Source organism: Gracilinanus agilis, chromosome 3 (assembly GCF_016433145.1).
Source record: "Gracilinanus agilis isolate LMUSP501 chromosome 3, AgileGrace, whole genome shotgun sequence".
In the NCBI taxonomy this organism is placed as follows: Eukaryota; Metazoa; Chordata; class Mammalia; order Didelphimorphia; family Didelphidae; genus Gracilinanus; species Gracilinanus agilis.
The window spans coordinates 487,416,297-487,488,385 of record NC_058132.1 but is presented as its reverse complement, the minus strand read 5'-3'; the positions used below and the strand labels follow the sequence as shown (position 1 = coordinate 487,488,385).

The window sequence follows — 72,089 nt, the reverse complement described above, 5'->3', positions numbered from 1 at the left end:
TTATACTTTGAAGAAAAAGGGTATAAAATATTAGTATTCATTTGGGGGGAAATCAAATGAAAAGAGAAAAGCACCACTAACAGACTAATATTTCCTTTCTAACATCCATAGGTTTGGAGACACATCTTTGCAAGAAATTATAAATGTGGAGAGTTTGGTGAGATTAAATTCTTACTTTGAGCAATTCAAGGAAGTTTTACCTGATGATTGTGAGTATTTCTTTTTATTATAGATATTAACTGGCACCTCCCATACACATTAAATGTATTAAGTTTTTGTTTGGAATTATAGCAAAATGGAAAAATACTCTGATATAAATACTCTCAATGTCAACTAAATTCTTTTGTGAAGCAATTGGGTGATTTTTGTTCATCTCACTCAAGAAAGCAAAAATTGTTTATCCAGGGGAGTCATGACCCAGTTTAATTCAAAATAATAAATGTCTGTTATCATTTAGGTGTATCCTTTTTTCCTTATTCTTACAACTTAGACCACTACCAGCTATATTTTTCTAAAATGCCTTTTTCATATTGCTACTCCCCAGTTTAGTAAACTAAAATAGCTTCTTATTCCCTGCCCTAAAACATTCTAGCTTACAAGACCTTTCATAATCTGGACCTACCCTACTTATCTATTCTTATTTCCCACTACTAAAATGTTTGCTTCCTTTTATTCCTTCTATTGAAATACTACCCAGCTCAAGCATTAATATTACTCTCAGGGATTTAAAACTTTTGGTACACAGGTATTCTACATGGTAAGTGGAAATATCCTTGCTCTTGCATAAAATTCCAGGTATTTAGTAAATGTTAAGCAAATAAGGAATGCCATGCTATTATTTTACAGTTCCCACTGTTTTCAAGCAAGAGGGTTAAGTAGCAATATTTGGCTCCGTCTTTTGAATTCTTTTTCTCATCCAAAGCTTTGGCAAGAAGGCTGGAGAGTGGCTCAAGAAGTTTAATGGAAGCTCGAAGAGTAGCCAATAAACAGAGTTTGTATTCCTCTTGGATTTAATGGTTCTCTAAGGTCTTACTAATCAGGGAAAATACTCAGCGTAAGTTAATAATCTGTAAGACTCAAAAGGTTAGGACTATTGGACTTAATTATTTATTAGCCTAATCACTTTATTGCCTTTTGAGCATCTCTTATATGCCAAAACTCTTAAGGGTTATGGGGAATACTATAGAAGAAATAAGACATAGACTTTGGCTTAATTGAGCTCAGTCTTTTTGAAACAATTAGAGAAGGTCAAAAGATGGTGTAATAATGTATATAAATGCATTTAGGATTTCAGAGAAGGAATAGGAAGTCTATTTCTTCCAGATCTTTCATTGGCCTGTGTTTATTCTTGCTTGACTGTTAGAGGAGAAAATTAGTCATTAAAACATTCTCTAATACAGGTCCAAACAGCCTTTCCTTGAAGGTTTTCCCAATCTCCTAGGATGGAATGATCTGACTAATATATGAAACCTCGGTAATAAAAGGAGGAATGAGATCTTCGAAATGCAAGAGCACAGAAAGATTGTAGGCTAATGGTGGAAATAGACGAGATCAATCAGAATTAATAGGAAATAGAGATTTTTCATTCTATACTTAAATCATCCAGAAAATCTAAATTGATTCCTTTAAGTATACTGCTAGCTACAGGAAAATTATGTGACTGGCTGATGGACATGAAAATTGAAATAAAAATAGAAAAAACTAGAAGACCACATAGCAACCCTGAGTTCATTCCTGGTTCGCAACTGCAACCTCCATCCTTAAGATTTTCTTCACCACCCCCTGACCCTTTCTGATTAAAATTTTTGTTTCCAACAGTCAAAAATACAACTTCCTCTCATCTCTTTCTGAGTATTATTACTATATTGTTCTTTATAGGCCACCCCTGAAACCACATCCCTAAAATGAAATCTCTTCAAAATGAAAACAATGTAACTACAGTCTTAAAAGAAATTTACTGTGAGAAGTTTTATTTTTACATATTTTTCAATTAAATAAAGATATTTTGTTGTTTTATCCTCATTGCATTCTTTACCTTCATCTTTTTTTCCTTTCTCAAAAAGCATCATTATACTGGATTCTCAGTCTTTTTTTAGGCCTGATCTTTGATATGAGAGACAGAGAGACAGAGAGACAGAGACAGAGAGAGACAGAGAGAAAGAATATGAGAGAATGAGTGGAAATAGCCCTTAACTGTGCAGGGTTTGTTCTTTTTCAGGTCTACCTCGATCTCGTAGTCAAACGTGCCTGCCTGAGCTGTTGCGGTTCCTGGGACAGAATGTACATGCCAGGAAGAATAAGAATGTGGATATTCTCTGGCAAGCTGCTGAGGTATTGATTAGTTGGACTAGAAGTGCCATTGCTTTATCCATCTGCCTCTTTAAGGCAGAATGCCCAATGGTGTCTCCCAAAGTGCTAGGAAAGTATTCTGAATTATTCCCTCATCTAATGAAATCAAGACTGTCAGAGGCCTGCCAAGTTTGTACCTTAAAGAGCTAAAAACAGAGCTAATGATGGAAACAGAATCTATAACGAACTGCAAAGGGTTGAAAAAATGGGCCAAATTTAATGAGATATAATTTAATAAGAGGAAATGCAAAATCTAATCTTACACTTAAAAATCACAAGGGGCAGGTAAGTGGCTCAGCAGCTAGATGGCTCGGTGGATAAAATGCTAGTCCTTGAGATGAGAGCTACTGGGTTCAAATCTGGTCTTAGACACTTCCTAGCTGTGCAACCCTGGCCAAGTCACTTAACCTTGATTGCCTAGCCCTTGTTGCTCTTCTGTCTTAGAATTAATACTAAGATGGTAAAGGTTAAAAAAATTCAACAGGATGAGTGGCTGTGAGACAAACAAAAGTTAAGTGTGGAAAAGGGGGAAAAAAAGAGATTTGGTTCAGTTTAAGAGCTTATGGTCTTAAGTCCCAACTTTAAGTCATAGCAGTAGGAAAAGTTAATGCTGTATTAAATTTGTTAGTCTAGAAGAAAGGAGATAATAATCTTGCTGTTGTAATAATTAAAATGGATTTGAGAAATATAAGAATTTTAAAAATTGTGGTTGCCATTTATAATCTAATTAAATATTAAGTCATAAGACTGTTAGTAGCTTTAATAGGTTTATTACTACAAAATAGTGATAGTCAGAGAGGGAAATGTAGGAAGGAGGTAGAAAATATTGCCTAGCTAAAAAGACCCTAAGTCTGGGTCCAAGTACCTCAAGACTGCAAATGTGAATCCCAACAGCCCACAACAGTTTCTTCAGCCAGGTATTTCAATCACAAAAGACTGACACCGAAGAGACTGAACCGCAAAGGGCAGTCTCTCACGTCAGGGAGGCAAGAGTTTCACCCAAGTAAGTTTCCCTCTTCAGCCCGAGTCTCCAATGCAGAAAGCTGAAACTTCACCATAATTTAAAGTCTAAATCAGGAAGCCGAAATCCTAAGCCACAAAAGAACCTCACCAGAGCTCATGCCCATGAGGCAAAAGACTGCAAAAGAGGCCCAGGTCCCAGAGGCTCCCACTTATATGCAGTTTTCTTCATCCATCAGCTCTCCTGTCACATCTCAGGAATCAATCATAGTCTCCCAATTTGCCTAGCACTGCCCGGTGGTGGTGGTGGTGGTGGTGCAATGCCTGTGGTTTTTTAGGGTATGAACTTCCTATTCTAGTAAAAGGTTCTTACTAACTGTTAATGACTAAGTGTGAAAGGTAGGGGACTCCAAGTTCTTGATTAACTTAAAATAGACAAAAAGAGGTTAAATTCTCTTTCACACTGTCGTTTGCCTGCTTAGACTACAACTGAAGAATGATCTGTTCTGAACACAACATTTTATATTAGACTCTGAGAACTTGACCAGAGTGAGCAGGAAAGTAAGGGGATTAGAAACTGTCATGCACAAACTGATATATGGAATCTAGGATATTTATTCTGGAAAAGAGAAGACCAGGATGGGGAGGAGGAAAGGCGGAATCTAGATTAGCATGTTGGAAAGCTTTGATAGAAATCCTTTATAGAAAAGGGAATAGACTTGTTTTTAGAGAGTGAGCTATAGTGAAAAGAGCTTGACTTGGAAGTCAGAAGGCCTAGTTTAAGGTTCTGGCTCCAATAAAATTGTTATATGCTCATAAAACAAGTCATTTTGACCTTCTGAACTTCAGTTTCCTCCTTTCTAACATGAGGATAACAATATTTCCATAACCTATCTCTCAGGCCTGGGGTGAAGAAAACTTACATGAAACATTAAAAAAGACCATGCAAATGTAAGTTGCTATTATTGTTTGGAGGCAGTTAGTGAATAGAGCTGAATTAGATTCAGGAAGACTTGAATTTGAATTCTGCCAGATACTATGTGTCCACTGGCAAGTCAATTATTCTCTCTCTACCTCAATTGCCTCATCTGTAGGATGGGATTAATAACACCTACTTCACCAAGTTGTTGTCCAGATAACTTGTGTTGCTAGCTATCATTGTTACTAGGGTAGCTAGGTGGCACAGTGGATAGAGCACTGGACCTGAAGTTAAAAAGATTCATTTTTCCATTTTTGGCCTCAGACACTTACTAGCTTGTGCAACCCTGGGCAAGTCACTTTACCTTATTTGCCTCGGTTTCCTCGTCTGCAAAATGAACAAGAGAAGGAAGTGGCAAACCACTCTAGTACCTTTGCCAAGAAGAAAACCCCAAATGGTGTCATGAATTGTTGAGCATGACTGAACACCAATACAATGGGCATTATTATTGTTCCCAAAGGGTAGATCTATAGGTAGAAGGTCCAGAGGAGCAGATTTAGTCTTGACATAAAGGAAAAACTTCCCCATAGTCAAACTATCCAGATTTGCTGTGGGTTGCATTGGGAAGGAGTTGCTCTGCCATCATTGTAAGTCTTGAGGTAGAGACTGAGAGTCTTTTGTTTAAGGAAGTTATAGTGGAATCTTCAAGACTAGATGACTTTTGAGGTCCCTTCCAGTTTTGAGATTCTGTGAAAAGGAATATAACATAAAAAGTGACAGTTGTCACCTTCAGCAGATATTGCTCTACGTATCTATGGAAACTAATTGCCCAAGTGAGATTTTTAACAGGTTCAATGAGAAATCTTTCCGGTCCTCATAAACAGTCACCTGAAATAGCCTCATTACATACTTCAATTCTGATTAACATTTAAAATTGCCTTCATTCCTGTATATGATTTTTCAATTAGTTATTTTTCAATTTGGATTCATATTGAGGGGTTTTGGTTTTATAAGATTACTCACAGAAATGAACAATATGGAGATATGTTTTGCATGATAATACATGTGTAATCCAGATCAAATCACCTGCCAGCACCAGGAGGGGGAAAGGAAGGCAGGGAGGGAGCTAAATTCGATCATATAATTTGTGTGGGAATTTGTTATAACCTATAATTGGTTAAAAAAAAAAACTAAACAAATTGGCTTACATTCCACGTATTTTCTTTTCCCCCATATTATGGGGAATCATCCCATTCCTTAGAGGTAGGGAGCCGCCCTCTTGAATAGTCTTTCATAGTTAGACTTACCAAGAGAAGAGCAACACGGTGTCTTGGAACTTGGCCTTCCTGGGGAAGAGGAAACTGATGATAGAGAGGATTCATTACTATCTCCTCATTGTAAACAAAGCCAACACCAGCAGAGGGCAGCAGATGTCCTGCCTGGATTCCAAATGGTCATCACTGAGAAGTGGAGATTAGATGGGTGTGACTAGGGGAAAGTGACCTAAAGAAAGCTGCTTTGTCACTGCTCTTAGATGTCAGTCTCATTTTCTGAGGAAGAAACTGATCCCTTGGAGAGGTTAAGTCCCGGGTTTTTTACTGGCATTCTTTGACTCCAAATCTGACTGTTTTTGCCTTGGCACCATACTGCTCCTTAGTTAATTATTAACTTAGACTAAGGATGGAGGTGTATTTCTGAGGGAAGGGGCCAGAAAGGGAAGGAGAGAGGAAAAGCCAAGGCATTGGATTCAAGGAGGAGAGACAAGAAAATAGGTCCTAGGGGGCAGTTGAGACTATAGAAGTATCAGGGCTAAGTGCAGAAAAAAGTGAAAGCGAAATCCCCCCCCAAAAAAACAACAAAAAACAAACAAAAAAAAAAAACCATAAAGCCTGTGCCCAAAACTCAATGAAATTAAATGAAAGATTGCAGTCAGAAAAAGCGTTCGTGAATCAGCCAGTGAGGTTTGTGGGCTCCTTTCTCTCCGAGGCGGACAGCTGTGCACTTCTTGTATCCTAAGTGACTGATGCCCAGGGCCTTTGATTGTTGACACTCTGGAGTCCTAGGAAAGACACCCTTACTCCCCCTAACTCCCTACTCCACATAGTACCTCCGGGCAGATGTTCTTAAACTGGGCTCTAGGAGCTTTTTTGTTGTTGTTGTTGTTGTTTAACCTTTACCTTCTGTCTTAGAATCAATACTGTATGTTGGTTCCAAGGCAGAAGAGTGGTAAGGCTGGACATTTGGGGTTAAATGATTTGCCCAGGGTCACAAAGGTAGAGTGTCTGAGGTCACATTTGAACCCAGAACCTCCCATCTCCATCCACTGAGACACTTAACAGCCCTGGAACTCATTCTTTTTTTGCCCCCCCCCCCAATATTTACAAATCTAAACAAAATAAACATTTCCATATATAAAGAAAAAGAAGGTATTACACTAAACCAGTTTCCCAAATGTTTGACTTACATATACTTCTTCATATATACACAATAGGTCTCATCCACTAGTGTCCCAGCCCTTCCCCACCCTCACTGCATCACATAGGATATCATCATGGAGACCAACATGTTCATATCAATTAAATCTTTTCATGTGTTACCTTTCTGTTCATATTCTAGAAGTAACTTCTCAGTTTATTCTTCTAGTTTTAGTGCTGTGGCTGTATATAATGTTCTCCTGGTTCTACTTATTTCACTGTTCATTATCTCATCTGGTTCTTTCTAGGTTTTTTAAAACTCAGTTTTTTCATCTTTTCTTATGGCAAAGTAGTATTGTGTCATAATCATATACCACAATTTGTTTAGCCATTTTTCAATTGATGAATGTCCCCTCAGTTTTCAGTTCTTTGCCACCCCAAAGAGAGCTGCTATAAATATTTTGGAATATATAAGTTCTTTTCCTCTTTCCCCAATCAGACTTAACAGTCAAGTTGCTGGGTATAAGGGTATACATAGTTTTATAACTCTTTAGGTATCATTTCAAATTGCTCTCCAGAGTAGTTGGATCAATTCACAACTCGACCAATTGTTTCATTAGTGTCCTTATTTTTCAACATCCCTTCTAGCATTTGTCACTTTACCCTTTTGTCATTTTAGTCAGTCTCTTGGGTATGAGGTGATATCTCAGAATTGTTCTGGTTTGTATTTCTCTAATCATATGGCTTTGATTTATTTATCTGAAAATTGTATCTCTTACCCATTTATCAATTGGGGGAATGGCTCTTATTCTTATTTATTTGACAAAATTCACTATGTATTTTATTTATTTTTCATTTTAGCAAATATTTATTAATCTACTACACTGTACTAGACATTGTGCTAGGTTTGGGGAATACAAGACAAAAAGAAATGCTGGGGTTTTTCCCCCTCAATAATTCTATTTTATTTTTACCAATTATATGTAATAGGAAATTTCCACATAAGTTTTACAGAATTAGATGATTCCCTTCCTCCCTCCTCCTTCCTGTAGCTTGCAAACAATTCAATCTGGGTTATACATGTATTATTACATAAAACATTTCCATATTGTTCATTTTTGTGAGTAATTTTATAAACTAAATCACTATATATTAGATATAAGACTTCTATCTGAGGGGCTGTCTATTAAAATTAAAATTTTTTCCCAGTTTTCTGCTTTCCTTCTAATCTTGACAGCATTTGTTTATACAAAAACATTTCAGTTTACTGTATTAAAATTTATCCCTTTTATGTTTCACAATGCTTTTCATCTCTTGTTGCCTCATTAATTCCTCTACTCTCCATAAATCTTATTCTTTTAAAAATGTTTTGATAACTATTTCAGTATCATTAGTTTCCATTGTAATCCTATGCATTTGATCTTATTTATTTAAAAGTATTATTCTGAGAAGGAATCTGTAGGTACCACCTGCTTACCAAAGGGGTCCATGACCCAAAAAAAGATGAATAACCTTCATTGAGGGACTTGAAACTATCAGTCCCCAGTTCTCCAGTGTTCACTAAATGAGACTCCCTTCCTTTTTAGAGAAAGGGATTCCAGAATCTGTTTCAATGACTCATTCTAATGTTTGATCAGCTTTTGCTTTTGAGGAAGTTCTTTTTTTTCCTATCATTTCTGGCCCTTTTAATGTTTCTCTACCTTCTTGTTCAGTTTCCAGCATCATGATTAATATAAATGTCCTTTATATCAAATGAGATCATTTTTATAGAGTGCTTATGAACACAGACCTGGTACACATAGAAGATATTTAATAAATATTTGTTGCCTTCTTTTCTTCCCTTTATATACTTTGAAAACTACTTTCGGAGGATGTAATTCTAATTTTACACCTAATCTCATTAAGAGCTAATGTTTTAATTTGATCATCTTTATATCCTCTGGAAACTCTTTCCTCCTATGTTAATCTCATTTACTGATATATATGCATTTGCAACTTTATGTTTGTTTTCCCCTCAATAACTAAAATAGATTGTGCTTTTATCATCTGAACTTCATTTTCATAAGAATTGGGTCTATCCATCCAACCCAGTATTCTTCCTCAGAGATGCCAAAGGATATGTGTGTGTATGCCCACACCAGTTCATGCATATCTGTATATAAATACACACACATACACACACACACACACACACACACACTCTCTCTCTCTCTCTCTCTCTCTCTCTCTCTTTCTCTCTCTCTCTCTCTCTCTTAAACTCTTTCCTTCTGTCTTGGAATCAATACTAGCTATAGGTTCCAAGGGAGAAGAGTGGTAAGGGCTTGGCAATTGGGGTTAAGTGACTTGCCCATGGTCACACAGCTAGGAAGTTTCTGAGGCCAGATTTTACCCAGGATCTCCTGTCTCTGGGTCTGGCTCTCAATCCACTGAACCACCCAACTGCCCCTCAAAGGACATTTTTTGAGAAGTATACTTGGCTTGGAAAGTTAGGAATGTACCTTTGGAGGGGCAGCTAGGTGGCACAGTGGATAAAGTGCCAAGCCTAGAGTTGGGAAGACCTGGGTTCAAATCTTGCCTCAGACACTTCCTGGTTTTTTGACTCTGGGGAAGTCACTTAACACTGATTTCCTAGACCAGTGGTTCCCAAACTTTTTTGGCCTACCACCCCCTTTCCAGAAAAAATATTACTTAGCGCCCCTGGAAATTAATTTTAAAAAAATTTAATAGCAATTAATAGGAAAGATAAATGCATCTGTGGCCATCACCGCTCCCCTGGATCACTGCAGCACCCACAAGGGGGCGGTAGCGCCCACTTTGGGAATCACTGGCCTAGACCTTGTCCTTCCATCTTAGAGTTGTTAATAGAATAGAAAGTAAGGATTAAAAAAAAAAATGAAAAGAAAAAGAAATGCACTCTTGGAGTTCTTAATAGGGACTGAACCAGTGATTTCATTGGTATAAGGAGCTCAGGTAAAGAAACTCCCTCTATTTGATGCAGGCTTGCACCTTCTACTCACAGAGAGTTGCCTTAGAGCACTGAGAAATTAAGGGACTTGCTCAGGGTCACACGATTAGTATGTTGGAGGCTTAGGTCTTGAACCAACTCTTCCTGGTTTCCTGGATATCTTAGGAACCTGAATAACTGATAATAGTTTTTAGTCCATCATAATTGATCATTGTGTCATATTTCTGTTACTGTACACATTGTTTCTCCTAGTCCTGCTCACTTCACTTTGCATCAGTTCATATAAGTCTTTTAAGATTTTTCTGAATTCAAACTGTTTGTTATTTCTTATTTGGCACAATAATATTCCACTATAATCACATACTACAACTTGTTCAGTCATTCCCCAAATGATGGACAATCCCTCAATTTTCAATTCTTTGCCATTACAAAAAGAATTGCAAAAAATATTTTGGTACCAATCAGTCCTCTTCCCTTATCTCTGATCTCTTTGATATATAGACCCAGTATTGGTATTGCTGGATCAAAGGATATGCAGAGTTTTATGTCCCTTTATAGTGTGGTTCCATATTGTTCTCCAGAATGATTATTTCAGTTCATGGTTCTATCAACAGTGTCCCAATTTTCTCACATCTCCTCCAGCATTTATCGTTTTCCTTTTTAGTCATGTTAGCCAATAAGTTCAAGGTGATATCTTAAAATTGTTTTAATTCACATTTCTCAAATCAAAAATTGTTTGGAGCATTTTTTCATAGGACTATAAAGATTTTTAATATCTTCCTTTGAGAACTGCCTGATCATATCCTTTGACAGTTTTTTCAATTGGAAAATGCTTTGTATTCTTAAAAATTTGACTCAGTTCTCTATATATTTGAGAAATAAAGCTTTTGTTAGAGAAATTTGCTATGAAAATTACTTTCCAAATTTTGTTGTTGTTTCCCTTCTACCCTTGGTTGCATTGGTTTTGTTTGTACAAACCCTTTTTAATTTAATGTAATCAAAATTATCCATTTCATTTTTTGTAATGTTCTCTATGTCTTGTTTGGTCATAAATTCTTCCCTTATCCATAAGTCTGACAAGCCATGTTCCCCTAATTTGTTCATGGTGTCACCCTTTATTTCTAGATCAAGTATCAGTTTTCTTGGTACTTAATTTAGAACATGCCCTGTCCTCACCATTTTAATAATACTTCTAATAACTAGCTCATTGTCTTAATTCCAATGTCTTCACAGACTCTTATAGTTGGAAGTGATCTAGCCCTAAACAGGAATCTTTTCTGCAATAGACCCACCATTAGTCTTTACTCGAAGACTCTAGTGATGGAGAACCCATTATCTCCCAAGTCAGCCCATTCTGGTTTGGGGCAATGCTAGGAAATTTTTTATTATTATAAGCTTAAATCTATCTTTCTGCCGTTTACAGCCCCATCTCTACCCATTCTGTCCTCTGAGGCTGTGCAGAACTAGTCTCATCCCTCCTCCGTATGGCAGTCCTTTAAATACTTAAACAATCATCACCCTCTCAGACCCCCAACCTAGACTTCTTTCCCTCAGGCTCAACATTCTTGGTGCCTTCAGCTGAAGGCATGATTGTCAGCCCCCTCATCATCCTGATTCTTTTCCTAGACATTTTGTAGCTTGTTAATGTTTATTAAAATATGTTATGTCAAACTAAACCTGATATTCCAGCTAACTTGAGGAAAAGACTTTTTACTTCCCTTATTCTATTTAATTCAGCCAAAGTCCTCACGAACTTTTTTTTTTTTTGGCTTGCATGTCACTCTACAAAATAATATTGAATTTGTGGGTCCAGTAGGGTAGCCAGGTATTTTTCATAGAAATGATTGTCTAGCCATGCTTCCATCATCCTATACTATATTTCTGTTGTTTTTAATCTAAGGTAGGATTTTACACTTATCTTTATTGAATTTCATGTATTACACTTGGCACATATATATATATGCATATATATATGTCTATATGCCATTGTATTGTGTTAGCAAACACCTGGGAATAGCCTTGATACTCATCATTGAGGGGAATGGCTAAAGTTGGATGGTCCATCAGTGTAATAGATTAGTATGCCAAAAGAAACAATGAAAAGAGAAGCATAGGAAATATGATGCAGAGTAAAATTATTAAGAACTGAGAAAATGTATAACCACAGTAATGTAAATGTCAAGAAGAGAAATTTAAACTAGACACTGGGAAATTATTGCCTCAGGGGTAGAACATCATGTCTGGAGTCAGGAAGACTTAATTTCTGAATTCAAATTTGGCCTCATAAACCAGCAGTGTGACCCTGAGCTTAACCCTTAACACTTAACCCTGTCTGCTGCAGTTGTCTCACCTGTAAAATGGGAGAAGGAAATGGTAAACTGCTTCAGTATCTTTGACAAGAAAACACCAAATGGGATCATGAAGTCAGACATGACAGGACAACTGAACAACAACAAAATTTTGTCCCCCCAAAAGAGATTTGATAAGGTACCTCTCTCCCTCTTTTTTTTTTTTTCTGAGATGGGGGACTCTCCACGTGGGATACTACAGATCTTGTCAGACTTTTTTGATCTATTAGCTTTGCTAAGTTTTTTTCCCTTCTTTCTTTGTCATGTCAGTAAAATCCCTTCTCATCGAATGTTTACTTTAAAAGCCACAAATTAACATTATCTATACTATGTTAGAGTTGTATTTATTTTGTTAGGCATTTAACATTTACATTTTAATCTGGTTCAGGAGGCACTCCCAGGCTGACATCTCTGTTATAAGAGATGCTTTTCTTGAAAAAGGTTAGTCAGTAAATAAGAATTGAGTGTCTACTATGTGCCAGGATTTGTGCTGAATACCAGAGATGGTATTTACTTTGTTAGTGTGGAGATTAAAATTAATATACAAGAACTAAGTACTATATTTAATAAAGTTTTATTAATAATAACCAAAGTAAGAGACCTAGCTATTCAGCTGGCTCGCCAGAGCAAAAGAGAAAGAGGGGAGGAGTTACAGAACTTATAAAGCAATAACATGACCAGGCAAACGTGGAGGCGCAGGAGAGATTAAAGGGAGTTTGGGGGACTTATGAGGGATGAAGTCCAAGGTTCAAAATCTCCATTTATACATTAGACTCTAACTGTACTGTAGCTGTAGTATTTTCCTTATCTACTAATCACATTAACCTGTCAAAAAATGAAAATGTGATTCGTCAGGCATGATGAATCATCATTAAAGCAGCCTAACTGTTAGTGGTGATCACCACCTTGTTCCTTTGTTCTGTCATGTCTGACTGGTGGGCTCTTGTGTCCCCCCAAGCTCATATCCATGGCTTCCAGGATGCTATTTCCCTACCTCACCCTCTGCCGTCTTCTCCTTTTCCCTTCAGTCTTGCCCAACATTAGGTCTTTTCCAATGACTCCTGTCTTCTCATTATGTGACCAACATATGGAAGCTTTAGCAGAAGGATTTGACCATCCAATGAACGGCCTGTATTAATTTCTTTAAGTATTAACTGATTTAGCCTCGTTGCCATGGCAGGGCCTCTTGAAAGTTGTTTCCAGCACCACCATGAAGCCTCCATTCTGTGGCACTCGGCTTTCCGTAGGGTCCATCTCTCACGGCCATCCTGAGAAAACCTCCGCTTTGACCAGAGGGCCTTTGCCGGTGAGGTGACGTCTCTAGTACGCGGTCCATGTTTGTCATAGCTTTCCTTCTGAGGAGCAGGCGCCTCCGCTCCTGGCTGCTTCGAGTTTGGAGCCCAAGAGTATAAATTGGGCCCTGCTTCCATTTCTTCTCCCACTGCTTGCCAGGAAGTGATGGGACCACTTTTAAAGATCTTAGTTTTTTTCATGTAAAGCTTTTCTCCCAAGAGCCTTCTTAATTCTTTTTCCTTTCAGTCTTCTGAGTGGCATCATTTGTATGTCTGAGATTCTTGACATTTCAACTCTGGCAGCCTTAAATTACAGCTTTTGATTTATCCATGCTGCAATTTCACATTGTACTCTGCATATAAGTTGAATTCTAAATGCTTATACACCAATGATGAGCAAACTACGGCCTGCAGGCCAGATGCGGCCCCCTGAAATGTTCTCTTCAGCCACCCAACATTATTCCTAATCTGACGAATACAATGAGTAGGATACAATACAATGAAACTTTGAAAGAGTTGCCTTAGAAACAGACTGACATTTCCTTTCCTTTGGCCCCCTCTTTAAAAAGTTTGCCCATCACTGTCATGCACCATTCCTTTAATAATGTATTCAAGCCTTTGTATCCAAGTCCATTTCACCAGTCTAACGTATGAATAGTCTGTCATCTTCCCCTTTTGGACATCAGGACATTTGCCTGTTAGTAGTCTGGTGGACCTTTTCCTGTCATTCCAAGGTTTTTAGAAATTACTGACAAATATTCAGCGACCATATAGGATCCTGGAGTTAGTGCCGGATGGGGCTCAGTGATTACCTAATCTAAATCTCTTCACATAGTGGAAAAATTGGACATTTTGGTGCAGTAGAAAGGACACCAAGACTGGAGTCAGTAGACCAATTTTGGCCAGAACACTTTTAAGCTCTTTGGATGTTCATTTCTAATGTGTACAATAGTCATATATGACCCCAAAATAACTTGTCCAAAGTCGCAGTTAGCAGGAGAACTTGAATTTAAACTCATTTCTTCTAACTCCAGATCTCTAAGTCTTTCCACTATATCCTTCTTGACTCACACATATGCCAGATACTTTAGTACACTAGGAACTAATGCCACATCAACACCTTAGATCCATTTTACTTTTTAAAGTTGGCTTGTTTGGTTTAGTGGAACAGGCATTGGATTTGAAATCAGAAAAACCTGGTGTAGATCCCAGTACTTTTTTTTTTATTTAAATTTTATTTTTTAAAATACTTCTCCATGTTTACATGACTCATTTTCTTTCCCTCCCTTCTTCCCTCCCCTCTCCCTTTAGCCAATAAGCAATTCTACTGGGATAAATCCCAGTTCTGCCCACCTATTTAGTTGTGAGACCTTGAACAAACTAATTAGCCTTCATTTCTCTTGGCTTCTTTTTCTTCATCTATAAAGCAAGGATTAGATTAGATTATCATGATATTAGGTGAAATTATGTTAGGTTATATTATTATAAGCTCCTTAAGGGCTGAGACTATCTTTTACCACTTTGTATTTCCCCAGCACTTGGCATGGTATCTGGTCAGAACTGATGCTTAATAAATGTTTATTGATTAACCAGTTGATAATAATGCCTGCATTTTACAGCATTGTTTTGAAGCAAGGTTTTACAAACCAAAGAATGATCTTCTTAAATGTCAGTAGCTATTATTGTGGTTCTAATATTTCACCACCAGAGAAAGCCCTTCTCTGTTGCCTTATTGGGAAATGGAAGTGAATTCTAGTTTCTCAGAATCAGTGGAATGCACTTCTAGCATTCTAGCAGGCCATACTGAAATAAACAAGCTTTGCATATGGCTGGTCACAAACTGTGTGTTTGTCCTATGGAGATCACCCTAGCTTAAAAAAAAAGAAAGCCATCACCAGAAAAACAGAAAAGCCTTGCAATGATTTTTTTTTTAAGCCATAGCAACTCACAAAGACAGACTTATGCCAGGAAGGTATTTTGGAGTACCTACACTGATGAAAAGAACCCATCCTTAAAGTTTTTAATTATAATTTTAAACTCTTATTTCATTATTTTAGTTATTTAATTAAATTGTTTTGAATTTCATTAATAATTTTATTTCTTTATTTTTAATTATTGCTTGTATTAAATGTACTTCTCTCCTCTCCTCTTCCCTCTTCTCTCTTCTCTCTTCCCTTACTTAGGTTAAGAACCTTTACTTAGGTCATAGAATCAATACCATATGTAGGTTCCAAGGCAGAAGAGTGGTAAGGGCTGGGCATTTGGGGTTAAGTGACTTGCCCAAGATCACAAAGCTAGAGAGTGTCAGAGGCCAGATTTGAACTTAGGACCTCCTGTCTCTAGGTCTGACTCTCAATCCACTGAGCCACCCAGCTGCCCCATAGTATTTCTTATATTACATATATCATTATGGGAGGGAAAAATTCAATTGGAAAGTAGAATACAGAGAAAAAAAAGGGGTGGTACAGAGAAAAGAGCCTTAAATATGGAGTCAGGAGACCTGAGATAACATCCTGGCTTCTCAGAGCCTCATTTTCTCATCTGTAAAATGGGGGAGAGGGACTAAATGACCTCTAACATCTCTTCTATTTCTGAATTTATAATCTAATTAGTTTTGCAGGTTTTTCCATTTTTCTTTTGTTCTTAATTAGGTTGGTTTTCTAACCTTTGGGATCAGAATATCTTTCAAACTGTAACAAGTACTTCCTATGTATTTTTTAAAAATCTGTCTTCTCATTCCTAGGTGTGCCGAAGACTCAATGGAGTCCGATTTACCAGCTGCAAGAGTGCCAAGGACAGGACAGCTATGTCCGTGACTCTGGAGCAATGTCTGATCCTGCAGCACGAACATGGAATGGCTCCCCAGGTCTTCACCCAGGCTCTGGATTGCATGAGGAGGTTAGTCTCAGTGCCCTCTGGTCCTTTACTCCTAATTCAGGATCTGTGTAAACTGCAGATAAGTGGTTGTCTTTTTATAAGCCTATCATTGCTTTTTAGAAAAGAAATCGTTGTTGGGGAGGTTTTGCTTTTTTTTAATAAATTTTTTGGATATAGGTTTCCTTAAATAGCCTCAGGAAATCCCAACTCTGTTGTCTTTAACCTGTCATCACCATCATTTCCCTCATATAAAATATACTTATCTCCAGAGCAGAGGTGTCAATCAGTAAATATTTATTAAGCACCTACTGTGTGCCAGGCCAGGTGGCACAGTGAAATCAGGTGGACTCGTCTTCATCCAGCCTCAGACATTTAATAGTTGTGTGACCCTGGGCAAGTCACTTAACCTGTTTTCCTCATTTTCCTCATTTGTAAATGAGCTGGAGTAGAAAGCAGCAAACCACTCCAGTATCTTTGCCAAGAAAACCCCCAATGGGGTCACAAAGAGTCAGATGCCACTGAAATGACTCAACAGTTAAATACATGTGCCAAGCACTGTGCTAAGCACCGGGGGCTCCCCGACCTACATGCTGCTAAACCAGATTAATATGGAATTGGGAAAGTAAATAAAACAAATTAAAATACAGTAAAATATAGTGTAAATAGGTGGTTTTCTAAGTTAATGAGCACCCCACAGGAATCCTCCTAGACTGCCTGTATGCATGTAGAATATATACAATGAATCCTTATCTCTAGTGTAGGCCTGATTTCTGTTGTTCTCATCCCTGCTCTGGGCCCTGGGGGAGTGGAAAGGGCCCTTCATTCACAATGGAGACAACCTAGGTTTTAGGTCTGGCCCTGCAGGTTACTTATCTGCAAGGCCTTGAGTGAATCACTTAATTTCTCTTGACCTCAGTTTCCTCATCTATAAAATGAGGGAGCTGGACTGTTCTAATGGTACTTCCAGCTCTAGATAATAGGATTCTTTGAAGAGAAATATTTACATGATCATGTTTGACCTTATTAAAAAGTCCTTATACTATCTCAGTATGCAGAGCTAAACTCGAGTTTTGCTCTAGTCGATAAGATGAAAATCACAGGACAGTCAGAGAAGGGCCTTAAATGCCATTCCCAGCGCAGCGTTCCAGGCCAGCTCCCGCTTTGAAAGTGGCGTGGCCTGTGGGATTCCTCGCTCCCTGCCCTGGGGCCGTGGGGGCTTCTGGCTTGGGTGGTCTGGTCAGCCCGAGAGCGTCTCGTCTCTCCTCGGCAGGGTTTTACGGTCTTATTATGAAGGCTCCCTATCTGCAGGTTGCATTGGTCTGCTACGCTTCCCCATAGACGTTCGACACAATTTGCTTTTATGGGCAAAGTGTCCGAATGAATGTTTCCCAACAGCAATCCAACTCCATCACAACCTGTCAGTGTGCCGTTGTCACATCCTCTTAACAGTGTTCTGTATTCCGAAGCAGCAAATGTGTCTGACAGACGAAATACTGTATTTTAATCAGATCTGTTTACTGTCGTTCAATGCCTTGTTTCAAGCACTGCTGGAAAGCTCCTTATTTCACATACCAAAAGAAAGGATAAGAAATAAGTTTTTAGTCTTTTATTCAATGTAGTTCAACAATGCTGTTGAGTCCTGTTTCCAACATTCACTCCTATTGAATGTACTGTATTGTTTGTCTTCTCACCAAATTCTCTAAAGTGTCCAATTCTCTTATCCTTTCTGTATGTTTCTGCTATTTGACCCTTTCACAATATTCAGATGCATAAAGAAGGTGTATGAGCTGCTGCCTCTTACTATTAGTCCCTTTTCTTCATTATTTTATTCTTAGAATGAATTGGAATAGAATTCATTTTAGTCTTCATTTGTCCTTTCCCCTCTTCCCTCTGTACTTATATGCTCTCTTGTCTTCCTCCTCTTTCTCTCCTCCCCTTCTCCTTCTCTTTCTCCTCCTCTTCCTCCTTCTTTTCCCCCTTTCTTCTTCTCTTCCTCATCTCCTTCTCTTTCTCCTCCTCCTCTTTCTCCTCCTTCTCTTTCTCCTTCTTTTCCCCCCTTTTCCTCATCTCCTTCTCCTCCTTTTCCTTTTTTCCTCCTCCACTTCCCCTTTTTCTCTCTTATTCCTTTTCCCTCTTAATCTATTTCTCTTCCCCTCCTCCTTTCCTCTTAAGTATTTCTTACATGGATCAAAACCCTGAGATTAGTAAGATGTAAGGGGTCTAGAGAGAAAGGTTAAGTATGAATGCCATAAAAACATAAGTTTATTTCCAGAATTGTTTCCAGAATCCTGCCACCCCAAATTCAGGATACTGTGAAATTACAGCACCACAGTTAACAAAAGAATGTCCCATGCACATGAGTGTTACATTATTTCAATGGCAGATACCTTCTAAAGCAACAAACCTTCTTCCGTCTGGCCCCTCATTTAGAAAACAACTCCTTATAACAGAGCATCTTATTTTTGGAATGAAATCTTAAAACATTATTTCTATTTTCCTAAAATTTGTATGTGACCCTGTCTCAAGTTTGGCCCATTTTTCTAGTATTCCAGGATCAGTCATAAGACATAAGACCAAGGTAGAAACACAGGTTTGCAATAAAAAGACATTTGAATCAACACAAAACCTCCAGCTCTGTTTCACCAACATTAGGCACCTTTGACAAGAGCTGAGCACTTCAATGTCTTCATTTTAAACATTGTAGAATGAAGACTGTGGGTGGTTTAAGCCTCTAACCAGAATATAACTTCGGTGAATATCTCTTCTTTTGTTCAGCTCCCAGACAAGATTGCTTACTTAGAGTTTCATCCTCATTTAATTAACCAAGAATAAGACCATTGTACTCTGCTTATACCAGCTAGCAATATGTTATTTATTTTAGACAGTGAGGAAGCTGTAAAAGAAAAGAGGGGAAATTTGGGTACTTTTTGTTTGTCTAATCTTTGACTTTAGGCAACAGAACGGGCTTTGAGTGAATTGCATTATTGACAGATAGAACCATAACTAAGTCAGATTTGTTGAAATCCTGAAAGAATTCCTCTAAAATATCAGTTTGACTAAGCTGCCAACAAGCAAGTCTTTTCATGGTGCAATATGAAAAATGCCTCAATTGGGATAAAATGTAAACTTTGTTACAAAATACTACTCTGTGCCCCTCAGGCAAATCAGAGAGACCCCCTATAGTGTGCACTTTTTTTGCCCCATAGCCAAACACAGGTATATACATATACATCTGTGCAGTCTTGTGCACACACGCACATACACACATACTTTGTCTTGCTTTGAATTTCTTAAGACTTAAAGGCTTCCAAAGTCTAATAGTAAAATTTCACTATAGCCACAGCATATTAAATTGGAGGGTTTTCTTTTTAAAAGGAAGCCTATATTCACTTCTTGGCATTCAGTCCCTTATGAGTGTGATATTTTTAACTAGTACTAAACATTTCAGGGCTACAGTATTAAGTCACTGAAGGTCATACATGATTTCAACTCCTGTGTTTCAATTCACATGACAGAAATTCTTGTTATTAAAAATTCATTATAAAAAAGATTCAAATTGTATTCCAATACAAATCGAACTGAGTAATCTCTGAGGTCCTTTTCCCACTCTTGAAATTCTGTGAATCTTCCACTCTTGTAAAGTTATTCAGTAGATTGTACCTACTCCTTAAAAATCACACAAATCTATCCACTGGGTCAGGCATAAAGGGTGACAAGGTAGAGCTGCCGTCGGGATGAGTCTGTCTTTAACTTTCTGGCTTCGATGGTGGCTAAAGGAGGAGAGTCAAGAGATAAAGACTTTGTAGCCACAGCCTACAGTGACTGGAAGCTCATTTTGGCTAATAGCACAAATCTGATACGATTTAATTTTACACATCATATATACAGTATACAGTATATAATACTGCATACATATGCACACATATATGTTCTTTGGATTTATCTCTTGCATCTTCTTCATGCTGGGAGAAAGAGGAAAAAAGTCTCCTTAATGGATTAAAGTTTTAGACATAGAGCCCCCACAGTTAGAGCCATTTAAAATGGAAGTGGATTGTTTCAGGAGGCAGTGATTTCCCTATCATTGATGACCTAAAGTGCTGGCAGAGACTCAGTGGCTAATTGTCAGGGATATTTTAAAGGGTAGAGAGTTATTTATTCATACATGTTCTTACACTGCCAAAGGTCCCTTTCAATTCTGAAACTGAGATTCTTCTTTCTATGGTGTCAAACACTCAGCATGAAGCCCAAGTGTGGCCAGAACTATATTAAAAATAAAATTAGAAAATATTTAATAAAATAAAGATAGAAAAAACATAGATAACATTTCATTTTAAAACTAAATCAATATGCAGTCTGCAAGGATCCTAATGTATGGATGAGCATTTTCCCACTCCTCTATCTATTCCCTTTATATTTGATTTTGACACCATGATGTTTCTGATGGAAACAAAGGGCAGAACTAGGTAGAAGCTGGAACTAATACAGCTTCCACAAGGTCTCCAGGAGGAATATAGGAGAAGTCATTGAAAGGAGAAAGGTTTTAGAACAGAGCAACCAAATCAGAATTGTCCTTCCTTCTCAGAGCTAGACAGTCAGTTCTTTAACTTCCAGGATACACCTGGAAAATAGGAAGTGTCCTTTCTCTTCCTAAGCACCAGGTAGTCCTGTTTAATGAGGAAGAGGAGTAGCCAAGAAAAAGGCTGGCTTCTCTAAGTTTCAGGCTGGCCTTGGGAGAGGCGTTAACCTGTGAGGACCAGGACTGAGCCCCACCACCAGTGGCACTCTGGGGCCATGGCCACTACCTAGTCATAGTCAACTGGAGCTCTGACTTACAGTTGAGCTCCAAGTGACTGAAACCCAACCAGGAGCATAGAAGTGGCACCGTGACAGCAGGAGCTTCACTGAGGCATCTGTTCTCTCTCAATCTGTCTATGGGATGTCTCAGAAGAGCTCTCTCCTTCTGCCTTTCCCCCCAGAACCACACCCCCTTCCCCCTCTCTGTTGTGGGCCCACACAATAGGGCTAGAATTGCCTCCAGACCAGCAGATTTCTAATGCAGATGCCATAAAGGAGGCCTCTGTGGATTCTGGATTATTAATATTTCATCTCAGGCCTTTGAGGCAAGAGGCCTCAGATATGGTTTGAAGTTCCCAAGAATGTCTCTGGCTCCAACTTAGGAACATCTCAGATGAGCCATCCTCAGACTTGGCTCATCTGCTTGCCAAGGCCCCTTTACTATGCAGTAGGCTTCAAGGATTATTTCTTTTTTTGAGATCATGAGGCCAGAAGCTATAGAAAGTGATTCTTAGTGGGCCTCCAAACACACTGAGACTCCATTATAGCTCTTTTAGCATTCAGAAGAGGCGATGATCCAAACTGAAGAAGTTCACAGAATTTCTGAGTCTGATGGAACCTTAAACACAATTCAGTGTCACCCAGAGCTACACACCTTTTGTGTGTATCCTGAACTCCTTTGGAAGCCTGTTGATCTTTTCTTGGAATGAAATTTTTAAAGATACAAAATAAAATACATAGGTCTAGAAGGGAAATTAATTATATCGATATAACTATCAAAATGTTTCTAAAACAACAAGTTCAGAGACCCCTGGTTAAGAACACCCTGATCTAACCCATACCTGAAAAGCTTAGATAATTTCCCCGGCATCTAAGCATTAGAAGAGATGCCAGAGATGATCGAGTCCAGCCCAGCCCATTCGTGTTTTTTTCTGGAGAATGTCTAGGGGAAGGCCCTGGGCAATAGAAGCAGACCCATGGCTTGTGTCCTCACTGTGGCTTCACACAGCCATCTCCCCTCCACCCCGAATGTACGATCCATGCGTTTGGTTCAATGTGGATAGCCTGTGAGGTAAATTAACCCTGCAATGAAAGTGTCATCCTCTATAGTTAACCAAGGCAGCGTTAGCTAATCAAATGCACCTCCCCATGCTGACGTCTATGTGAGAGGGTTAAATGCTACAATGGTTATTCATGTTCAGATTACTGTTCAGAGCTCCATTTTTTGCAGCATGTGGAAGCATGGCAAGACAGCATGGAATTTTGCTTGGCCAATTAAGAGACAGGTGAACATGGAAAACCATTCTTATTCAACCTACATGTGTTTATTTTCAGTAGACTACAGTACTTTTTCTTATTTTTCTCTTTATTCTCTTTCTCTTTCCTATTTTTCTTGTAATTGTGCTGGTTTTATTTTGGCCTTTTCTTTTACACTTCCTTCCCATATACCATTTTTCCTTTCTGTTGTGGTTTCTTTAATATTTTTCCATCTCATTTTTTGGTTCTCCTATATTTTATACATTCATTGCATGATTTTTTTTCCTCACCTTCCTCCCTGTTTCCTCCATCCCCCTTTTTGTTTTCTCTTTTCCATTTTTCTTTTTTTCCTTCTTCCAAACTCTTTCCTTTTCACAGCATTGGAACACGGGAGGTAGTCACCCAGAAGAACTTGAGTGGTTTGGTGCCCATCCGAGATTTCAGACTAGATCCCAGCCTCCTCTACTCCATTCCTTTATTAGCTCTGAGCCCCAATTTACTGATTGTGTGGCTGTTTCTGAGCATTGCATACCTGGTGGCCAAATTCCGTTGCAAATGAAGATCAGTTTAAAAATAATAATAATTAAGTTATAAAGAAAAAAAGTCCTAGAATATGTATCACCACCTTATTAACTAGCTGGACAGAAGGAATGTGTCAAAGCGTTGTCTGCCAAGAAATATATTATGCCTTACAGTTTGACATTTTTATTGTACTGAACTGTAAATACCCATCAAATTATTTTATTCAGAGGATCTGTATTGAAATTTTTAAATTGATTATTCTGCTTTCAGTGCTTGTAACATTCTTACAGTGCCCTGTTGCCTCGTAATGTAGCCGGCCTGAAGATCAGTTACGCTTACCAAATATTTCTCTTACCTTCAGATTTAAACGTATTTGTCATCTATATGCTTCGTGTTCCCTGTTTCATGTATCCCAGAGAAAGGAACTCTTGTCTGAAAAGAATTTGTATCTTTTATATACTCTTTAAGTGTATGCTGGCCTTTCCTTTACTTTCGAAGAGGATTGATTAAAAAAAAGAAAAATAGATGGGGTTTATAACTGTTTGTTTAGAGATGCCTATCTAATAGGATGTATATTCTCTGCTTTCATTTCAAAGCATAGTCCCCAAGTTAAAGTAGCAAACAGTTTGCAGAGCCATAACTTTTTTCCTTGTGCATGTCTCAACTTTTCTGACTTAGCTTATCATGGAGTTGTGTTTATGACAGTATACTGTATCACACCAAAACACATGAAAATTTGGTGTTACTGCTACATATGACTTTTTATTCTTTTTAACCATTCTTAAGAATTCATTAAAGGGATTACAGGAATTTGAGTATATAGTAGCTGAGCATATTGGCTTTTCAAGATCTCTTTGTCCCAGAAATAGCATTCTTTTATTAAATATTGCATCTTTGATTCCATATTAAACTCAGAAACCTTATTTTCTCACAGAAAACTAAATATGATAACATTCAGAAATCCAGGAAAGTTTGTCCTGGCTCATTCTTGGTTCCTGAATTCTCTGAATATTTAACAAGCAAATGCCAGCCACAGAAATATACTCTGGTTTTTGTTCTTAATTTATTATCCTTAGTTTTAACATATGCAGTATTCTTAAAGTTAAATTGCTTTTTACCTTATTATTCACTTGTTGCAGAAGATTTATTATATCTTTGTTAATGTAAAGTACAAATAAACAAAACACCAACAGTAAAAAGGGACAGCTTGGGAGGGGGAAACTAAAGTCCTACATTCTGAAAGTGTTATGGTTTTTGTTGTAATGATTTTTTAAAAACCAACATCTCAATGGTTTCCCTCCCCCAGAACCAATGAATTTGTATAATATCTTTACCAAGACTATGCAGGGGTATTACTCTCAGACTCTGCTTGGGTAATCAAATTGGTTCTTCACCAGTTTTGAAAATTTGGAATGAACTGAGAGAAAAAATTTAAAACAAATAAAAGAAACTTGCTTCCTCCCAACATTTAAGATTCTCAGAATTTGCTCAAGGGCTTCTCTGATTGAATATTGTGTCCTGGCCTCAAATTTTTTATGGTTCATATAAACAAACAGTACTGAACAGCAAGCCCACAGACTCAAGGGCAGACATTCTGGAAGGAATACCTCTGCCACATACCCTAGGACTTGTGCCTTCATTTTTAATCCCTTCTGTCCCCTGCACCCCAAAACTCCTAGAGTTCTGTATCTACAATCTACAGTTAGAAGTTTTCAGCTTCTCCAAAATGGTGTCACACATGCAATGCTTTGCTGTCTTCTTTTAACAACAAGTGAGATTTGAGATCTAAATATAGTCCACTGAAAAAGCTGGCCATGTCGGAAGATGCTGTGTATAACTCTTTTTTTACGGCAAATAATCAGTTCTTTAAAAAAATAGTTAAATGGAGCAGAATGTGAAGAATGAACAAATCATGCCTCTTCCTTTGAATCTTAAATTCAGAGGAATATAAGTAAATCTGTTCTCCTGCTTCCAGGCAGAACTTGAGCCATTAGCTCAACCATTCTAGACAGATTTTTTTGAACAGGGCACAGAAGGATTGATTCTTCATCCTCACCCAGTAATCTCTACTATAGACAGATGCTTTCTTGTGGCTAACCTAAGTCGCATATGCTACAGCTGGTCGCCATGTTCCTGGCTAAATGCACTTTCTTTCCTTCAACTAAATATATTGAATACTTACTATGTGCAATAATAGAAGAATCCTATATGTATGGATGTATATGAATTTTAAAAAGAAATGTTCTGTATTCAAAGATGGCCCCATTGACAATGTTATGTACTGCATTGGACCTGCATCATCAGTAGGCCTTAATGTTTGATTCATGAATACTGATGACAGTTCATTTGCACAATTCTCCTCTTCCCCTGCCCCCAGGTAATCTGCTCCCTGGCCCACTGGTACCCCAGATGAGGCCGGTATGGGTGGAGGTGGAAGTTGTTTATCATGTGACCTGCAGAGAGCCGGTATATTTCTTTGTGTCCCTCATTTTCTGAGCATATTCTCATGGAACTGATCACCCATGTCTGTGTGTGTGTGATGGATGAGCTTTCATGGGGACTGGGTCACAGGAGAATGAAGCTTTTCCGCTGAAACTCAGGACACAGAATATATTTCTGAGGATATCATTTAAAAGAATTGTAGATGTGGACAGGATCTCATGAGTTTATATTTAATGTTCCTTTGTATTACAAGTGTACAGCAATGAAACATAAAAGCATTGTATCTCTTTTCCTTGAATTATCCAATAAAGTAGCTGCAACCTCCCTTGATGTTAGAAAGTTCTTCCTAATATATACCCAAATGAAATAATGTATGTTAAGCACTTTGCAAAACTTTAAGTCACTATACAAATGTCTTATTTCTTATTGTCCTTACTGCGGTCATGGAAAAAGACATCAAGAAGCTAGAGAGAGATAGTTAGATTGAGAGAGACAGAAAGAGAAAAAGAGACAGAGGATTATAGAAGAAAAGAGGGAGTTAATAATTTTGCATTCATTTTTTATATTGACTTTAAGATATAATAATGTCAGGGACAAGATTAAGGGCAATATTTGACATTCATGTTTATTTCTCTGTTTCTCAGGGAACCCTAAACAAGGTTTAGAAGGGAAATCTTTTTCTTCAATAATAACACAAAATGGTTTCCTACTCATTCTTTTTACAAATTAGTTAGCAACTTTATATCCCCTGCCCTCGTCCAGATGAAGATAGGTATTCTTAAATAGAAAGAATAACCCACTTTGTCTTTTCTCTAAACAAAACCTCCACTCCCTTAAAAAAGACTTCATTCCTCCTTTGACACATAAATAATTATTTCTGAGCTATCTGAAATAATAAAATTGATCTGAATGAATTCTGGAGTGACAGGTTCCGTTAATTTTCATTTTCACTTTACAATCTTTTGCATGTATAGCCAATTATTTCCTTAAATTGAGTTGATATCTTTGTGTTTATATCCTGATTTCTCCTTTTTAAATGGACAGATTTGAAAAGGAGACAAAGGGAAAAAAATTATCATTATGTTTTATTGATGTAGAAGAAGATCTTTTGACTTGGGAGTAGTTTAAATTGTTGAGTCCATACATTTGGGGCCTTTTACATGTGTGTGTGAGAGGGAAGCACATTCATTGCCCTTTAAAAATTCAACACCTTGGATTAAGCTCCTTAGATAAATTTTGCTTAAGGATAAAATATTAACTACTCTGATAGAAGGGCACAATAATTAGCAGATTCATGGATTATCCTTCAATTTCAAAGACTGAATAACATAATAATTTATTTGCTCCCAGCATTATATGACAAGTTGAGTGTAGGCTAAGATACATGAGATCCAAACACATTTCATGGAATCATAGAATTACAAGATAACAATAATATTAGCTAACTTTTATATAGTACTTTAAGGCCTACATGTGTTATCTCATTTGATCCCCACAACAATTGTATGCAGTAGGCATTATTCTTAACAACACTTAACAGGATAGGAAGGGACAGCAGAATTCATCTAGTTCAGCCCCAGACTGAAGCATTAATACCTCTAATAAGTGCTCCTATATGGCCTTCATTTAAAGGCTGTCAAGGAATTCATTGCTTCTTCTTATTTGAAAGCTCTTATTGCTGGTTAATTCTTCCTAGCAGGGAGCCAAAATTTGCCTCTGTAATTTCTACCCATCCAGCTTAGTTCTGTCTTTCTGTGACCAAGAACAAGCTAACTGCTCAAACATGGCAGTTCATTAAATATTTGAAGACAATGATTATGTCCTCCTCCTCCCTCCTCTCCTCAAGTCCAGGATAGATATCTCCATTTCCTTTGACTGAACCACATATGACCATGGTTTTAAATAGCTACACTATCTGTTTGCCCTCTTTTTTAGACACCTTTTAATTTATCAATATTCTTTTATAAATATATTGATCAAAACTGGACATACTACTCCAAATGGAATAAAAGGGTTAGGGTGTGTATGGGCTAGTGGTATCTGAAGTCATAAAACCTGGATTTACTGCTTACCTCTGTATGACCTTGGACAATATTTTCTTTTTTTTACTTTTTTTTTTTTTGGTAAAACATTAGCTGTTCAGTTAGATGGCTTCTGAGGACCCTTCCGATCTAGGTATATTGTCCTGTTATGAAATAGCTGGGGTAAAATACAATGGGACTTAAGACTCTCCCTTATTCTTTTCTGTACTTCCAGTAATACTAGAAATTGAATATTACCACAATTTAAATTCACATTTTTAATGTATTAAATTGTAATGAAATTAAATTTTGAATTTTAAATTACATAAGAAAATATCTAGTTAGCTAAGAGAATGGAGAAGCAATTGGTATAATGGAAAAAATAACACTTGGAGTTAAGAGGACTTAATAGTCAATATAAACTTTACCAATTCTTTGTGACTTTGAATGCGTCACTTAATGTGAAGTTTAATTTCCTATTTGTAAAATGCAGGGTTTAGACTGCGTTATTTCAAAAGTCTAAATCCAAAAAACAAAAAAACAGTGGTTATGTATAGTTTTATAGCCCTTTGGGCATAGATCCAGATTGCTCTCCAGAGTGGTTGAATCAGTTTTACAACTCCACCAACAATCAAAACAAGTTTTTGAATGTTCAGAAAATTGTTTTTACATGTAATTGGGGAAAAATCAAAGGTCTAAATCTAGAATCTTGCTAATTATTCTTCCTTGATAACATAATTTGAAATGTAGCTATGACAGTTTTTGAGATAGGTACATGTTTGGAATATACTTCTGCATATGTTCATGTTTAGATATTTTGCCTATTAAAAGAAAATTCCCAAAGATTTAAAGAAATCTAATCACAATATATAATCAGTGGTGTTATGTTAGATGCAAGTATATTTTTGCTAATTATAAAATAGAACAGAAAATAAGCAATTATTTCTAGAGAATCTTTGACTATATTGTTCAGATATATTGTGGGCCTTGGGGCCCTTTTCAGTTCAATAAATACCTGATAAGTGCAAAGCACTAATAAGAAATATCATATCTTAACTATTTTAAATACTTAGTGACTAGCAAGTAGCAAATATTAAAAACATTTCCTGACTTTTGAATAAAATACTATAATTCTGCCAGAAATATTTTGCATTTGGCTGTTTAATATTTAATATAATAGGAATGATTTCTATTCTGAGCTTTTCCAGTTTACATTTTGAACTATTACCATATTCATTCTTTTAAAAAAAAACTTAGGAAAGGAGGAAAAGACATAAGAACATTTTAGAAAGCTATTTACTTTGCTTAAAATCTTTGAAGAATCCTATTTTCTTGATAACTACAAATTTTACATATCATCAAGGGCAATTTTGTAATGAATTTGATAACTAGCTGATTTAATATCTAACTTAGGGTAGTATGAAAACAAAGCTATGCTGTACAAGAGGACAGTATGGTGGGGAAATTATATCATTTGTATTTTGAACAGCTTTTACCTCTTTTTGTATGTGTCTACATAGGAAAATTTCCCCAGAAATTCCCAAAATTATCCCAGTTTTCATAATAAAGAATTGGTGGCCTAATAGATAAGGCGTTCTCAGTATTTGCTAAGACAGTATGTATTATATAGTATGGCATCTCTCCAAGAACCAATGCTGGAGAGGAAATCAAAGGGCCAAGTTTCTGGGAAGGGCATGGTGTGGCTCTGTCTCCAAGTTTTTGCCCCCACTTTCTTGCTTGGTGAAAGAGCCTGCCATGAACTACTTCTTGGGGAATCTCTGTTCTTAATAGCCATGTAGACACAACTGTATAATGCATGGAAACACTCAGATCACTTTGCACTCCAAGCAACTGATTCCACAGCCAAAATAACTGACATTAATGCTGTTGGTTGATTTTTTTCAATTGTATCATTTTGATGCATGTCAGATTCATTTGAAGGAAAAGTATCATTTTCTGTTATACATAACCAACAAAGATAGTTATTGTTAAAGTAGAGGGAACATTATCATTCTTTTGAAACTTTTATTCTAAGATAAGCCATTAAGAAATTTAGCTTATCAGAACAGCTTTCAAGCTATTTCTTAGAAAACTATATATGACAGGAGGCCATCAAAGTATCTTAGCCAATAAATCCTGAAATACATGAGACCATCATTTTTTTTTAAATATCCGAACTTTCTTCTACTTAGATACACTGCTGCTTTTTGCATCCATTTATGTGCTTTGTAATTCCATTGTTTGAATATTTAGTATTTAGAGTTGCAAATGATTCAAGCATCCATTTAAAATAACTAGTTCTTCTTTTACTGCTATGAAAATAACCAATTCATTTCATCTTAGTTTAAGTCTCTTTTTTTTTCCTTTTTTACTGCTGTCATTTTTTGTGCTTGTTTTTTTTTCCCTAGTGAGGGTTGTCGGCGAGAAAATACAATGAAGAATGTTGGATGTCGCAAGTATGCATTTAATTCCCTGCAGCTGAAGGCTTTCCCAAGGCATTACAGGCCACCAGAAGGAACATATGGAAAAGTTGAAACATAAATATACTGTGTCCTCTAATTAGCTGTTACACAATATATGTGGGTACACTCTAGTTGAATTCTTCATGAAGACCAGAATTTTTTTTTGGAACATTTCACCCTAGATTCTATTGAGCATGTTATCTTATTGCATTGGAATCAGTAGGAAAGAATGTTTTGGCGCAGTAGTTTATGTAGTGATGACTGCCCCTTTAAATAGCCTTCGGTCCCATGTGAGCTACACAAATACCATGAGATCATTCCCTGTATTCAACAGCTAGATATATCCAGGATGCTAAAGGATTTTTATAAATGGCCACTTAGGTAGCTGTTTCACATAACAACCTTTACTATTAAGTTGATTTAAGATTGAGTTTTTCATCATACTGTATTTTTAAAAATTAGAAAATAATAAAGTAATTGGAACTGGGGCAACCCAATATACATATTGACAGAATTGGACAAAATCAATTGTAACTTCAGGAAAATAAGCTCACCCGAACTGTGAAGCAAAAGGAAATAGCCAAGATGATTTGGCCTTTGTGTAATTCTGCTTGTAAAACAAAGTTGATATCTCATTATACTAGCCTTGCTAGGTTTCAAAAACACGGAAGATTTTTCCAGGTATTCTTATGTGATTGCACTTTATTGGAAGGTAACAACTGCCAACTATACTGAAATATACTGAAATTCCATAGTCTATTTCAACAGCTGTGTGTATTGATGAGTTTTTTTAATCAGCCTTGCAAGTTAAAAAACAGCAACATCAAATATTAAATAGCTCTCCTCTTTTCCATCCTTGAACTCATTGCTCGTACTCATTGTTAGAATTCCACTTTCAACAGTGTACACAAAACTCCATTGGACTCGATTAAAATTCTGTGCATCAACAGCCAAAAAGAGGCATTTTTACATAACTGCCAAACCAACATTCTGAAGTGCATATTTACAATTTCATGAAGCAAATGTTATCAATATTTGAATGAAGTAAATCGAAATATTTCTGGAGCTATCCTTTCAAGGGTTTGCTTATTCTTTTACCCCTTTACTAAACTTATTCTTTTTTTTTTAAAGGCATAAACTCTGACCATATTGCAATGTCTTTGAAATGCCTTTTATCCAATTCATGAGAATTCTTAATGTATTTTCCTCTTTTGCCAGTTATATATTACATGAGGTAGCCAGCAACTATTGAGCCAGTTGAGTCTATCTCCTTCCAATCTCCTGTTTTTTCTTCCCTCAAAGACTTGGGAATTGAAATAATTTGTGCTCAAACCATAGTAAAACATTTCAGGACCTTTTAAAAGCATGAGACTTTCCCAACTCATTATTTCAAGGCAGGTTGAAAATTGGAAGCTAAAGAACTGACTGTTTATTTCCTGTAAGGAAATAATGAATATGATGGTTCATAGAGTTTTGTTCTTGTTTCATTTTTGTAGGAATGCTTGTGCGTGTGTGTTTCATCAGTTCTGTTAAATCATGATTGTCTTAGAGATGTTCTTTGGGTAAATTGTTCTTAAAATTATATTGAAATTTTTGGCCCATTCTTAACATTACCTAAATTTGGTGTGTATAAATTATTCTGTATTACTTAAAAGGATATTAAGATGTCCATGTACATTTTACTTGAGGCTTTTAATATAACTATAGAATGAAAACCATGAAAAAGGTCATTGATTTGAAATTACTCATGTCTAAAATCTTAGGAAATATATTTCCACCTTTTGCCTTTCTTTTCTCCAGAAATTACTCTTTGAAATATATGGCTATGTTTCATATATGTTGTATGTTTATTTACAAAATAAAGGTAATAGAATAATCATATGTATATATACATATATACATACATACATATACAAATATATGTATACCAAAATTTAAAATCTGGCAGAATTGTTTGGCTTCTGCTAGCAATGGGTATCAAGACAGCCACCAATAATGAAGAGGGGGCCTTTGAGCTAGACTTCAGAAATACTTCTTAGGGCTGTTCGTTTCAGCAGTGGTGAAGACAAAAGAAGAAAAACTTTCCATTTTTTGTATCTTTTCTGTGATACCATACCCACAGCAAGGTCAGCATGAAGTTGGCAATAAATCTTTGTTGCCAGTATTTCTTGGCATTTACATGTTGAGCTGTTCAAATCCAGACAAGATTTCCACAAGGCTAATATACCTTTTCACTCTGTATCACTCCATGGCACTTTTTGAGTATTTCATCCATATTGTACAATTTTAACCTTTTCTTTCTTCTCCTTAGATTCTCTCACCCAGGTTTTTGTTATGTACTTCAATAATAGTTTTGCCATTTTAAGGAATCTTGTATGTATTCTTTCAAAACTCTTTTGTGTGTCTGAAGATGTTTTCACAGTGGAGTCTCTCCTAATGCTGTTTCACACAAATAAGTGACAACCCAGGACAGGCTTTGTACGTAGCTCTCTTTTTGGAATAGTTGTCTTGAGTTCTTCAGGCATACTCAGAGTTTGCCACTCGGAATGGTGGGACCTCAGTGAGCCTCCAAAGCTTGGTCAGTCACCCCGGAAATGTTCAGGTTTCAGTGTTCTGTCTGAAGAGTGTCCTTGCTTCCGCTGTTTCTCACACGTGTCCCAGCGTCACGCGCACATTAACAGGTTTGGGTAGCAGTCGTACTGAACAAGAAAGATCAAGTGTTTGTCATTAAAAAAATTTTTTTAATCTCTAGAGGAAACTCCCCGTGAAGTACTTTTGAATTACACAAAGGAGGCTGTTTTATAGCGTATTGCAAAATGGGAGTCCTGTCTGATGTGCTTTTCAAGGACGCTTTTTTTTAATGTCATGAAACATACTGAGTGATAAAATTGTTGCCAGGTATGTTATGTGTATGTTCTGTGAAAGCACCTACAGCACAGTTGCCTTTTGTTTCACTTATAAATGTAAAAATATTGTATAATATAACAGTTTGTCCCTACACAATTGTATTTGCCAAGCTTTGTGCATTGAAATATTTTTATTTATTTGTTTTGGGCAGTATTAATATATTATAAACCTATGGTTACTGTTTTATATATTCTTAGATCATCCAAGCCATGTATGCTGTAAATGTGCTAGTCTTTAGAATGAAAAATATTAATAAAGAACTGACAGTACTAAATTGTGGCTTATGTCTTTAAATTTATGAGTGTGGCTGGGAGTCAGGAGCTTCCAGGGCGTACAGAGCCTGGCTTGATAGTGGGTATTGCCTGGTGGGTAAGTCTAAGACACAGTTAGTCTAGACAGAATTGAATAAGATGATCTCAAAGGTCTCTTCCAGCCCCAGCATCTATCATTCAGAGATTCGACTATCAAAAGGAGTGATTTGGAGGCCAATATTTGAGAGGCCCATACAGTTGAATGGGAACATCTTTGGGATTGTTCCTATTTTCCCCTCAAATGTCAACACGTGTGCATTGTCAGTAAGCTTGAATTACAGAAACTTTTCCCTTTTACATCCCCACTCCCCCCCAATTTTTAAAAAAAAAACCCTTCCTTTCTGTTCTAGTAGCAACTCTAAAACCGAAGGGAAGAGCTAGGCAAAGGGGATTCAAGGGTCTTGCCCAGGATCACACAGCTAGTACATGCCTGAGGTCAGATTTGAACCCAAGACCTCTCTGTGCTAGGCCTGGCTCTATTCCTTGTGCCACCTAGCTGCCCTTCTCATTCCCTTTCATGCCATGTCCTGTAAAGGAGCAAATTCACCTTTTTGAGGGTAGGTGAACTGAATTCTCTTCCAAAATCTTTGCATCCACTTAGCATTTGGGGAAAAGGACATTTTACTTGGGGGGTACACTGATGACAAAAGGGGCCCATTTCCTCCTGCCATGGAGAAAAGTACCATTGAATCACCAGCAAATGAGGGGTGGGTATTCTTGCCTATGTAGAAATGGGATAGTGTTTAATCTTTACAATGATTTTTTTTAAACCTTCAAATAGAATTACACTTTGTTATTTTTTTAGTCGTCTCTTTGTGACCCCATTTGGGTCATTTTGTTTTTTTTTGGCAAAGAGTGGCTTGCCATTTCATTCTCTGGCTCATTTGACAGATGAGGAAACTGAGGCAGAGTTAAGTGACTCACTCAGGGTCACAACTAGAGCCTTGAACTTGGGAAGAGGAGTCTTCCTGATTCTTCAGTCCAGTGCTATACACTTCACCAGCCTAGCTGCCCCGCTTTCTGGATGTCAGAATGGGCAAAGAAAGAGGAATTACAGCAAAAAAGTGTTGTGGGCCTCAGATGCACATGCTAATAATTATGGTGTGCATGTTGACTTTGTGGAAGGTTGAAGGCACCACAAAGATGTTTTGGCAAAATAGGGGTCGATGGGGGCTGGATAAAAGTTTGAAAAACAGAATATTCTCAATATTAGGGGCTTCTTCCCTAACATTGATATAAGAGTACCTTAAACTACTTGTCTTTCTAAGTAACAGGGATATATCAAGCCCCTCGTCAGTGGAAGCAACCTAGACTATAGAGTTCCCAATGATATGGTTTCTATATTTGATACTGGATCCCACAGACAGAAGAAACCTTTCTAGAGGTTTATAGGAAGAGGAGAGAGAAAATATCTTTCTCCAGCAACTGATGGGGATGTGTACAACTCCCATTGGGCTAAAAGAAATAGGAAAAGTCCTGGGTAAAAACAAAGGACTCGGACCCCACTTCAAAAAATGTCATCATCAGAATGGTGGGATTCTGATTCCAACAGGACTTTTTGTGAGAGCTAAGAGGTGGAAACAAAGTAGATGCCCATCAATTGGGGAAAAGCCAAACAAATTGTTGTACATGGATCTAATGTCTATCTAACCAAGATAGGTGTGCATGCAAATGATTATGGTGTGCAGATTGGTTTTGTAGATAGTTGAAGGTATCAAAAGATGTTTTGACAAAAGTAGGGATTGATGGGGGCAGGATGGAAGAAGCTTGAAAAACAGGATATTCTTAAAGTTTGGGACTGTTTCCCTAACAAGGAGGAGACATCGTCATCAGAAACTAGGTTAGCCTCAGATCCTTAAGAGAATTCTAAGAACACATAGGCAAACCAGTCTGGGGAATATAACATCTGAAATGGAAAAACCATTGGGACCCATGATGAAAAATGCAGCCTGCTTCCTCAGAGGGAACTGGTAGGCTCTGAGTGCAACATAATTATTTTTAAATCATTTTCTTGCTTTTTTTCTGCAACATGGCTAACGTGGAAATGTTTTATGTGATTTCACAGATATAATGAAATATTTCTTGCATGTTCAATGAATGGGAGAATGGTTAGGCATAGGGAGGGAGAGAATTTGAAACAAAATAAAAATTAAAAAATTAAATTGCTAGGGAAGGATTTCAAAAAACCCAAAAGATATCACCCAATGTATCTACAAAAAAAAGGGGAAAAGATAAAAACAGAAAAACTGGGGAAAGCCACAAATTTTTTTGATTTATATTTTCACCTCAAGAAAGGTAAGATGGAACCAAGGTGCTTGTATCCAGGGGCAAATAATAAGGAAGTAAGGTGAACTAAAGCAGGAGAATAATCCTTATTTACAAAGTACTCTGCCTAAAAAGTATAGAATCTTGTTCTTTTAAGTACATTTAATTATACTCCAACTTGTACTATAATAATTAGCATGTTTCTCTCCCCACCCCATACTCATGCAAACAGTTGATTATAAGCTTCCTAAAGACAAGAAAGAGCATCTTTATATCCCCAGTGTCTCAAACACAATATTTACATTGAAATTTTTAAAAATTATATTTTATTAATATCTTGTTTCTTACATCATCATAACAATCTCAAGTATCCCTCTTAATCCTCCCAGAGATCCATCCCATGCAACAAATAGTATTTTTTAGAAAGGGGGAAAAATCAACACAACTGATCAATACATAGAAAATGTCCAAAAACACATGCAATGTGTAATGCCTGAGGACCTTCCACCTCTACAAAAGGGTAGGTTGGGGATTCCTTTCCTGTCTCTTAATTTGAAACCTGGTTGATCATTTTAATTTTGTTACATTTACTTCTCATCTTTTTGGAGTATCATTCTTCCATTTATATTGTTGCAGCTATTGTGTATATTGTTTTTTTGGTTCTTATTTTATTCTGTATCAGTTCATATAGATCTTCCCATGCTTCTCTGTATTCATCACATATTTTTATAACAGTAACATTCTATTATTATTAAACATTAATGTTATTCCTAATTTCTCAGTGTTATAAAGAGAACTGATATTCATCTGTTACGTTTCCTCTTCCTGTTCCTTCCCTCTCACTCCTCCTTTAGAGGATATTTACCTAAAAAGAAAGGGGCAGTTTGTAGAAGTGTTTAGAAATCTGGTGTTGGTGTCAGAAAGACAGAGTTAAAATCTAACTTCAAACAGACTGGTCGTATGACTTTAAATTAATCACTTAAACTTCAATTGAACACCTAAAAAGTAAAATAAAGTCCACTCCAGGCACCTTTTAAATAACCTGAACAGTTAAAATGGAGTCAGGAAATAGCAAAATAAAAATACAATAAAACATAGATTACATTACACTTTAAAACAAAGTCCATATGTGGCAGGGACCCTCAGGTATGGATAGTGGCCCCCATTTCTATTTGAATTATATACTCCAGGCAACTTCTAAGACAGTAAGTTGCTGACCTACATTAATAGAGAGATTTTCCTCAATGGAATACACCACACCAATGAATTTGAAATTATAGACCAAGAGAAAATATTCCCCCCAAATAGGGAAAGCAAATTGGGTCAATGGCTTCATAGCTTTCATCATGTTACAGGATTGCTCTCCAGAAAGCTTATGGCCAGTCTGCATTGCTACCAGCAGTATGTACTTGCTTTCTTGTTTGGAGGTTTTATTACTGTTTCTGCCATTTTAATAAAAAGCTTTCCAAGGGGCTTTTAAAAAATTGCATCTAATTAATTAATTAATTATTAAATTATATTAATTATAAAAATTAATATTATTAATAATATTAAATTATATTAATTATAAAAAATGTTGGACTACATTTTTGCCATGTTGACATGATTTATATTCTTATTACTAAGAGAAAAAAATTAAGCAGCAATCACATAACATGAGTTTGTAGAGAAAACTTTTTTTTTAACTTTTGTAACCACCATACTGTACCTTTTTTCTATCTTGGATTAGGAGAAATTGGAAGGTTTTTAATTTTACAAATTGTTGTTTATGGCTATTTACTGAATTTCTATTCCCATTTTCAGCTGTAAAATAATAAGAAGAAGGATGCAAAGAGAAAAAGCAGAATAGATCTAAGGATCTCAGAAAGTCATGGAGCATAAAATAGTTTAGAAAGTGTTCACAACTCTTCCTTGTTACCAAGGTAGAAACAACAAGATTATCGATTAACTGGACATGAACAGGATGGGGTGAAAGCATTATGAGTCAAGGAGGATTCCTAGGTTGTAAGCCTGGATGATTGGAAGGATGGTAACCTGGAAAGTAATTGGGAACTTAGGAAGAGGAAAACTCGGGAGGGAAAGATAATGAGTTCAATTTTAGACGCACTGAATTTAGTTTTTCTATAAGCCATCCAGTTCAAGGTATCCAAGAGGCAATTGGAGATACAAGACTGCACATCAGATTTGAAATAGATTTGAGAATCTTTTTCAAGATGATAGTTGCCACTATGGGAGCTGATGAGATTACCAAATGAAATAATAGTATAGAGGGAGAAGAAAAGAGGGGGACCTAGGGAAGAGCCTTGGGAGACATCCAGGGATAGACTGTGGATCTCACCTGGATGAAGATCCAGCAAAGGAGACCAAGAAGTGGTCAGAGAGACAACACATAAATAAATAGCAAACTGACATCTGTGCCCCATACACACTCTTATTTTTTAAAGTAATTATTTAATTTCTTTTTAAACACCTATCTTAAATAAAAGATAAAAAGATAATTAAAAAAATAAACCCCTATCTTCTGTCTTGGTATCAATTCTAAGGCAGAAGAGCAGTAAGAACTAAGCAATTAGTTGAATGACTTCCCTGGGGTCACACCGCTAGAAACCCCATATGCAGTCTTTACTGAAAATACAATTACAACTGACTCCTAGTGGAAGTTTTGTTGAATGTTAAATTAGATTCAGATCTTGAAGTTTTTAAAAAGGAATTTGAATGGCATTATAATGTGTATGAATGCCACTAAAAAGTATAATTCTGTAAACCCCGTAGGATGTTGTATACCTGATCCTGTCCGTTTTTACCCAGAAAAAAAAAAACAGTAATTAAATAGCATTCATAAGATCATTTGGATTTTCTGAGTCTATGGCCAAACTCCTTTGGCAATGGGTGAAATTTGATCTGAAAAATAGATTTCATGAAACTGCAGAAATCAAAGCTGTCACCATTAATATGAAGTCAGTATTGAGAAGTACATGGGCATTAGTCCATTCCACAGCTATCCAAAATAGTTAATTAATTTGATCTGTTAAATACCAATATTTTTCCTACTTTGATCAAAATTGATCATTGAGGAGCCCCAGATATACATATTTATATTTGCAATCTTGATCAGGGTCTTTTTTTTACTTTTGTGTCCATATTTTTTGAATTGCTATGTTTTTTGAATACAGGATGTATGTCATCTTATAAAACATAACCCAGAAGTACCAATTTTGCCATGTGGCTTCTGGCTGGAAAAAAAAATGGACAGCCCTGCAAGTTTAATGTGAAAGTAAATAGATTTATACAGTCCATAAAACTTGTAATGCTATTGAATAAAAAGTATAGGACAGAAGCATTGTTGTCAAAACTTATAAAAATATCAATGCCACTGTTTATCATTTCACAGCAGCAATATATAACAAAGATATACATTAAAACAGATTTTGCTCTGAAGAGAACTATGACATTATATTACTATAGATTCAAATTAGAAAATAAACCAAAATAAGAAAGGAAATATTATTTCAATAAATCATACCCCTTTACCTCACTTCCCCAATATCTCTCCCCAAAATGGATGCAGTACTTTGGAGTAAACACCCATAATTACAACAAATATATCTTGTGACGTTGGCATCTTTCATTAAAGACAGAACATCATTTCAAACTATCTGTCAGAAGTGCCTTGAATTTTTCTATATTACACTCCATCATGATTGAAACTTTGTTTTTCTTCTTAAGCTTGTCATCGGTATCCAAAACCATCATGCCTCGAGTGTGGAAGCCAGCCAATTCCACAGATACAGCACAGTCTATTGCTTTAGTGATGAAGTCCTCATCAATCGCAGCTGCTACAGCAAAGCAATCAGAAGGCAGATAGCCCGGTGTCCCAAACAGTGTGGTAGATTTCCATGTGTCCTTTAAATCGTCCACAGTCTGATCATTGATTTCTTTTAAAAACTTAGCTTTTTTGCTATTTTGTGAAATCCATTGCTCATAAAATTCCTAGAGAACAAGAAGAGAGGATGCCACAAATATATATATGTATATATATATATATATATATGATATATATCTAAATATATGTATGTGTTTACACAATTTATCTTCATTTAAGAAATGCAATATTTGTTCCAAAAATTTGGTAGGTATTAGTTTCAGAGCTATAAATTAGTATTTGTAAAGTTGCATTTTTAAAAATCTGATATTAATTTCTTACGTTCCTTTTCTCTGCTTAGCCACAATGGCTAAATTTAATCTGAAATCAAAGAACCCTCATATCAGAATCTGTTCCCACCCCCCCCCCAAAAAAAAACCCAAACCTAGCTCATCTGTAGGATTCTGCTGGCAAAGAAAAAATGCTGCCATTTAAGAAAGACAGCATCTCATTGCCCATGAAGTCCTACCAAAGCACAAGTGTGAAAATGTTCTATTTAGGATAGGAGGATGAAAATGAGAGCATTAAAANATATATATGTAATATATATCTAAATATATGTATGTGTTTACACAATTTATCTTCATTTAAGAAATGCAATATTTGTTCCAAAAATTTGGTAGGTATTAGTTTCAGAGCTATAAATTAGTATTTGTAAAGTTGCATTTTTAAAAATCTGATATTAATTTCTTACGTTCCTTTTCTCTGCTTAGCCACAATGGCTAAATTTAATCTGAAATCAAAGAACCCTCATATCAGAATCTGTTCCCACCCCCCCCCCAAAAAAAAACCCAAACCTAGCTCATCTGTAGGATTCTGCTGGCAAAGAAAAAATGCTGCCATTTAAGAAAGACAGCATCTCATTGCCCATGAAGTCCTACCAAAGCACAAGTGTGAAAATGTTCTATTTAGGATAGGAGGATGAAAATGAGAGCATTAAAATGTAAGTTTTTTTATGGGACAGCTCTATGTGTTCTCTTAGTAGATAATAAATGAAATAAATGACCTGAAACAAAATCAGGCAAGGGAGAAAAAAGTTAAGTTTAAATGTTTGGTTTTTTTTAAATCTAACAAAAAGACATGTTAGGATTAGAATTTATTTAGGCTATTGTGTCTAGTCAGAAGCAAGGGTTTCAGCTCAGAAAAAGGTTTATACATTTGAGCCAACCCCTTGTGGTGAGGAGAAAAATAATTGGCTGTGGATCCCTTAAGGATATAGCATAAAAGGAGCTGGAAGAACACTTGGCTCCTTTTTCCTCTGGCAGTTAGAGGACAGGGGTCGCTATTGATAGCAATTGAAGAGAAAGAAAAAGAAATTTAAGATGAAGAAAGAAGATTTAGTGTTTTGAGACAATTTTATTTGAGAGCTCGACATAAAAAGTCGAGAAGAGTGTGGTTACTGATAAGAAGTTTTACCCTTCTGAGCCACAGTGGGCTCTGAAGAGCAATTAAGCTAACCTGTGTGAAAACCAATCACAGGCAGAGAGCTCAGTAAGAGAGATAAATTGCTTCAAACTTTCTATGAAGATTTATATATATATTTATGGATTAAGAATATTTATAAATTAGAGTAAGGCAGATAAGATAGAATTTAATATTTCAAGATAGTGAATATATTTAAGTTAGGCCTGTTTCAGGCAAGAAGAAGTCCGGTGAGGGACAGTTGGTTGGGTTGGTTATTTAGTAAAATATTAGTGCTAGGAATATGAGATCTCCTGTTTAGTTTTCTATTTCTTACTTTTACTCTCCCTACTGTAAAAGAAAATAGTGTTGTATTAGTCTGTTTCCAGCCATTTTCATCTATTGTCTAAACCAGTTTGGCCCTAAAAGCTTTAGTTTACCAACAACAGTTCGTGTGTGTGTGTGTGTGTGTGTGTGTGAATAAAAACTGATATACACTTTAATATATTTAACAAAACAAGATTTTAATTATTTTATTACAGACAGAAGGGAAGGCATCCTGGGAAGAGAGAAAAGTATAAATAAAAAAGGAATTTAGGGTTTTTCCATGCCTTTTTCCCTCACTAAGCCTACACTTAACCACATCTCTTCTTTTATCTCCAGTGAATTACTACAGAGATCAGTCCATTAAACATTTTTTTAAAGTAGCATCTTACGGAAGGCAATGCATGCATGCATACAAATTCCCAAGTTGCGATGTAAGTAGGGCAAATGTACTCATTTAAGACGATGTAAGCTGCTTCTGGATCTGCTGCAAAATTGAATTCAGAACATGTATCCATGTTTCCTCTGGCTAAAAAAAAAAAATGAAAATATACAGTATAAATTCTTATTTTTACAATTACCTATTAACTGTAGAACAAAAAAAATATGTCATCTATATCATTGTCCTTGGCATTTGCAATCTATTAACTCATTGTATTTCGCAAACTACAGAATAGAGGAGTGAGAATCTTTAAAAATCCAGTTAGGTAGTAGTAGTAGATTTCTCTTTCATTCCCTAATCCCACTGCTTTTCTGGGTTGTGAATACTAATATGTTAGTACATTTAGAAACCTTAAGCGATTTTTAAAAAACAGAAATCTTTTGGGTGCATCTGGGTGGCTCAGTGAAATGAGAGCCAGACCTAGAGAGGGAGATCCTCTCTTCAAATTTGGCCTCAGACACTTCCTAGCAGTGTGACCCTGGGCAAGTCACTTAACCCCCATTGCCTAGCCCTTACTGCTCTTCTGGCTTGGAAACAATACATAACATAGATTCTAAGATGGAAGGGAAGGGTTTAAAAAAAGTAGAAGTCTTTGTCCATTGCTGTGATGGACAGCAATAGGATGAGGGCTCCAAAAATATTCATTGGCATTTCAGAAACTTAATTCACAGTCCATTTTCTCTCTAGGAGATTCTCATTTAATCCCAGTCATCCTACACAACAATGAACACCTGACTCAAACTCTTCCTTACCAATGTATATAGATTGTTTGAAAATAGTTTATATAGTTTATTTGAAAATACATCTAGATTTACTGCATTTGTGTGTTTTGTCTTCCTTGTTCAACATTGTTGTAGTATAGTAACATTATTTAATAATAAAACCAGCTAGCATTTATACAGGGAAATTTGGTGGTGCAGTGGATAAAGCACCAGACTGGGAGACAGATAACCCGAGTTCAAATCCAGCCTTAGACACTTATTACTAGCAGTATGACCCTGGCAAGACCCTGTGTTACCTCCATGTTCTCATCTGTAAAATGAGCTGGAGAAGAAAATGGCAAACCACTCCAGTATCTTTGCTAAGAAAACTCCAAATGGGGCCAACAAGAGACAGACACTACTAAAAACAATTGAAAAACCAAAAATAGGAATTTACATAGCATTTAGCATAGTGCCAGCACTGTGCTAAGTGTTAAAATACTAGTTGAATGACTGATAAAGTACTTTACATTTTGCAAAGACTTTACAAAATGTTGTTTTAATCATAACTACTCTGGGAAGTAGGTGCTGTTATTATCCCCATTTTATACATGAGAATACTGAGCCTAAAAGACATTAAGTGACTTAGTCACACATCTAAGAGTCAGAGGCTGGATTTTAATTCAAATTGAGTTTTTAAATTGAATTTAATTCAGGATGATTCAATTTAATTCAAATTGAGTCTTCCTGACTCAAGCCCCACCTCTGGGCCTCTGGAATATATGCACTTGAGAGTACCTATTACTTTACTATATACCCTTTGTGGGTTCCATAAATAACTATTGACAACTAAAAGACTTTAATGTACTTACAATTCATATTTCCTCCCATTATGAACAGATTTTTAATTTTCATAGGAAAGCTTGGGTCCATTTTCACAGCCAGGGCTAGATTGGTCAAAGGAGCGGTGGCTACTAAAGTTACCTATAAAAAAACTAATGATGATTAAAAAAGAAAAAAAGAAAAAATATATAGACAAATAAGCCAGTGTAGCCAATTATGACTTGAAGTGTGGTTGTTTTTGATTAAAATTTCTGCTAAAGACAAAAATCTCTTCAAAGATTAAGGTAGTGATTACCTCCTACGATGATTATGTTGTTATTGTTATTGTCAGTCATTTGATCATATCTTACTCTTCATGACTCCATTTGGGTTTTTCTTGGCAAAGATATTGGAGTAGTTTGCCATTTCCTTCTCCAGCTCATTCAACAGAGGAGAAAACTGAAGCAAACAGGGTTAAGTGACTTGCCCAGGTTCACACAACTAGTAAATGTCTGGAGCCAGATTTTAACTCAGAAAGAGGATTCTTCCCAACTCCAGACCAAGAATATGACAATGGCATAGGGGCAAAAAGTCAGATACATGATCCAAGACAGTGAGGGATAGAATAAGAGCAATGACACCATCTACGGTGACATGATCACCTGGCCAGGTAGTTGACTAATCATTCGGATCATTGCAGGTACTGCATGTTCTTCTTGGAGTTTGTCCAATCCTGGAGCATCTGCATCAGAAACATCGCCTAAGCCATCTTTCCCAAAAAATGAATCACTTTTCATATTATTAAGGAATGGGGAAGAAGCTCCTTGATAAACTGGAATCTAAAATTAATGAAAAGAGTACAATAATGATGATAAAAATAAGGTAGTGGTCACAGTCCCCAAACTGTTAATAATAAATAAAAGTCACATATATTATCATATTTCCCTTATAACTTATAACTTGAATATGAGCTCAGATCTGATGCATAGTATTTTTCTAGATTATGTTTATCAAATTCTAATTTAGGCTATCTTAGATCCCCTAATAGATGATTAATTCCTTCAAGGAAAGGGATGCTGTACCTAATTCATCTTTCTAGCCCATGGTACGTAATATAGTGTTCTGCCTTGTATGAAGAGCTGGCATTTGTAGACATTTTACATCATGTCCTTTAGAGTTGTAGTAGGTTGCTTAAATTGGATATTAGTTCACAGAGTAGATAAGCCACTTGTTTCAATACTGCTTTCATCTCCACTCTCAAATCCGTTAATTTATAAGCACAAAAAAAGGAAAATGGGTGGTAGAGAGAATAAGCTATGAATCTTAAATCAACAAATAGATAACTAACACCTAGATAATCTAAAGTTGATTTGGTTTTTTATTGTTCATAGAGCCTAATGTGAACCTAAACTCTTAAGCATTTTTAGATATCTAAATGAAAAAAATATCTCTGATGAAGTCATTTAAGATGGAAACAGTCAATACTGGAATAAACATGTTTGTAGGAAGTCAGATGCACTAATAGACTGGTAGTAAAGCTGTGAATTGGCCCAATCCTTCTGAGAAACAAATTGGAATTATGTGAGAAAACTCACTAAATTGAATTTCCTTTGCCAATGAGAATACCATTCTTGGGGGATATCAGGGAATATACGTCCATGAGGAGATCAAAGACAGAAAAGTACCATCAAAGAGACATAATGGCTCTATATAAACCCCCAAAAAGCCCAACAACAAGAAGGTATCCATTTAATTGAAGAAGAAAAGTGGCTAAGTAAATTGTGGCATATGAATGAAGTGGAAAATTATGTTCCAGCAAATAATTTCAGAAATGATAAGAATTCAGAGAAGCATAGAAAGATTTTATGACCTGATGCAGAGTGAAATAGAACAAATTATACCATTATTACAAAAACAAAGAAATGCACAAAGGAAACTAAATTCTTAAGTAACTCAAATGTACTCAGAAAATGTTCTTGGTTAACAGATAATGAAACATGCATGCCTATCTCAGCAGAGAGATGGAAAACTACAGGTACAGAATGCTGCACAGATTATCAAATGTGGCCACTGGATTGGTTGGTATGGCTTGAATATATTGCTTTGTTACAAGGAAAAGTTTAATGCTGGAGGTACTGGTAGCATGAAGGTAGGAGGAGGTTATCTCAATACATGATTCTGTTGTAAAAACAAGAGGTACCAAATAAACTTACTTCTAACAAAGTCATTTTGGCTTATGATTTGCTAATTATATTTAGCTTTCTTTTAAATTTAAAACAATTTTTGTCTTCAGTTTCAAATTCTCTCCCTACCTCAACCCATTTGAGCAGTCAAGAGGTATAATACCCATTACACAAAGAAAACATGGAAAACACATTTCTTCATTAGCCATATTCAAAAAGAAAAATGAAGAAAATATATACTTTAATATGTATTTTGAGTCCATTGGTTCTCTATCTGGAGGTGAAAAGTTTTTTATATCATGAGTTATTTCAAGTTGTGGTAGATCACTGTGCTGAACAGAGTTCCTAAGTCTGTCATAGTTGTTTGTCTTTTCAGTGTTGCTGTTACCATGGAGATTGTTCTAGATCTACTTACTTCACTTTGCATCAATTCATATAAAGTCTTCCTAGATTTTTCTGAAACCATCCCTTCATTTCTTACAGCACAATAGTATTCCATCACATTGATACCATAACTGGTTCATCCATTCCTCAAATGAGGAGCATCTGCTCAGCTTCCAATTTTTTGTCATCACAAAAAGAGCTGTTATGAATATTTTTGTACATATGGGTCCTTTTCATTTTTCTTTGATCTCCTTGGGTTATAGATCTAATAATGGCATTGCTGGGCCACAGGGTATGCACAGTTTTATAGCCTTTGGGCGTAGTTCAAAATTGTTCTCCAAAATCAACTAATTCATAGTACCAATAATGCATGAGGATACCTATATTTTCCCACATCTCCAGCATTTGTCATTTTCCTTTTCTGTTGTCTTATAGGTGAAAGAGATGGTACCTCAGAGTTATTTTAATTACATTTCTCTCATTATTAGTGATTCAGAGTATTTTTAAATATGACTACTATTAGCTTTGATTTCTCCTAAAAACTGACTTTTTGTGTCTTTTGATGTACATTATTTAGCTTTCTAAAAAGATTTTTCATCTCTGTATAAAATAGAGATGCCAGAACATAATAGCTACAGGAAACTGAAGGTGGTGAAGAAGTCCAGTAAGTTGTCTAAAATTCAATGGGATTTCTTATAATTATACATTTTTTAATTGTACATTTTTAATCCAAGTTGACTAAAACAGAATTTTGTTTTACTCTGTCATTGGTGACCTTGGAGATTGCCATTTCAGAAGAGTGGGGGAGATGGTAGCACCTCTCCCAACTATGCAAAAAAAAATTGCATTGGGACTACTTCTAGTAGATAGGGAATTTTGCAGATGTTATCTATGACCCATGAAGGGCAGCTAGATGGTGCAGTAGATAGAGTACTAGGCTTGGAGTCAGAAAGATCTTCCTCAGTTCAAATCTGGACTCAGACACTTACTAGTCGTGTGACCCAGGGCAAGTCACTTAACCGAATTTGCCTCAGTTTCTTCATCTGTAAAATGAGCTGGAGAAGGACATGACAATACCCACTCTATTATCTTTGCCAAAAAAAATCCCAAATGGGGTCATGAACTAATTGACTAAACATTATCTATGTAAAGAGATATTCGACAGAAGGTTTCTCAGATCTTTGCCTGAGTCCAGAATCATCTTATTTGTCCTTATATGTTGTTTAACAAACAGGTGTTAAACCATTAGATGTCACCTATTGAGCTCTAACTAATCAGTGAGCTGTTCCTAGACACAGAACTCAATTTCAAATAAAAAGTGCTGCTCTAGCCTAGTTCAGGATAAGATTCATGACTCTGGGAGCTCTCCATCCAGCTAACTTGCTCTCCTGTGATGCTTCTGGGACTTTGCCCTCCTGTGAGAAACTTAACCTCTCACTTATCCTTTCTATTAGTTTAATAAAATTATTTTTCCTGCTAGATCACAGCTCTTTTCACCATAGTATTCTGTTTCTCTTCAGTGGCCACTGAACCTAGACCCTCTTCTGTCCACAGCAATAAAGAGATATCTTCTCCAAAAAGGTAAGCAGTTGAGTGGAGAGGTGGGTCAGATCTGGGGAAATCTGATCACATTGAGGTAGATTAGAAGGAGCTAAAATTGAGAGGGAGATTAAAAAAGAGAAAATGACCTGGGAGCAAGGTTTTGGGAAAAGGAGTAAGGAATAGGTTCAAGGATAAAATGGCCTTAAGTGGTGCAATGGAGTGAGAGCCAGACCTTAGAGATGAAGGTCCTGGGTTCAAATCTGGCCTCAGACTCTATTCCCTAGCTGGGTGACCCTGGGCAAGTCACAACCCCCATTTCCTAGCCCTTACCTCTCTTCTGCCACAGAATCATTCTAATTAATTCTAAGACAAAAGCTAAGGTAAAGAAAAGAAAACAGATTGCCTTAGAAAAGCAGAGATACTTCCTATTCTGTGAGGAAAAGGTAGGTGATGATGTTGAGAAAAGTGTAAGGAATGAAGGAAATGAGTTGAGAGTCAAATGGCCTCAAATCTCAGTGAAGTAAGTTGAGGTCAAAGCTGTAAGTGGGCTGGGGAGGGAGGGTGGAAGAGACTGGAAAGAATCCATTGTACACCATTTGTATGTTAAACATGAAAAATACATTCAATCATAAATCATGCCTACAAGACGACATAATCATTAGAGAGAACCCTTCAATACAAAAACATGCATTGTCATTCTTTATGCCAATGAAAACCAAAGAGGTGAAAGGGAGAGAAGATGGATTTTCAGTAAGTGAAAAAATTTTATTTCATTATTAGGGATAAACATTTTATCATTTGCAAAAATTGGAAGGCAAATAAATTACCTGTAAGCTGTTACACTTTTGTAACACCCAGAGGACATTTTTACACACGTTATCCACTGAAGTATGCCCAAAACAGCAAGTGATCCCCAGGACTTCAACATTAGGAGCTTCCAGAGCCATCATTAGTGCAATGGCATCATCTACCCCAGCATCCACATCAATCACCAGTGATTTCTTTGCCATTGCTGATATTTCTACCAAAAAAGTGGAGACAAAGATAAATGTAAGTGCAATGAGATCATTACATTTCATGAAGAAAATCTCACAGTTTGATGTCTTAGTGTGACATCTTATTTAAGTTTTAATGGAGAAATACATTTTTTAAAATGAATTTAACTCCTTGACTTAAAGAGTCAGGAAGCCTGATGCTGAATCTCATTTCAGACACTGCATGGTCCAGGCTAAATCATTTCTCCTCTCAAGGTCTCAGTTCTCTCATTTGTAAAGTAAGGATAATAATACTTGCACTGCTCACCCTTTAAAGCTATTGTTTGGAAAGAGCTTTTGAAAAGCCTCAAAATATACAAATGTGAAATAAAATTATTATTGTTATTTCTTTCTTTAAAAAAAATCTTTTACCTTTCATCTTAAAATCAGTACTGTGCATGGATTCCAAGAGAGAAGATGAATGGTAAAGGATAAGCAATGGGGGTTAAGTGACTTGCCCAGGGTCACACAGCTAGGAAGCATCTAAGGTCAGATTTGAACCTAGGACCTTTAGGTCTGGCTCTCAATCCACTGAACTATCTAGTTGCCCTCTGTTTTTTTTCTACTTATCTTTTTTCATAAAGTTCAAATGACAGTGCTCTAAAAACAAGTAGCTATTCTGCTATTATTCTTTTATATCTCATAATTTGAATACTGTTGTGCATGTGGATAAGATGATGAGGGTTTTTTTGTAATTGAAAAAAATACGTAAGTTTGCCTTCTTCAGATTCACTGCAAGCATCTTCAGGGAATTATTATATTATTATTATTGTTACAGGGAGTAAATGCAGATTAAAATTCATCCATGGCCTCCTTATCTTAGCCATATCATTCCAAAAATCTGATACTGGGAGCACCCAATACACTGGAGGCTATAAGGATGATATTAGAAAGTAAATCTTGTTATATCAATTTAGAGATAAGAAGTAGAGAAGCTGACTTGAGAAAAAAATTGGAATTTCAAACAGAGCTGAGATAGAGTGTCAATTTCAAGTCTAACGGTTTTTCTGTGACAGTTATTCTCTCTGGGAGTGGCAGTTGGTCTCTGGCAGTTGGCAGAGTCACTCACAGAGACTCTCTCTGGGGGCTTGGAGGAGGTGACTTCTTTTTCTCTCTCTCTCTATCTGAGGTAGAAGGAAAAGAGGGAAAGACCTGAAGGAGCTTAGTGGTTATTTTTTTTCCAACTTGGGAAACACTATTGACTATATATTACTGTCTTATAGATTGTTTTAACTCTGAAAAGAAAACTCTGGTCTTTGGTTTGGACTCTGAGTCTGTTAAGGCTCAGAGTTCCAACTTGTTTCTTGTTGAGACTCAACCAGCTAGCCTTTGTTATTTTTATAACTTTAAGGTGAAGTTAAGAATTATAAGGATAATAGTGTTAGTTTATGTAGAATAGTAAACATTTGAGTTAGTCAGATCAGGAAGGATCAGTGTAGCCTGTGGAAACAGGAGAAAGTGGTTCCTTGCAGAACCAGGGGGTTTTATTTGGGTGGAGTTAGAATCCCTTAGAGTTAGAAATCCTTTTTATCCTTATATTTTCAACAAATAGCTTATTCTTCTAGAACAAGAGTCTCTTTAGCATCCTTGTGCCTGGCCCTGAAGGGAAGTTCACTTATGAGCTTCACTTCATTGAAATAAACTGAAGATACTTTGCAAGCAGAGTATCAGAAATCTGTTTATAACCCATAATCAGTCCATTGCTTTATTAGTTTTACAGTTTGCCTTTTATTTTTACAAGGCTCTCCTTATTTATTGTCATGCAAAACACACTCATTTTGGTCATTGTTATAAGAGCAAAGTCATACATAACCAAATCCCCCCAATAAAACCATAAATACACTGATGTGAAAGACGACTCCAACAGTTCTTTCTCTAGAGGTAGAGTGCATTCCCATCATAGATCTTTCAGGATTGTTCCAGATCAGTGCATTGCTGAGAGTAGCCAAATTTTCACAGAAAATCATCATCCATTATTGCTGTTGTTGTATACAATGTTCTCCCAGTTCTGTTTATTTTGTTTTTCATCAGATCCTGCAGATCTTTCCAGCTTTTTCCTGAAATCATTTTGCTTATTTCTTATAGCACAATAGTATTCTATCGCCAACATGCACCACAATTTGTTCAACCATTCCCCAATTGATTTTCCTGACATCTTAAGGAAACTGTAGGAGTATTTAGACTAGCTACCTGTTTTCTCCTATTTTCACCACACAACCAGCTCATTTTCTCTTTCCATCATACTATTTTTGGATAACATCCTTTTCTCCTACTCTTCAGAGTTACATGTTGCAGCCTGTTCACACCCACCATTCACCTTGGGAAGTGGTATTCTATAGCAACCTAGGTGGAATGTTGATGAAATGATGGACTTTTGTTGTGATGGGAAGCTTGGAGACCAGGGAAAGAGCTTTCAGTTTGTTGAAAACAATCCAGTATTTTCTCTTTCTCCCTCTTTCAGCTCTGGGCCTCCCTCAAGGTCTTTATTGTCTGTTCCAGAGATATATGCTATTAATTAAGTCTTTTTGAAAATGTAATGCTAGATATCCTTCATTCATTTGGGCTTTCCTCTGTGGATGGAAAAGCCAAAATTCTTTGAGTGATCACGGATCTCTTTTTGGAGGCTCTGCCAAATCTTGAGATTTGATGCTATGTCACCAACAAAAAGGAGCATCTGGAGGATCTCAAATTGACCAGGACTCTGTACTGGTTCTCTTCCATCATAGTGGTGAATATATTTTTTTTGAGCATACGTCTTCCTAGTTTATGCCTCAACTGATATTTATTATCAGAGGATAATGGAACATTCCTATTATTCCATCTACAAAAGAATCTTGAATGATTTTGGTCAATGAATGGGAGACATCTTGTTGTAAAAGAGCCCTTAAAATCAACAAACATTAAGCATAACAATTATTATATTCTGTATATATTTTAATCAATTATGAGGTAGTAAAGATGTGGCTCATTAAATATCTTTTGGGAAAGCTTGCATGCTTGATATCTTATCAAAGATGTGTCATAGTACATAGAACACTGGGCTCAGAATTGGGAAGATTCATGTTCAAATCTGACCTTGGACATTTACTTGCTTGTGACCCTATCTTAATCCTGTCTGGCTCAGCTCCTCATATATATATATAAATGAGCTGGAGAAGGAAATGGCAAACCACTCCAATATCTTTGCCAAGAAAATCCCAAATGGGGTCAGAGAGTCAGATACCACTGAAAGGGTTTAACAACAACAATCCCCATATAGATTGTTATTGTTATTACTATTGAAAGTTATTCATCTTGTTCAATTGAATTCACATTGAAACAATCTTGGGACAATTATTCTCCTTTTTTAAATTTAATGTTTGGGGAAATAAAATAATGCTTAAAATTTTAAAATAATACATATTTAATTCACTGAAGCTGCACCAGTGGATAAAATAACTGTCTTTTGTAGTTGAATAAACATACTAGAATTCAAGCTTACCTTCCACAGGTTCACTGAAAGTATCCTCAACTCCAGTAGAAGCAGGCAGACATACATATATGCCTCATCCCATTCCCAAATTACTTTTTTGATTTCTTTTACTAGATCTGTGTACTTTGGAAACTTTTTGCTCCATTCATCTTAGAGACTTTTTGTATTTGGTATAGTCACAACTACTAAAACAAATATCCTCAAGATTTTATGCCTTTTAAGATGTTATTTTCTTCAATGTTTTTTGTGCCCCCCTTGTCCAAGCTGTTGACTCTTTCTTGCATTATTTTCATTTCTTTTTTCCATTTTTCCTGTTCCTTTATTTGATTTTTGAAATACTTTTTGAACTCTTTCAGGACCTGAGACCAATTCCTATTTTTCTTTAAAGTTTTGCATGTAGAAGCTTTGATCTCATTGTCCCCTTCAGAGTTTTTGCCTTGCTCTTCCTTATCTCCATAATACTTTTCTATGGTTAGGTTTTTTTTTAAATGTTTGCTCTTTTTTTGACTTTTCTTTTTCTCTCAGAAGTGAATTCTGTTCTCATGGTAGAGAGGGCATTCTCTTAAACTTCAGTGTGAAAGAGAATTCTTTACTCTATTGTCTATCCTGAGTTAATGTTAGGGACTGAGGTGTCAGGGTCTGAAAAGGCAAAGGTCTGTTGACCCCTGATTACGGGTGAGGTCCAAGGTCTGACTAAGGCCTAAGACCCCTCAGTTTCCACATTTCCCACCAACAAAATAGCTGATTCCCTCAGTTTCCACTTTTCTCTACAAGTTGCTGATTTGAGGCAATACTCCTTTCCCAGGCTTCTTTTCCCAGGCTTATTTCCCAAACCTTTTCTCCAGACAGAAAAACATGTTTTATCAGCACCTGCTTCTCCCCTTTCTCAGTTCCTCTTATGTCCCTGGTTACCCCCACCTTCAGTTCCTTGCTCAAGGCTCATCTCTCAAGGCTACCTTGTTTTGAGAAAGTTGCTTGAATCTTCATGAGAAAAATTCCTTGTGGTTTCTGCCTTTATAAGCCTATGTATTCATTCAATAAATCGCACTTAGTTGTCACCAGCAACTGAGGTCCTTCTAACCCCAAACTTTGACTTGATTGTTTCCCCCTCGCCCCCACTCCCAGCCCCCACCACCTCCCTTACCTGGGTTACTCTTGGGCCTGTTCAGCCCTTCCTTTGGGGCATTTACATGTTAACACTAACTTAAGTACCTCACTAGATTGTGAAGACCAGATTAACTCTTTGTCCACCTTTTGATTGAATCAACTGTGGATTTTAAAAGTAATATTCAGTAACTAAATATTTTATTTTATAAAGTTTTTTTTATTAATAATGAACTAACATTAAAAAAAACTAGAGGGAAAAGGTGCTAAACTCACCCAGCCTGCTCCCAGGAGCAAAAGAGCAAGAGAGAGGAGCTATAGCCAAATATAAAACGATAACTTGATCACACAAACATGGAGGTACAAGAGAGATTAAAGGGAATTTTGGGAAAACTAAGGGACTTTATGAGAGATGAAGTCCAAGGTTCAAAATCTCCATTTGTACATGACACAAGCTTGAACTAGGTGAAAGAGCTTGCAAACCACTTAGTGAATTCACACCCTCAGAAACTCAGTCAGAATGAGTATTCACCTCTCCAGAAGATGAATTTTAGAAAATTCAAACCCTTAGATGAGAACTTAAGCTTTAGAAGGTGAGAAGTCAATCCCATGGACATTGCCTCCCTGAGGCAATTTGGAAACTGAGATTGGCCCCTGTGAAGAGGGGAAGGGACAAGAAGCTACCATAAAAGCCACAAAATCCTTCAGTTTGAGGCAGATTGTCTTTGAGAAGATAGTCTAAAGAGAGGGTCTTCTGGAAACAGTCTTGAAGGAGCTTCACTGGAGACTGCGGCTTCAACTTAGACTCTGACTCCTGGACTACCTTCATTGGGTGAGTGAAAGGCTGACTCCCTTCCTAGTTTCCTAAGAGACTAGCTTCCATCTTGGAAGAGGCCTTGTAGTTACTCACTACCGTCCCTCCTGGCTGAGGACTAAGTATCGGTATTTTCTCTAACCTCTTTCACATTTCTCTACTTTACTGTTTCCCCTCTATTTTTGTGAATAAATTTCTGACTCAAGATATAATAAATATTGGCGACCACATAATTTCATAAAATTATTGTCCTACCATTAATTTTCACCTTTACATCAGCTACCCTAAGCTCTTGTTCTGGATTTCTGCAAGTTTCATATCTTCCAAGGTGGCATGATGGCCTAAGGACTGAGAGCTCTGGAAGAAGCCTCCCACTGCTGATTCAGTCTTTCCCAGGTCCTTATTCAAGCTGATGACTTTCAGGGTCCAGCACACTGTAAGCTACCTTAAGCTGGGGATCAGGGCCTCACCCTGGGCTTTCACTGAGGCTTGGGACTTCAAGAGGTGGATATGAAGGTGCTCTGATATTGGCTTAGGCAGGGTCTTGAGGTGTCCATATTGGCTTGGGCCAGGGTTCAGAATCTCAAACAGTGAAGGGATGCTATTGGCTGTGGTCACTCTCTCAGCCCAGTGAAACAGACCTTCTCTGCCTACCTTCCAAGTTGTTTTCTGCAAGAAAATTGCCTCTCTCCACCTGTTGTTGGTTCTGCCACTCCAATATTTGTTTTGAAGCATTATTTTATGGTTGGTTAGAGAGGATTCTCAGAGATATTCAAACTTTACTTGCCTTTACTCTGCCATCTGGATTCTACCTCCTCTCCTTAGGTTTTATAAACCAGTGTTACATCTGGGTTTATATGTACAATAGCTAAGTCTGAAATATTAATTAATTTATATTGAATATTAATTCAAGTGCCAGTGGAATGTACTGGTTGAATATTCAAGGATATTTTAAAATATGTACTTATAGTAAGGATATTTGCCAATTATTGAAAAATGAGTTTTTGGTTTCTAATTCTAGCCACCAAATCATGTCCTGCAATGTTTTTGGTAGCTGCTAAATTTTTACCAGCCAACTGTGATATGCTGCATTTTCTACCCCTTCCTTACATAACTGATCACCAAGTCCTGGATCCTCAAGGATTACCCCTCTATAATTTCTACTGGTGATAAACTAGTCATCATGATTAAGATTGGCTATTGTAAACCCATCTATGGCCACAAAAAAATTCATGTGACACATTTTCGTTGGCCATACCATTTATGCCTTTGGGCGGCAACATTATTTTATCAACTCAGCCATGGAATAGGCTCCATCCAGTGGACTCTGTTGTTCAGTTGTTTTTTAGTCATGTCTAATTCCTTGCAACCCCGTCTGGGGTTTTCTTGGCAAAGATAATGTAGTGGTTCGCCATTTCCTTTTTCAGTTCATTTTGCAGATGATTAAACTGAGGCAAAAAGTAAGTAAGTCTTCCTAACTCCAGGCCTGGTACTTTATTCACTGGGCCATCTAGCTGCCCTCAGGATGAGCTCTATTTTCCCTTATATTCAAGAAATTGAATGATATGTACCTGTTATCCTTCTTTTCTATTACTCAGTGAAGTAGTGTTGGCAAAAAACTTCTTTGTACCCCAGTGCCCATCCTCTTAAGCCTCACTGATCCATGAAATCTCAATTCAGTAACATTTATTAAGCAACTACTATGTACCAGGCACTGTGCTAAGCACTGGGGATAGAAATAAGACAGCATATGAGAGGCAAAAGTAGAAAACAGGGAGAGAGACTGGGAACTAGGGGCATCTTAGTCCATAGAATTGAGTTGTATATGCAAAGTGGAATGCGTGACAAAGTCCAAGTTCTGCCCTCTCTAAAGGAGGCTTGGGGGATGGTTGGTGCTCTACCTTCCTTCACCATTTCAGTACAGAAGGTTTTAAGGAATTCTCTAACACTTATTTTAGAGAGGAAAAAAAAAACCACCTTACTTTCTATCTTAGGATCTATACTAAGTATCAATTCCAAGGAAGAAAAGCAGTAAGGGCTAGTAGACAATTAAATTTAGGTGGCTTGCCCAGAATCACACAGCTAGGTTGTGTCTGAGGTCAAATTTGAATCCAGGACTTCCCATTTCTAGGCCTGGTTCTCTATCCACTGGGCCACCTAGCTCTTAACATGTATTACCTATAATTCTAATTGGACACTACAGTCACCAAAAAAGACATCTGGCATTTTATTTTATTCAATTCTCATTTTCTCAGTATTTTCTTTTCAAGTAGATCATGGATGCAGGGGCAAGAGGAGGCAAGGTGGTACAATGGGAAATGTTGGATTTGGAATCAAAAACTTTGGAGTCAGATCCAAACTCTGATACTTATTATATTCCCTTAAGCAAGTCAGTCAGCTAATCTCTCTGAGCATCAGAGTAAAATTGGATGACACCTAACAGTCCTTTGAGCTTTGAATCAGGGGGTCTGGAGTTATTTACATTCCCTTCCTCCCCCAAATTCAGTGATTCAGTAAGTGGAGGGGGGAAGCTAGATAGCTCAGTGGATTGAGAGCCAGGCCTACTGACAGAAGGTCCTGGTTTCAAATCTTGCCTCAGATATACCCTAACTGTGTGACCCTGGCAAGTCACTTAACACCCCCACCCCCCACTGCCTAACCCTTACTAATCTGCCTTGGAACCAATACTTTGTTTTAAAGAAAAATGCAAAAAAATACTCGGGAAATATCTGTTAAATGATCCTTGTTAATAATATTCTCACTCCAATAACAGAAAGATTTGTGCTTTCATCCCTCCACCAATACATTTCATTGCCTCTCCTCCTATTAGTACATGTTTTAATGACTTCATAAGACCCCAGGATTTTCAGATTTCTTGGAATCTGAATCCAATCTCCTTTCCATTACTTCAGGCTACCATTCAAATTCTGTGGCTAAAAAACTCCCCCCAAAACCCACCAAACTATCACCTGTTGGCCAGTGCTCAAGCAAAGAGATTCTTCCAGCCTAATTAACTGGACTGGAATTCAGATGGCTGATTGGTTTGCCCTCAGTCTATATTGTAAGTCAGCTGAGAGGAGCCAGCAAAAGCTCACTCTCTACTGTTTTATCTTCCAATATGGCATTCCCTGTGCTCTCTCCCAAAAGCCATCTCTTCTAATAAAACAAAAAGAAAAAAAGAAAAGGGGAAAGTTCAGCAAAACTAACCAACACACCAATCTAATCCAACATAGGCAGCATTCTACACTCATCATCTCTTACCTCAGCAAAGTGGAAAATGTATTCTCAAATCTCTTTTTTGAAGCTAGGTATGAGATTTAGAATTAATTACCCAGTATTTTGTTGCTATTTTTGATGTGAACGTGTGTACACTGTTTATTTGTTTCTTCTTAACTTAGCATCAGTTCTCATAAGCCTTCCCATCCTCTGTTTTAGTTGTTTCAGAACTGGGAAAGATTTCATTACAGTCAACATTTTACAACTTCTTTGGCCATTTCCCATTTATAGGCATCTACTTTGTTTCCAATACTTTCCACTACAAAACATGCTGCTGAAAATATTTTGATGTAAATGGTGCCTTTTCTTGCTCTCCTTGAATGAATCCCAGCATTTTACAGATAAAGTATCTAGGTGGCTCAATGGTTAGAGCATGAAGTCAGGGAGAGCTGAGTTCAAATCCAGCCTCAGCCCCTTACTAGCTGTGTGACCCAGGGCAAGTCACAACATCAGTTTCCCCATCTGGAAAATGGAGATAATAGCACCCACCTTACCAGATAGAGCAAGGATTAAATGAGATAATAATTGTAAAGTATTTAGCATAGTACTCTACACACAGTAAGTGCTAAATAAATGTTAACTATTATAATAATGATATTATTTTCCATTTGAGATTTACAACATCCCAGGAAGGAGGTAGCAACAGCAGGGTTAACATAATAATATTATATATATATATATATATATATATATTCATGTGCAGGAATAATATAGTAATAAATATTACCCTAGTAGTTAATTATGACATCCCTGCTTTGAACTATCGTTGTATTTATTTATAGACCCTTGTTCCAGTACCTGTGCGACCTTGGGCAAGTCGCTTCATCTTGCTGAGCATTTGTAAGAGTTCAGAGGAATTAAATAGCAACTTCATGGTCACTGAACAAGATCCCAAATCACACAGTGGGTCCCCTGCGTTACTAGTAATAGACCTTCCCAATGTCTGGTCAAATCCTACTCCTTTGTGATTTCTCAGAGGGACACCTTCAGAGCCTGCGTGATTAGCGTCTGTGCGCATTAGTGTGCCCCTGCGGCATGTGCCCTGATGGGGACGGAATGCTGGGTCTCTTCCAGGACGCCCAAGCCTGTCTGCCCACAGCGATCCGTAGTCTCCTGCAGCCCCGGGGAGCCGCGCTGCCCCTCTCCCCCCAACCCTGCCCCAGAGCCTTTCCCCTTCTCTCCTCCCTGTTCCCTTTCCCAGTGCGCTCCCTTGCTCCTCCAAGCGCGTTCTTCAGCATTCTTCAGCAACTACCTTTCGAAAATCCTGTTCGAAATTCCCGGTCCTCATGGGGTGGGCCTAGCCCCAAGGCGCCCCAAGTCACCCCGCCTTCAGCTCCAAATCTAACAGGCCCCCAAAGCACTGCCGCCTTCGGACTCAACTCCTCCCCCATCCCCAAGAGCCAAGACGAAGTCAGGACCAAGAGATCCGAGGTCTTCATGGTGGCATCCCTACCCCGAAGTCAACTTTGTTACCAGGACAGAGGAAACTGCTGAGACGCTTTCTCCAAGGAAGATCCGCTTGAAACGGTTGTTTGGCACAGCACACTCCATTCTGCGGACCACTGAAGACGCTGAAGTTTCAAATTGTGCCAGAGAGAAGGGGAAATGGGAAAGTTGCCTCATCTTGGAATAAAACCCAAAATAACGCGTCCTCCTTTAAATTGTTAAATTGGCTGCTGTTCACTGGCCCCTGGGTGGGGAAGTTTATATACAGTGTTGGACTCAGAGCCAAGAAAACCCGAGTTCAAATCCTGAGTTTTTCACTTAACTAAGCTAGTTGAATGTCTTAAGCTTTCTCAGACTCTTTCCTCATCTGCAGGATTGTTATAAGAATCAAATGGAAAAACCTAACAACATGTCCCAAAGGGCTTAGTGTAGTTTTAAGCTTACAAAACATAAAGTTTTAGAGTTTTATTAATAAAGTTCGTAACATTTAAAAGTGTTTATTAAGGGGTAGCTAGGTGGGAAAATGTGGGTTCAAATCTGGTCTCAGATGCGTCCAAGCTATGTGACCCAAAGTAAATCACTTAACCCCTGTTGCCTAGTCTTTACTGCTCTTCAGCCTTAGAACCAAGAACTTAGAGGTAAAAGGGGAAATGCCCTCAAGAAGAAAAGCAAAATCTTTGACTGCTACCTCTAAGGTCAACAAAAGAAGTTCAGTTTCATAAAATCTTCAAACTAGAAGAGATTCCAGAGGGTCAGAGAAGTTGTGACTTGCCCAAAAGGTCTATCTTTAATATAAATATGCAAACCAGAAAACTTTAGGATGAATGTTAGTGACAAGTATCCTATGAAATACAAAAGATATTCAACACAAATAAATAGTAAATAAATATTCATTTGCTGTTACTACTATTTCACAGTCATCTTTGTGTTGACATGATTATTTTCATGGTCAAGGACACTGTCTTGTCAAGGATCTCCACTTTTATTAGTATACCTCCCTCCTTCCTTCCTTCCCTCCTTCCTACTTTCCTCCCTCCCTTCCTTCCTTCCTTCCTCCTCCTCCTTCTCTCTCTCTCTGCCTATTTATCTTAGAGTCAATAGTGTGAATTGGTTTCAAGGCAAAAGATTGATTGGGGCCAAGCAATGGGGATTAAGTGATTTACCCAGTGTCACATAGCTAGGAAGTATTTGAGGACCGATTTGAACCTAGGGCCTCCAATCTCTAGACTTGAATTTCAATCCACTGAGCTACCTACATTTCCCCTAATTTTCATATTTCTAATATATACTTTAGGTATATACAGGGTTTCTCTCTTTTTCCCCCTCTGTTTTTGCCTTTCTTTGCAGACTCAGTTCTTAGCATCAAGTGCCTAAAACATGATTGTCATTGGATCTCATCATTTCAGAAAACACATGTTGAAAATTATTATTGCTTGTAATTGAGAAATAAAATATCTTTTTAAAATTTTAAATTAAAAAAAAATTTAAAGGTGTCCAAGGATCATTTGGGTCACGCGGCTGGTAGCCCATATGTTGTAGGTAGAAGAGATAACCAGACCAGCTAAAAAATTTGGGTGAGAGAATTTGCTGGTCAAGGGAATAGATAGTAGAATCAAAAATGAGACTAGAAGAATAAGAATATGGCCAAATATGGGAGAAGTGTCTAAGAACCAGAGTACAAGGACAGATAAGAGGAGAAGAAGAATCTTTCTCACCAGTGCAAGTTTCTTGAGGATGGGGATTATTTATTTCAGTTTTTGTCTTTGTATTCCCAGTATCTCATAGCATCCACATGGGACATGCATAATAAATGTTGGTTGAATTGAATTTTAGGAGAAGGATCAGAAAATGACTCAGCTGGTAACTATAAACATAAGCCTGGGACTTCCATAACTGAACAATTCAGAGCTTGAGAAACTGATTCAAGAGAGCAGAGAAGGAGAAAGAATCTTCAGAAAGTGAACAAGAATCTATTCATCCCAATTCCTTTCTTCCTAGTTTTTAGAAAGATGCCTTGGAGGGAAGAGAATGAAAGGCTTATTATCCCTTCACCACTTTCCTGTCCTCACCCTATCCCAACCTTCACCTCATTCTATTTAATGCTTCTCTTTTCTTAGTTTTGTCTTCCTAATTACTTTATAAACTCCTGGTTAGTAGTCATTGTATTTAAGAAGAAGTATGTTTAATAGTAATAATTTCCTACTGAAGAGCCCCTGCAGAATAGGTGCTCCAAGAAAACCTTCCAGTCAAATTCCTTCAGCCTCCTCCCTTAACTCACATAGCCATTGTTCAGATGCACACCAACCAAAATCTTTTACGTAAGGAAGTGGAAAGAGAACTTCTTGCCTCTCACTGCCTCAGTGGACAGAGTTGGGGAGCTTAGAAGGATCATACTCTTTTTGGGTATCAACTCCCCTGTGCTCATGATCCTGAAGTTTTGACAAAGAGAAGGGAAAACTGTAACATGAATTGGAGTCATAGCAAAAAGGAAGGGGGCAGGATAGATCTGGAAGTGAAAATGAATGAATGAATGAATGAATGAATGAATGAATGAATGAAAAAGCAATTTTTTAAAGTTTAATTAATTAATTAAGAATATTTTCCATGGTTACATGAATCATGTTCTTTCCCTCTCCTGCTGCCACCCCCCTTCCCATAGCCAACACGCAATTCCACTGGGTTTTACATGTGTCATTGATCAAGACCTATTTCCATATTATTGATATTTGCACTAGGGTGATCGTTTAGAGTCTACATCCCCAATCATATCCCCATTGACCCATGTGATCAAGAAGTTGTTTTTCTTCCGTGTTTCTACTCCCACAGTTCTTTCTCTGGATGTGGATAGCGTTCTTTCTCATAAGTCCCTCAGGATTGTCCTGGGTCATTGCATTGCTACTAGTAGAAAAGTCTATTACATTCGATTGTACCACAGTGTATCTGTCTCTGTGTATGATGTTCTCCTAGTTCTGCTCCTTTCACTCTGCATTAATTCCTGGAGGTCGTTCCAGTTCACATGGAATTCTTCCAGTTCATTATTCCTTTTAGCACAATAGTATTTCATCACCAACAGATGCCACGATTTGTTCAGTCTTTTCCCAATTGAAGGGCATCCCCTAATTTCCAATTTTTTGCCACCATAAAGAGCACAGCTACAAATATTTTTGTACAAGTCTTGAAAAAGCATTTATTAATCACTTACAATTTGGCAAGCACTATATTAAGTATAAATATAAGTATATTTAAATATTAAGTATAAATAAATACAAAGAAAGGCAAGAATACAGAGTTCACAATCCAACAAAGGAGACAACATGAAAATAACTATATGTGTAATCTGGTGTTTAGACCTGGGTATTTGGGTAAAGCTCTCCTTACCAGTGAAGAAAATAATTACTCAACTTTCCATGTCTTTGGTGAGAGGCAGAGTGGGAGAGAACTTGGGAAAGGAGAGTTCTTGGTTGACTTTTTAGCTTCAAGAGAGGTTATTGGTGGTTCCAAGCTATGTTTAGGAGGAAGTCGCTGAAGGGAGAGAAAAACTATAAGGGAAAGCTAGTACATAGAGGAACTAATCCTCAAACTTATCCCTATTTTTTTGTTAATTTTCAGTAGACAATTTGGAGAATTTTTTCTCAAATTAGGGAGTATCTTTCAGGTTGAACTGATTCATCTCATTCCCAGTGGAAGAGTTCAGGCCCTCTGTGAATTGTTGAGTATATTTTAACCTATATAACTTCTCTGATTTCTGTTTAATATCAGCTTGAAGAAATGAGTTTTCACTATTCAGTCATTTAAAACAAACTATTCTTAGGGGCAGCTGGGTAGCTCAGTGGAGTGAGAGTCAGGCCTAGAGACAGGAGGTCCTAGGTTCAAACCCGGACTCAGCCACTTCCCAGCTGTGTGACCCTGGGCAAATCACTTGACCCCCATTGCCCACCCTTACCAATCTTCCACCTATGAGACAATACACCGAAGTACAAGGGTTAAAAAAAACAAACAAAAAAAACTATTCTTAATTTATTTTTAACATTCATTTTATATTTTATTTTTTTTAAAACCTTCACTTCTGTCTTAGAATTGAGACTAAGTACTAATTTCAAGGCAGAAGAGCAATAAGGGCTAGGCAATTGGGATTAAGTGACTTGCTCAGAGTAACACATCTAGGAAATGTTTGAGATCAGATTTGAAACCAGGTCTTCCTGACTCCAGTCCTGGCCCTCTATCCACTACACTGCCACTAACATTCATAAAAAAAAAAAAATTCAGAGTTCAAATTCCCTCCATTCCTCTAGTCCCTCCTCTACCCATTGAGAAAACTATTATTGTGTAAAATGATCTACTGATTCTACTCACTTCAGTCTGCATCAATTCATATAGGTCTTCTCAGGTTTTTCTGAAATCATCCTCCTTTTTTTTTTTATAGTACAACATTTTTTTAGTACAACAATATTCTGTCACAATCATATGCCACAACCCATTTAGTGATTCTTCAAATGATAAGCATCCTCTCAGTTTCAATTCTTTGCCATCATGAACAGCTGCTATAAATATTTTTTTACATATGGATCCTTTTTTTTTCCTTTTTAAAAATCTCCTTGGGATACAGACCTAAAAATCTCCTTGGGTTACAGACCTAAAAGACCTAAAAGGCATAGTTTTATAGCCTTTTGAGCAAGGTTCCAAATTGTTCCTCATATTGGTTGGATCAGTCCACAACTTCCCCAGTAATGCATTAGTGTCCCTATTTTTCCACTTCCCCTCCAGCATTCATCATTTCCTTTTCAGACTATTCAGTAATTGTGATGGCCTTTTTGTAAGCAGTTTTTGGTGGGAAGAGAGTTAGCTTTCAAATATAGCTTGAGGCATTCTTGCCTGTTAAGGGATAATGACCTGGAAAGTGGCTTGAACCTAAAAATTATTTCCCCTATAGTAGTAATATTTAGGGAGAGGGCAGATAGATATAATTCAAATTTGGTAACTCCTTTCTGAGAATGATGGAACAAACTAGTCTCAATCTTACGGTCCTCTCCTGGCAGGGATCAACGTCTCCCTTGGAGAAAGGTGGTTTCGATTCTAGAGCTATCTATTCATGCTTCCATGTGATCTACATTTTGACAAACCCATGTGGATACACAAATAATTCACATAGACAACACATACACCCTACGTGTATGTGTGTATATATGTAATGGAAGTTAATCTTGGCGAGAAGGCATTAGCAAAGTATATGGGGAAGGTTAAGGGAGGAGGGGACAGATAAGGCTTCTTGAAGAAGGCAATATTTGAGCTGAATCTTGAAGGAGATCTAAAAAATTGGGGAGGGAGAGGTGAGGAGGAATATTCCAGAAGTAGGGGACAGTCAATGAAAAGATACAAAATTGGGAGTGAAATTATCATGTAGGAGGAACAGCAAGTAGAATGGTGTAATGCGATTATATTAGTTCTTGGAGGGGAATTAAGGGTAAGAAGACTGAAAACATAAGAAGGGGTCTGCTTGTGAAAGGTTTCCAGTGTCAAAAAAAAAAAGAGCGTGTTATTTTTAATCCTAGAGGAATTAGAGAGTGATTAGAATTTGTAGGGGCAGTGGACACTGACATGGTCAAACTTGTGCCGTAGGAAAATCACATTGGTAATTTAGTGGATAGATTGGAATGGGAAGAGACCTGAGTCAGGCCAACCAGAAGGCTATTACAATTGTCTAGGCATGAAGTGATGAGAGATTGCACATGGGTGGTAGCTGTGTGACTCGAGAGGAGGAGGCATAAGCTAGAGATAGTATGAATGTAGAGATTTATAACAGATTGAATAATATGCAGTGAATGAGAGTGAGGAGTTGAGGATGACACCAAAGTTTTGAGTCTGAGTACCTGGGAAGATGGTGGTGCCCCGATAGAATAGAATAGAAATAGAATAAGAAAATACAGGAAAAAAAGAAGGGTTTGGGGAAGAAGATAATCAATTCTGTTTTAGATGTGTTGAATTTCAAATGCTTATAGGATAACCAGTTTGATATATATCATCATTGCCCTCAAAGAACTTATATTTTAATAGGAGAATATAGTATCTAATACAATATAATATAATATATATGAGATGATATGTTATAGTTCCTGATTCAGGAGTGAAGTAAGGAGAACTGTTGTGAGGAAAGATGATTTAGTTGTTATGTAGGAGACTTGACAGGAAGGGCTGGAGAATTCCATATGGAATGGGGAAGCAGGCAGTGGCTTGCTCTCTCTCTGAGAAGGACTCCAGGGTGATTGGGACAAGCTGTAACTGACCCTGGGAGACCTCAGAGCTAGTGGAGCTGTACCCTGATTCCCTGGGATCTTGGAGTGTGGTGAAGATCGAAAGCAGAGGACATCAGTCCTGCAAGACAGCACTGAGTAGGGAGGTGGCCTGTGATCTGGTGGACAACTTGCAGACTTCAATCCCTACCTGGCTACATCAGTTCTGGAGGAGTTGGTTCCTGGCATCCTGTAACATCCCTGGAAGAGTTGTGAGATCCCAAGTTCAAGCCCTCTTCTCCAGGTCCTTAGCCAAGGAGTCAAAGCCTGGCTGAAGCCAGGTTGGCTAAGAGTCTTACCCTTTTTGACTCCAGTCCTGGGTTGTTAGCCATAGTTTACCTAACCCCCTTTCCAATCCCCTCATATTATAATTAAACTGATACCCTGTGTGTTTTTAGTAATTTTAGGTCCTCATTGTGTGTATGTGTTAATCTGCATTTATTCCAGGCTGGGTGGGGCTGAGTGACAGTTGGTCAGGCTTATTGTGAGGATTATTTAGCTATTAATTTAGTATTAGTGTTGGACCTAGCAGGAAGGGCTGGAGGATTCCAAGATGGAATGAAGAAGTAGGAAGTGTGTTTCTTGTTCACTGAGAGAGACTCCATGGTGGTTTTGGGGCAAGCAGCAACTGACAACCAGGAGACACCAGATTTACCAGAGATCCTGTGGAAAGACCATCACCTACTTGTGGGAGATTTTGGTAGAGACTGCAAAATTCCAGCCTGAGTTGCAGGTCAACTTTGGGCTGGGTTAGCTCCCAGAATCTACCCACCTGGAAGAGTGCAGCAGGTGGTCCGGGAGGAGCAGAAACAACACTGGAGTGAGGCTGAACACTACTGTTGGGAGGATACTCACTCCTGTCCTGCTTTTCCCGGGGCCCTGTTATGCTTAGTCCTTAGTTTAGTGTAGCCAAGTCCTTCCCCTGTCCCTGTGGAGTGCCCTTAGCTTGTAAGTGTAGAATCCCAATTCCCATCCTTTACCTTAGTTTGTCCTTGATTAAAATGTGTTGTTAAACTCTTGCCTTTACTTATCAGCTTCCATAGGCTCTGTCTTGTTGATGCTGGGTGGCAGTTGGAGGCCAACAGCCATTTCTGTTACAGACATCCAAACAGCCATTATAACCCAGTCTCCCTACTTGTTGGGCCCCTTCCTGTCATTCCTGTCCCCCACACAGCCACCTGTTTACTTTTTAAGGCACCTTTCCCTGGTTTCTTCCTTAACAGGCTTAACTGTCATTCCAGTCAAAGGTCTTTCCCTTGTAGTTAAACCTGGTTCCCTGACTTGTAAAGTCTCACCCATTCTCCCTTCCTGTCTCCTATCCACCCCAGTGAGCCCATATTTAATATTTAAGGCACCTTCCCTGGTTTTCCCCCATTATAGATCCAGAAGAACACTGTACAATGACCAACTGTGAATAACTTCATTTTTCTCAGGAATGCAAGGATGCAAGGCAGTTCTCTGAAGGATTTATGACAAAGAATGCTTTCCACCTCCAGAGAAAGAATTGATGGAGTCAGAATGCAGATCAAAGAAATACAATTTTTCAGTTTATTTTATTTGTGTGTGTTCTTATTTTGGGGTCTTAGTTTTATGTGAGTATTCTTTCACAGCATGGCCAATATGGAAATAAGTTTTGCAGGATCATACAAATATAACCCAGATTGAATCACTTACTATCTCCAGGAGGGGAGGGGAAAGGGAGGGAGGAAGACCTACCAAGGGCAGGGTAGTTGAGACCAAGCAAAAGGGTTCAATTTTTTGTTTGCTTTCTCTGCACCTGTGATTTCATGGGGACACTTGGTGTGGACATCCCTTTGAGATTAACAGCCCTTTGGAAAATATAGTCTTAGAGAAGAGATTCTTTTTTTTTCTGCCATGACTTGTGAAACCTATGGTAGCCTTTTCAGAGTATTTTTAAGTATATAAAATTAAATACATAGGACTAAAAGGAAATAAATTATGTGGATATACAGTTATCTATTTTTTAAAAAGATTTTTAAAAAGAACTGACTTAAGAACCTCTATTTCCAGGGCTTAAATGGTCACAGATAGTTACACAACTAGTATATGTCAGAGGAAGAACTTGATGGTAGGTTGGCTCTTTTCACTCACTATACCAGTGATTCCCAAAGTGGGCGCCACCGCCCCCTGGTGGGTGCTGCAGCAATCTAGGGAGGCAGTGATGGACACAATTTTTTGTATTACATTCTATTCTGAGTTCAATAAATAGTTTCATAATTTCCAGGGAGGCCCTAAGTAATATTTTTCTGGAAAGGGGGCGGTAGGCCAAAAAACTTTGGAAACAAGTGCATTATACCATCCTACCTCTCTTTGCAAATTTCTTGATAATAAATAAAATCTTTTTATTCTTCCCTATCAAAAAAAATGATCATATAGATAAAAAGTAGCACCAGACCAAAAAACAAACAAACAAACAAAAAAACCCTCCCCAACTATAACCAACCTTATTTTACAGCTTCACCTTCACAGCTGATCTTGGTTTCTTCCTTTCAAAGACTTCTCTGAACCAAGCAAGAGATAGAGAACATTACAAAATGTAAAATGCATCATTTTGATTATATTAAATTTAAAAGTTTCTGTACAAACAAAACCAATGCAACCAAAATTAGAAGGGAAGCAACAAATTTTGGGGGAAATTGTAACAAAAATCTTTGGCAAAGGTCTAATTTCTCAAATTTACAATTGTACAAAAAATCAAGCCATTCCCCAATTGACAAAGGGTCAAGGGACATGAATGGGAAGTTTTCAGATAAAGAAATCAAAACTATCAATAAGTACATGAAAAAGTGGTCTAAATTTCTCATAATTAGAGAAATGCAAATAAAAACAATGTTGAGGTACCATCTCACACCTAGCAGACTGGCCAATATGACAGTAAAGGAAAGTAATAAATGTTGGCAGAGATGTGGCAAAATTGGGACACCAATGTAGTGCTGGTGGAGTTGTGAATTGATCCAACCCTTCTGGAAGGCAATTTGGAACTATGCCCAAAAGGGCACTAAAAGACGGCCTGCCCTTTGATCCAGCCATAGCACTGCTGGGTTTGTATCCCAAAGAGATTTTTAAAAATGGGAATGGGCCTGTTTGTACAAAAATATTTATATCCACTCTCTTTGTGGTATCAAAAAAATTGGAAAACAAGGGGGTGTCCATCAATTGGGGAAAGGCCAAACAAATTGTGGTATATGATGGTGATGGAATACTATTGAGCCATAAGGAATGATGAATTGATGGATTTCTATAAGAACTGGAAAGACCTCTGTGAACTGATGTGGGATGAAGTAAGCAGAACCAGGAAAACATTATACACAGAAAGTGAAACATTGTGTACAATCAAATGTAATAGAGTCTACTAGTAAAAGCAATGCTTTCTGGGGGACTTAATGAGAAACTATGCTATCTACAGCTGTGGGAGTAGAAATCCAGAAGAAAACATGTGATTTATCACTTGTTTATATGGATATATGATTTGGAGTTTTGGTTTTAAAGGATCACTCTGTTTATGATAATACATGTTTAACCCAATGGAATTGCTTGTCAATTCCGGGGAAGGGGGAGGATGAGAGGAGAGAGACAACAAGAATCATATAACCATGGGAAAAAAATTTTTAATTTTAATTTAATTTGATTAAAAAAAAAAATATATATATATATATAGCCTAGCCCAGAAAGAGTAGGTGGAGACTGGCTATGCTAATTATTTTTTTCCCCAGACCAAGAAAGAAAGATAGACTGAAATAAAGAAAAGGAAATCCCTTTCTGTTCATTCTGTGAAAGGGGAGTGCCATTTTTATAATCTTCTGACTGTCTAACACCTTGGAAACTGTCTTTTTTTTTCTTTTTTTGTATCCTTTGGTAATAATTCAATAGGTGATGAGCCATAGAAACAAAGAAGGCAGAACCACTAGTGATTTAGATGTTTGGAGTGAACAGTCCAGGGGATTACTGGAGTCACTGAGCTGGCTAAATAGAGAAACAATGTGTTCTACCATTTTCCCCTATAACCAGTACTAGTCCTATCAGGTGGTCAGGAAAGCACACTAATCTGAAGCTAGTGGGTAGTCATGTGTAATTTTTTAAGTTATAATTTACATATTACATATTAATATATATTTTATCTTACATTTATGGGGGGGGGAAGCTAAAAAAAAAACTGACTCATCTCTTTTTTTTTTTTTTTAAACCCTTACCTTCCATCTTGGAATCAATACTGTGTATTGGCTCCTAGGTGGAAGAGTGGTAAGGGTGGGCAATGGGGGTCAAGTGACTTGCCCAGGGTCACACAGCTGGGAAGTGTATGAGGTCAGATTTGAACCTAGGACCTCCCATCTCTAGGCCGGACTCTCAATCCACTGAGCTACCCAGCTGTCCCTCATCTCTTTTAAAAACTTTATTAAAAGAAAAACAAAACCCACCAGAGTTCCCTAGCTGAAATTGACTAGAGCTCCACAATCCCTCCTCTGAATCTTCTCAGATTCAGAAGCCCCCTCCCAGGCGCGGGATTGGTCCTTATATAGACCAATCCTGTACCTGGAAGTAGAGGGCGTGGCTTCTCCCCTGGACAGGATTGGTCCTATCCCATGCCAGGAAATAGGGGGCGTGTTTCCTTCCCTGGCATGGGACCAGTCCACGCAAGAACTCCACACCAGGAAGTAGAGGGGAGGGACACCTGGGGCATGCTGGAAGAGGTAGTTCCCCAGCATGCACAATCTTTTAAAACCCACATTATATATATATATATTTGCCATTTCCTTCTCTAGCTCATTTTACAGATAGGGAAACCGAGTCAAGCCCATAGCCTTGGACTCTCCCAGTCTGGGCATAATGCCCTGCATCGGCAGCACCTTACTTCTTGTCACTGAGCTGGTCTCTTTCTGCTACTACCCACCAAGGACTTCAACTTTCCCACCTTGATTTTTTGATCTTGTATTTGTTTTCACCACTCCAGAGCTTTCTCCAGGGAGTCTGCCATTCCCCTTGTCTCTGAACAAAGAATGTCAAAGGCTACAACTATCACTGGCGAATATATATATAGGATATATGTATATCCCACAAATAATATAATTATATATGAATATAGTATGTGTAAATATATTTATAAATTGTTATTATTATTCAGAAGAAGCTACCAAGCATTGCCATATTCTTTTCCTACTTACATACTTATTGGTAGAGCCATAACTAGTGTATTGCGGTCAGAGCTTTTACCCAGGGCACAAACATTTAGAGAGTGCTAACAGCACACTACACAACTAAGAACAGCAACTAGGTTAATGAGAGTAATTATTTTAAGATTTTTTTTTTAATTTTAAACCCTTAACTTCTGTGTATTGACTTATAGGTGGAAGAGTGGTAAGGGTAGGCAATGGGGGTCAAGTGACTTGCCCAGGATCACACAGCTGGGAAGTGTCTGAGGCCGGATTTGAACCTAGGACCTCCTGTCTCTAGGCATGGCTCTCAATCCACTGAGCTACCCAGCTGCCCGAGAGTAATTATTTTAAACAAGAAACTCAATTAGATGCCCTTCCCAACCCCTAGAGACTATACCTCAATAGCCTGGTCCTTTTCTGTCCTCCTCAACAGAGGCATCCCTTTATTTTCCTTCTGCTGCTCATCAATTGAATTTGTCTTAAAAACTGATTTGAAGGCACATTTTCTGTTTCTCACCCCACATCTCCAAATTACCAGCATTTCCTCTACTTAAAAAAATGAGTGACTTTCATTAATAACTATATTCACTTGCCAGCAACCCAGCTCTAGGCTTCCTTAAAATTGTTTAAAAAAATAAATATTTAGTTTAAATAAATAAATAAAAGAAATTTTAAAAATGAGTGGCTTTAATGAACTTTAGGGATAAAATGAATGTTGGGTTGATTTTTTGGGGTGTGCCTGATCCTCTGACTTGAGGGAGAAAGAGATGAATGGTTAACCACTGATTAAGCCAGAGCCTGGGAATTAGGTTTCTCCCTCCTCACCCTCAAAGCCACCCTGCTACACAAACTAAAACAAATTATGAGAAGAAATAAAGATGCACCTAGACAAAACTAAGGGATCTTGGACAAGATAATAATGAAAAGCAGTCATTTAAAAATCTCTGTTGAAAAGAACCTCAGAGATGCCCTGCCAAGATGGCCACTTAAATGGTATGTAGGATACCTATTCCAGCAAAACACTAAAGCATGGCGCCAGAACAAATACTGATCAAGAAATCCAATGAAAAACTAAGAAAGTAAAAAAAAGTAAAAAAAAAAGAAAAGAAAAACTAAGAAAGTGATTTCTTTTTCCCAAGAACTGCACAAAAAATCAGGTGTTCCTTCCCACCCTCAGCAAAGGCAGCACCGGCACAGAGTGGATATCTAGATGTCCAGCAGGACTGGAGATGGCCAGTGATAGTTGTAGCCTTTGACATTCTTTGTTCAAAGACAAGAGGAATGGCAGCCTCCCTGGAGAAAGCTCTGGGGTGGTGAAAGCAAATACAAGAACAAAAAATGAAGGAGGGAAAGTTGAAGTCCTTGGTGGGGAGCAGCAGAAAGAGACCAGCTCAATGACGAGAAATAAGGTGCTGCCGATGCAGGGCATTATGCCCAGACTGGGAGAGTCCAAGCCTATGGGCATGCCTTGGTTTTCCCATCTGTAAAATGAGCTGGATAAGGAAATGGCAAACCACTGCAGTATCTTTCCCAAGAAAACCCCAAATAGGGTCATGAAGAGTCAGGCATGACTCAAAAAAGAAGTTCCTAAGTCAAGAGTCCCTTGGATCAATACTGAGGAGCTAAATCCCCAGGAAGCTGATTTAGTTTAGTTAGCAAGGACCTTGTCCTTTCTAGTACTTTTTTTTTTAAACCCTTACCTTCCCTCTTAGATCAATTCTGTGTATTGGTTCCAAGGCAGAAGAGCGATAAGGGCTAGGCAATGGGGGGGGGGGGGGAGTTAAATGACTTGCCCAGGGTCACTAGAAAGTATTTGAGGTCAGATTTGAACCTAAGACCTCCCATATCTGAACTTAGATCTCTATCCACTGAAGCACATAACTACCCCTTCCTTTTTAATACTTTGCTATTAAGTCTTGCTGTTGTAGAAGTAAAAATGAATAAATACTCCTAATGTTTTAAATATATAATTTAATAATAAACAAATAGAGGAGGAAAAGGAAAAAGATTCTTTCAGTAAAGTGAGCAAAGCAAAGAGAGTGAAACTTACACCTGCAGTGTAAGTTTACCAAAGCAAAGCACAAGCTCCCAAAAAAGAACCCCACAGTGTGGGTCCCAGCCAAATTTATCTCCCAAGCCCCTGTACGCCAAATGAGGGCGTAACTTAAAAGGATGCTGGGAATGTAGCTCAGGTGTGGCAAATTTTCCACCTGCACTGTGGAATATGTAGGTCCTGCTATTAGACATCATGAAGTTCTGGGAAATTGACACTATACAGATAATAATGATAATCGCGTTTATATGGTTAATAGATTTATATAGATAGCATTTTAAGATTTGCAGAGGGCTTTACAAATATCTCATTTGATCCTCATAACAATCCTGGGAGATACGGTCTATTGATATCTACAATTAGATAGGTGGGGAATCAGAGGGAGACAGAAGTCAAATGACTTGCCCAAGGTCACTCAGTTAGCAAGTGTTGATGATGAATCTGAACTTAGGTCTTACTAACTCCTAGTCTAGTGATCTAGCCACTTCCACCCATGGGATTAGATGAAATTTAAAGCAAATTGTAGCTCATTTGCTTTTATATGATGAGTTCTTCATTTACTGTACATTTGTTTTTCTTCTGAGGGATCTGGGATTTAAATTGTAT

General features: G+C 37.4%; 2 protein-coding genes across 9 annotated transcripts in view; one reads left to right on the top strand and one right to left on the bottom strand.

Moving 5' to 3' along the window:
- The window catches only part of INPP4A (inositol polyphosphate-4-phosphatase type I A), an 85,910-nt gene extending 56,098 nt beyond the window's left edge, over positions 1-29,812 (top strand). For 6 of the 8 annotated variants that reach the window (XM_044670424.1, XM_044670421.1, XM_044670417.1 and 3 more), the window contains 4 exons: positions 112-209; positions 2,219-2,331; positions 15,991-16,145; positions 29,569-29,812. In XM_044670424.1, the coding sequence (XP_044526359.1) occupies positions 112-209; positions 2,219-2,331; positions 15,991-16,145; positions 29,569-29,701 (499 nt within the window). In that variant the 3' untranslated portion in view covers positions 29,702-29,812. Of the gene's footprint in view, positions 1-111; positions 210-2,218; positions 2,332-15,990; positions 16,146-22,553; positions 22,735-29,568 lie in introns of those variants that run through there. The other 2 variants (XM_044670420.1, XM_044670419.1) reach the window with 1 other exon arrangement.
- Positions 29,813-38,747: 8,935 nt separating this feature from the next.
- Positions 38,748-57,544, bottom strand: LOC123241743 (inosine-uridine preferring nucleoside hydrolase-like). Its single transcript, XM_044669297.1, has 6 exons — positions 57,325-57,544; positions 47,654-47,847; positions 43,380-43,556; positions 42,768-42,879; positions 41,145-41,281; positions 38,748-39,095 (listed from the first exon to the last, which is right to left on the bottom strand). The coding sequence occupies exons 1-6, from the start codon at positions 57,542-57,544 to the stop codon at positions 38,748-38,750; spliced, it is 1,188 nt and encodes a 395-aa protein (XP_044525232.1).
- Positions 57,545-72,089: the final 14,545 nt, after the last annotated feature.

What these genes read in the sequence shown, in the direction of transcription:
- LOC123241743 (XM_044669297.1), bottom strand. Translation starts at nt 57,544, where the DNA reads ATGCGCACAGACGCTAATCACGCAGGCTCTGAAGGTGTCCCTCTGAGA. An exon ending in AATGGGAGGAAATATGAATT is followed by an intron (nt 41,282 to 42,767) that starts GTAAGTACATTA and finishes TTTTTTTTTTAG; the next exon opens with CCAGAGGAAACATGGATACA. An exon ending in GCATGCATGCATTGCCTTCC is followed by an intron (nt 39,096 to 41,144) that starts GTAAGATGCTAC and finishes CTTGTTCTCTAG; the next exon opens with GAATTTTATGAGCAATGGAT.